This window comes from Nesoenas mayeri (genome assembly GCF_963082525.1).
Source record: "Nesoenas mayeri genome assembly, chromosome: 2".
Taxonomy (NCBI): Eukaryota; Metazoa; Chordata; class Aves; order Columbiformes; family Columbidae; genus Nesoenas; species Nesoenas mayeri.
This window is the reverse complement of record NC_137543.1, coordinates 72,846,096-72,918,184: the sequence shown is the minus strand read 5'-3', so window position 1 is coordinate 72,918,184 and position 72,089 is coordinate 72,846,096.

Below are 72,089 nucleotides of genomic sequence, written 5' to 3'. Positions count from 1 at the left end.
GCCTATCTGATTGTGCAGCTGAGTGCTGGTTTTGGCTGCGGCAGAGTTAATTTTCTTGATAGTAGTTAGTATGGGACTATGTTTTGGACTTGTGCTGGAAACAGTGTTGATAATTCAGGGATGTGCTGGTCATGTGCTGGGGGTGCACAAAAAGAGGGAGGAGACACAGCACAGACAGTTGATCCCATCTGTCCAAAGGGATATTTCATACCATATGAAATCATGCTCAGTATATAAATTAAGGCAAAAGTTAGCTGAGGGGTTGCTGCTTAGGGATTGGCTGGGCATTGGTCAGTAGGTGGTGAGCAATTGTCTTTCGTTTGCATCACTGTCCTTTCTTGGGTTTTATTTCTCTGTTTTTAAAAAATATTTTATTTTTCATTAAATAATAATAATAGCAACTATTATTATTATTATTATTATTATTATTATTATTATGTCACTAATGTGGCCATAGACTGCTAATAATCCACAGTTATCTCCATAGCAGCTTTCCTTCAGAATTTTTAATATATCTTGTAACTTACTCCTCATGTTTTCTAAAAGCTCTTCAGATACGATATGGAGTTCAGTCTTTTGGGTTGAATTTTCTCAAAAGTATCCAGTCCTGAGCAGCAGGTTTGAAGACATGGGAAAAAAACCACTGTTCAATGCATTTCCATGTCTTATTAATGTCCTTATTGGAAACAGGTGTCTCATTTCTTGTTTAACTTGTCTGGACTTAATTTTCAGTCTCAGAAACTGTAGGAGAGGACAGTATGAGAAACTCTGAGTACTTTTATGTCTGCTGTGGAAATCAAAATGTGCTTTGTTCTTGTTTTGCTTTTTTTTTTTTTTCTCAAAAAGAAAGAAAACATTCTACATCAAAGTAGTAGTATGAGTCATCTGAAACAAAGAAAAACAGTGCTATGTCTATTGTTTAGACTTGTTCAGGATTATTCTTCAGCCACTGTCTTCCACCTACTATTTTTTTCTCCTTTCAGGCATGCATACATTCTTCCCACCTCATCAGTAGCAATCATTTTAGTGTAGGCAGAGAGCTTTACTAGTTATGTCTAATAATTGGGCACATACTGCAATTCCACACAGAAATCAGTTGTTGTAAGTCTTAGAACCATAGAATCATTCAGGTTGGAAAAGACCTTTGAAATCATCAGCTCCAACCACTAACCTAGCACTGCCAAGTCCACCATTAAACCATGTCCCTAAATGTCATATCTGCACATCTTTTAAATACTTCCAGGGATGGTGACTCGACCACTTCCCTGGGCAGCCTGTTCCAATACTTGACCATCCTTTCAGTGAATAATTTTTTCCTAATATCCAATCTAAATATCCCCTGGCCCAACTTGAGGCCATTTCCTCTGTTCTGTCACTTAATACTTAGGAGAACAGACTGACACGCACCTCACTACAACCTCCTGTCTGGTAGTTGTAGAGAGTGATAAGATCTTCCCCCAGCCTCCTTTTCTCCAGGATAAACAACCTCAGTTCCCTCAGCCACTTTCCATAAAACTTGGGCTCCAGACCTTTCACCAGTTTTGTTGCTCTTCTTTGGATGTGCTTCAGCACCTCAATGTCTTTCCTGTAGTGAGAAGCCCAAAACTGAACACAGTATTCAAGATACAGACACACCAGTGCCAGGTACAGGGGGGCGATCACCAACACGTCCAAGTCCTTTTCCACGGGGCAGCTTTTCAACCACTCCTCCCCGAGCCTGTAGCACTGCCTGGGGTTGTTCTGACCCAAGTGCAGGATTGAGCACTTGGCCTTGTTGAATCTCATACAATTGGCCTCAGCCCATTTATCCAGCTGGTCCAGATCCCTCTGTAGAGCCTTCCTACCCTCAAGCAGATCAACATTCACACCCAACTTTATGTAATCAGCAAAATTACTGAAAGTATACTTGATCCCTTCATCCAGATCATTGATAAAGATATTAAACAGAGCTGGCCCCTGGGGAACACAACTCGTGACCAACTGCCAACTGGATTTTACTCCATTTACCACAACTCTCTGAGTCTGGCCATTCAGACAGTTTTTTACTCAGTGAAGAGTCCACCCTTCCAAGCCATGAGCGGACAGCTTCTCCAGGAGGATGCTATGGGAAACAGTGTCAAAAGCTTTAATAAAGGTTAGGTAAAAAACATCCACAGCATTTCCCTCATCCACCAAGTGGATCACCTTGTCACAGGAAGATATCAGCAGGTCAAGCAGGACCTGCCTTTCATAAAGCCATGCTGACTGGGCCTCATCACTAAGTTGTCCCATATGTGCCAAGTGATGGCACTCAAGATGATCTGCTACATAATCTTCCGTGGCACCAAGGTCAGACTGACAGGCCTTTCATTCTACAGATACTCCTTCGGGCACTTCCTATAGATAGGCATCACATTTACAAACCTCCAGTCAACTCGGACCTCCCTAGTTAGCTAGGACTGCTGGTGAATGATTGAAAATGGCTCGATGAACACCTGCACCAACTTTCTCAGAACACTTGTGTGGATCCTATCTGGCGGCATACACTTGTGTGTATCTAAGCAGTGTAGCAGGTTGCCAATCATTTCCCCTTGGATTATTGGGGCTTCATTCTGCTCCCTGTCCCTCTCTTCCAGCTCAGGGGGGGCTGGGTACCTGGAGAATAACTGTTCTTACTATTGAAGACTGATGCAAAGAAGACACTAAGTACCTCAGTCTTTTTCTCATCCTCAGTCACTGTTTCCCGCATATCCAATAAAGGATGGAGATTCTCCTTAGCCCTCCTTTTGGTGCTAATATATTTCTAGAAATATTTTAAAGTGTATTTGATGGAAGTGGCCAGATTAAGTTTAAGGTCATCTTTGGCCCTTCTAATTTTCTCCCTGCATAAACTCATAACCAGTTGAGGTTCAGCAGTTCATTAACCTGCTTGTCATGTCTCAAGGTTCAGAAGTCAGCAAAACTGAACATCGGATTTGACCAGTGTACACAGATCTGCAGATCTGTGAGCATCCCAGATTGGAGTGTTTGGCTATATGCTACATTTCCAGATGTGGTCCCATAGTGGTAGGTAAGGCAGAAGAAGTGAAGTCCTCCTCCCCTAAAGCCAAGACAAAACTCCCATTGACTTCACAGAACATGATCTTTCCCTTTGAGAGTGATGGATTATCCTTCAGCAAAATATCCTTCTTTGTCAGATAATAAAAACTTTGGAAGTTTGAGATCAAATGAAAGAACATCACAAAAATATTTCCAAGTCATAAGGGTCAGAGAATCTATATTCCACAGCTTTTTTTTCTTCCATACTTTGAAAACATGGACAGGTCATGCAAAACTGATCACACATATCTCCATGATATACACAGAATGGAGAAAGAAGTATTTTCAGATGGCTGCAAACTTCACTCTCATCTTCAGTAAATGTACTTTCTTAACTGAAAAATGAAGTCTGCACAACTGGATAAGTCAATGTTTAGAAGTTTTTCAGACTATTGTTGTAAGCCATTGAAGCCCAACTTTCTTCTTATAGGGAAGCATGCTCCATGAACGATTTGTAATTCAGCACTGAAGAGGCTCAAATGCACAACTGCCTCACCTCATTCACTAACACATGGTAGAAAAGGGGAAAAGATAACAGAAAAATATGTTTAAATCAGTGACAGTGGAAAAAAAGTCTTTATTAGGAGGAAAAATAACACTGTGGTTGAAATATTTATTGAATTTGTTGTTTATCCTTGGAGCAGTGCTGACAGTTAAAATCAATGTATGATGAAGATCAAAGAAAATGAGGGCCTAAATTGGGGTAGTTCTAATGAAGTTAACAGTTCTGGGCCAGTTACAATTATCACATGTTTATTTTCCAATTTTAAAATGATTTCACCATATTTTACTATTTTAATTATACATGATAAGCTTTGTCTGCCCAGTCTAACTACATAACGTTTTACATCCAAAGTATTGGATTTTTTTCCGTATGCTCTAATACATTTTACTGATTAGTTGCATATCATCCTCCTGAAGTAAAATATTTATCACCAAATACTGTTTTAAAATTTCAAAAGTTTCATTTTGGGAGACATTTCATTTCTATGATTCAGTTTTGCAAGACTGTGTGACTGTATAGTCAGGAACTCACAAACATTTATAAGATTATCTGATCTGTTATCACTTGTATCATCAAGCTAAACAAACTATTTGATTGAAGAGTACTTTTCAGAAACTCATCTAGCCTTGTACTATTGATGATGTATAAACAATATAGTCAATGTACCTCTTTATCTCCATTTCGGATAGATTGAATATCTTTAGCTTTAAACATTTTTCTTTGTACTCTGTCCAACCTTCAGTTCATGTCTGTGCCTTTTCTCTGTAGTGACTCCAAATATTCAATTTTTTGTTCAAAATGAAGAAACTTTTGTACATTTTGTATACATTTTGACCTAGAAGACATGAATATTCATAAAACCAGTATCATTTCCTGGTGAGAGTTTTCTGTTCCAGCCCCCAGAGTTTGGGAAGAGGGCCTGAAAACTTTAAGAAAGCAAGAGAGGCTGATATCAAATATTAAGTGCAAATACTGACTGGAAAGTATTTGTAGTTATGGACTTGAAACCTTACTAGTCCCAAGTTTTCACATTTAGGCTGTAGGCATGCAGACATAGATCTGAGACCCTTCACACCGTATAATCTACCTGTAGAGAAAGGTTATTAAACTTTAATCCTTTTCAGAATATTCCCTGCTGTAGCTTGCTATTCTATCAGAATGACCTGCTCTCTTTGTTTTTACATTTATTTTATAACTGTCTTTACAATGCATTTTTGTATCAACTGAATATGCTTAAAACATAGTTCAAATTATATTCTTTTTCTGCTTTTTCTTCATTATTATTAACCTTCTTCTAAGCCTTACATAATCCATTAATTTCATCAGGAGATAGATATTTAAGAAACAGTTGCCTAAATGTAATTTCCCAAATATTCATCATGATTCCAATAAATTTTATAGATTTTAAAATGTTCTAGGCACAGAGAAATGTCTCCTGAACACAAATAGACACACATATACATACATGCAGACATGCATATTTCAGTTTATATATGCATATATTTGTATTATTTAAGTTGATGAGTCAAAGAGTAAAATATTATATTTAGAGATACTATATTTAATATTTCATGAGAAGGAAAATCATTAACAATAGCAACATTGTACGTGATTCTGCCCATATACAATGTAGTGAGAAAAAAGATTCATAGCAGCTTTGAAGTTCATTCTGTGCAAGAATTAATTTTTCAGAATAGTTTTTGCATTCTGACAAGCAGTAAGCAATTTCACACCAGAACTCCAAATTATAGTAGAATCAAAAACATTGTCATTTTTTTGCAGTCCTCTTAAAGATATGTCACTGAAGACAGGCGGGGGGATGTCTATACCGTATCAACTACGTAGCAAAATGAAAAGCAGGTCAACTAAAGGAACAGTTAATTAATTTTTTCTCTTTATTCCTAGAAAACATATTGTGATGTTGTCAACAATATCAGCAGGGTTCAGCAGGGTTTGACTTCCAAAGATGAGACACATCACACCAGTGCCATAGGGATTGCTGAGTTCAATTAGCAACTGGATATTATTTTTCAGGTTACCCCAGAGGCAATAGCCCCTGCACATAAGAGGAAAAAGCCTTTTATAAACTCAATTAATAAAATCCATTATGGAAATACAATAGTCAGAGCGGAAACAATGCTATGTCTAAGATACAATTAAAAGTTCCAAAAAAGAGTATAGATGCCTTATCAGAATAACAGCAGAAAGATTATTAACTCCCCTAGCTATACAAGGCAAAGTAATGAGGCAGGGCTAGGGCATCAATAAAAAGCATTAAGAAAAAGGCTAGGAGTCTCCATGAAGCACACGTGCAGTGGTTAGAAGAATACACAAATTCAGAGGTAACATGTCAGGAACTATAACATGTACATTAACACTACTCACAGCGATACACATGAACACCATTGATTATTTTCTGTGGTAGTAACTGTGTGACTGCCTTGCATTCTCTTTCACAGTCTGCCTGGACCTGACCTAGGTTCTAAGGCAGAAAAAAAACAAAACACACCAAAACAAAACAAAACAAAAGAAACCAGAAAAAAACCCCAACTAAACAACTTCTGCTGTCTTTAGCTGAGGAAGCAGACAGAACCCTGTTTGAGTTAAACTCAAGAACAGCAGCAGTTTTCCAATGTTTTCTAGCTTGTCCTGAAGCCAAACCTAGTGTAATGGCTGCTATGAAGCTCTGCATGCGTATGCTATGAGGCAGAGTTCAGACTCAAGTTCTATTCTATGAATCACATTGGGCAATTGTCAGCCTATATCCCAATTTATGTTTCAAATATTTAAAAGTGTGTGCAATCTCTCTTCCTTATTTCTTTTCTTTCCTGTAGGAAAGAGAGTTAAATTCATAGGATTATTGTTTCTATAATGGTTCTACCCCTCTATTTCACAAAACTTTACTCAAGTAAATCTAAAGTGAAAGATAAATTATTGTTCTACAGTAATGGAGGTTGTGTTCACTCTTACTGAAGGAAATAATATTACAAAATTCAGTGAGATGCAAGATGAATGGAAAGTGATAATTATTTTAAGTCAAACTGTTCTCAGCCACTCATACATACTCTATTCTAGATTTTACTTGCTCATTCTCCCATACTCACAAGTAGCAATATATGTACGTGTAAGTGATCAGGCCGCAATTATTGCACCTTATGTGGAGGATTAAGAATGCCAGTTACAGATGCTACCTCTTTAGCCTGTATATTGAATATGACCTGTAATGATATGTGTCTTCACTACGCACAACTGGGCTCTTCATGATTGGTAAAGGTGAACTGTAATTTGTATAGGTCATTCCTGCCCCTTAGGAGTCAACAGATAATATTCTTTGGCCTCTTGCCTCAGAATCCTGACTACTTTACCTTTCATAAACACCTATTGTGATGATAGGAAGAGAAGCAGCACATACAATGCACGTATTCATTATCACAGCCTGGATTTTCTGCTGAAGAGTTGTCTATACTGTAGCTTCATTGTTGCTCAGCCATTTTGAGCTTGATATGAGCAACATATTTGCAATGTTTACCAGTTTTATTGTTGTCAGTTTCATCCTTCGTAGTTAATTTTAGTAATTCTTTAAACCCTTCCCCTGGTGTTTTCTGTGGTGCTTTCACATATGCTTATTTCCATTTATATTGTCTATCAACCTTGATATTTACATTATAGATCTCTAAATTGTTTCTTGTGGGAGAAAATTCATAACCTATGTTTGGACAAAATTGCTATGCTGTAATATCCTAATGCTAAGCTTAAAAAGCCAGAAAATAGGATAATTATACTGCCAAGGTAAAGATGTATTTTGTAGTTTCAATTCACATTGTTGGTCAAGATTCACTGCAATAATAATTTGAAGGAAACATGATTCTATGGGTCACTGTGATCCATACAAGTCTGCCTATAAAAGTCAATAATTTTTGTCCTATGTGAAAGGAAATTGAGTTAAAATTAAGGACTCAAGCATCCAACAGCAAGCAGAAGTTTATGTATTGATTCATTTGCTTGAGGAAAGGCAACTTCTGGTGAACATGATATTGAGGATGCAGGTTGTATGAATAGTTTCAATTTTATTAGCTTTAATTTCTTTAAGTTTAGTTGTACCCAACAGCTCTTGATCTATCTCTGACTGCAGCTGATAAGAATTTGAGATGTCCACATGTAGGTTTAATATGAAAGAGAAGTTCATTCCTGATATGTCCTGCAACTTGTAAGGGCCACATGTTCTTTCTGTACTTTACCAGAATGAACACAGTTGAGTTCTCCTTCCACTATTTGTCACTTTGCTTATGACACCATTTATGAAGTTACACTATGACATTGAAGGAAGATTCTGAGAGAAGAAGTATTGGGTTTTTTTATTTGAATCCAAAGATGTACATAACCAATGCAAGGTAATCACAATGTTATTTCAAATACAATATTGGAAATGAGTTGTACTCTGACCTCTTCTAAATCTGGTGCAAAATAAAAGATATCTTGAAAAAAGTGCTAATATGTTCCAGGTAAAAACACTACTTATTTTTAAAAATATGAGTTAAAAATATTATTATGAGAACTGGCACTTTTAAACACAAATAAAGGAAAGTATTAATAGAACAGTGCTGTTTGTTAAACAAAATGATCAGTTTTATGTTCTTGTTTTTCCAGTGCTTTTTGAATAAAGCACAGGTATGATATGTGTGACTTTTAACCAAAAATTTTGTATCACTATCTAAAAAGGTATGTAAATAAACTGAAATTTGGAAAAGTTTCTTGCAGCTTCATGTAAACAAGATTAGCTAGGGTACAGTAAATTATATCTTAATGAAGGAGTTTCTGAATTAATCTTCTCACCATGCTGGTACTTTCAGATCAATACCTTTTTCCTGTTTCTGTTCTAATGGATGTGTCTGTGTTCCTCCCTTGCATGTGTATATGTTTGTGCATGTATGTACAACCATGGCATTTTGTTATACTGGAAAAGGAAAGATAGGGCTTTGTAGATTCAGGAGCGGTTGCATCAATATTGCTTTTTTTCTGAATACAACATCTGAATGCATTCTTCAACAACCTCTTCAAAAACTGGCCACATGTTGACTTAACTGAGCAGCAATATTTGTACTACATGCTTCATGCTGTGCCAAGTAAGTCACCAAGGCACTCAGTACAAGTTTTGCTGTCCACACATCTGTTGTTTGCCATAGCAAGTTTGACATTAACACATACAGGAGTCCTCAATGGAGCCATGTAGCAAATTGCTCCATACTGAGAGCACAAAGGAATGCCAGGTGATTGGTGAGTCTGTAACACCTTTTAAAAGCCAGACTGCATTGGATATGGGTAAAAGTTCCCTGTGGGTTTCCAGTTTAAAAGCTGATTCTAATCATAATTACAGGAATTTTGCACAGATCTAGCTCCATTTGGTTTGAAGGAATGACTCATCACTGTACATGCTGAAACAGAGCTCAAAGAAGAGAGTCGTCTGATTCTGGTGGCACGGTTACAAATGAACGAGTGTGAAGGAAATTTTACTTACTAAGCCAGACCAGAAATAAACGTTGTCAAAGAAAAATCAGGGAAAGCTGGAACAAGCTTCTGTCATTTTGGACTGTTTGAATTCTATTTAGACTCAGCACCTGCTGAGACCACAGCAGATGTATCTGTATCCAGATTCTGTTTTAAATTCAGCAGGTGACACTGAGAACATTGTAGAAATATCTATCAAAGAAACAGAGGTTAATTCCTCTTATAAATATAAACCACCTTTATCCATAATAATGCCACTTGGTAAAGTTCACATAAGTGTGCCCTGTCAATAGATGAATATTGTAATAATTCTGATTCAATCTCTGTTCAAAAGGAAATAAAATTTCATTTTTTATCAATTACTTTTTAAAAATTATTTTCTAAAACTTTCTCAGAAACTGGACAAGAAAAACTTATATTAAACCTCTCTGTTGGTTTTCATCTAGCTAAACTGCTATGACCTTTACTCAAGTTTTCTCCTACCTCACCACCATCTGCAGCCATGTGTACATTAAATTTGACAAAATAAAATACTACTGTAAAAATGGGAGAACTAATCATTTAGGCATTATTTCAGGTTTCACTAACCTAACTTTCTACTTGGGAACCATTTCCTTTTACAACCTCGAATTACTTTAAATAACATGCAGTTACAGGGGGAAACAATAAATGTACCTCAGTTCCTAGATCTCGGATCATAGCTTGGCTACATCATGACTCCATGTCAGGATGAGACCCAGGTAGTTACCCTGTCCTATTGCATAAAAAGAAAGGGGTTTTGCATCTTCTGAATTCTTATGCCCTGTCAAGGGAGGCAGACCTTCAGAAATTTCTGTAACGGTTGCACAGCCTGGAGGAATTTTTTAGGGAAATTATATAGTCTCAGGATGGCATTAATTTTCTAACTGATGAGTAGTTGTGATGAAACAATACATGAGGCCATTAGAGCCCAACACTCATTTCCAAGTCCGCTCAAGGCTCACAAAAGGGCCTGCGAGTCTGGGTATCCTGTGGAAATATGAGAAGCCTCCTTGGTGTCTTGAGGTTGTTTCCTTTTTTTGATTTTTAATCTGGAAAATACCTTGATACCTTAAAGCAGCATGACCACATCGAGCTGCTAAAAAAGAGGATTTAAAAATTATTAAAGCACAAAAACTACACATCTGCTGGAATGTGAGCCAATTCACATATTTCTTGGAATTGATGACATGCTATAAGTAGAGTTTTAGAAACCATTTGCAGAACAGTAAAAAGAAAATGGGGTAATTTATATTAGCATTCCAGATATGGTATGCTACAATGTGATATATAGGATTCATATGTAAGACTACGAAATAGTGCTAAAGTGCTAAAATAATGACTCTGTCAGACTCATAGCCATCTTTGAATGTTCAGAAAGTTACCTTTACTTTTATTATTGATTTATAAATTTCCCATCATTCTTTGTATATAAAGCTAGTTACACATCCCAGAAAAAGTATCAAAAATACTCTACCTGCACCAAGCATGGCCGAGGTATGGGGCAGGTTTCTGGGGTGCCTATATGCCTCTATTCTTTAATACAAACAAAATTTCCTCCACTGCTAGAAAATGGAAGCATAGCTTGCAAGAATGTTATGAGATCAGTTTGAAAATAGGTCCAAGAAGAGTGCTGTTGAAGTGGATCAAGTGTTTACATGTGCTGTTCACAGATATATTTTGGTGCCTATGCTGGTCAAATGGGGCCAGATGGAGGTACTTGATTTTTGAGGTTACAGGATCTACCACAGCGCCTGCATGTGAGGATTTACTCAAGTCCCATCACCTCCAGATAGCTTTATTTTGCCAAAATTATAGCTAAGGTGCCACAGTTTGATCTCAAGTGCCATATAACATTGCAGTGATAGGAGGGCATTATGGAGGGTTCAAATTGGGGCTGCGTAAGATGTTAAAGTGATAACTTTTTTTCCTTCCTTTCTTCCCACTGCAGAAACTTGTTTTCTTCTAAAACTACTTTCTGAGGTCTGGATTTTGTTTGCCTTGGACCCTATGAATAGTTTTCTGTGTTTCATTCCTTCCATTTTGGATTATTGGTCAAATGTCTGATATTGAGATTTGAGGCTTATTCTTTCCTCAGAAAATCTTTGCACATTGTGTCTTAGGCTCAAAATGCTAATAAGAACTATCATAAAACATGAGGGGAAAATCCCTCATGAATCACTTCAATTATTATGTTAAATGAGTGCTTTAAGCACTCCAGAATAGACAGTAGCATAGGTAGCCCTCAGATTAACTTTCTGGCCTATAGCTCAAGTATTCCATAAATTAAAAACACTGCTGCAGAAATGCAGCGAAGGAATGTTTTGAAAGTATGTAGGTAACACCTCTGGTAAACTGCAGTTCCTAGTCTTAAAAGTAATGAATTCTTCTTAACAGAGACAATAAACATATCATGACATTGACAGATTGTCAGAAAAAAGTTAAAAGTGACACCTAAGAGTGATATTCTGAGATGTCTTTTAATCTGTATCTCTTTATCAAGAATGGTAGACAAGGAAAATAAGGTTATCAGTTTCAGCATAAAAGTTAACCATTATCTTTAATTGCGATAATGTATCATGGCTGAGTTTACACATGTATCCCTATACATGTATATATGTTGGAATGTGCAATAGCGTCCTGTGTGTGGGCATGTGTTTATATGAAAAGATCACACATTGTACAGCGGGAACATTAGTCACACTGACTTAGAAAATAGTGGTTTATAGCTGACTCATTTCATTTACTCAGACTTTAAACCATGTTTTAAATAAGCCATCAGAATAGTTTGTCACAATGAGATGTTAGACTGAGGAGTGATTGTAAGGATTGTCACACCCTGTTTCCCTGAGAATAAAATAGGGTCTTATATTAATTTTTGCTCCAAAATGTATTACTTTTTTACATGTACAGCTGCCTAGACACTATTTAAATTGACATTTTTAATGAATTGTAACTAGGGCTCAAATATCCTGAAAAATCCTGAAAAATCCTGCTAGGGCTTATTTTCAGGGTGGGTCTTATTTTCAGGAAAACAGGCTATAACAGAATCTTCCCACTCTGATGAGGATTACTAACCAAGCCATAACCGAGAACTGATTGTCTTCAATGTGGAGATGCAAACACAATAGGTGACAGACAAAATTAGAATTTTAAGGTATCCAGTAAAGTTCTGTTACATTATTTCTCAGTCACTGAGACCCCAATTGAGAAAGGTTCTGAAGACAAGAATTTTAAAAGTTTTTAGATACTTTGAAACAATGACCTATAAAAAAAACCTTATCAATCTAAAGTACCTGTGTTCTCAGTGACCTAAGTAAAAGGTAGAACTAGCCAGCATCAGATGTACATATGACTTAGTAGGTGTGCAGGCATGATAAAAAAATAATTTCTTTATCACACCAAAGCAAAAATAAGAAAGATAATGTAGTAGGTTATAGCATTAACTTGCAATCTCTCTTCAGTGATACATTTCCCTAAGGACTAGAGTCACACCACCGATTAAATCAAAGTTCTTAACCTTTAGATGCCTGGTCCTCAGACTAGAAAACACTGTAATATCTTGAGATTCCTTTATAGTACTTTAAATGTTTCAGGAACAGTCCTGTGACAGTTCTTCCATGTAATCATGAAATTAAAAGATTCTTGTTCATTCTCTTCTATATCAGGCATTAGTGCTGTTTCAAGATAGGTAAAAAATAACCCTTCCCTACATAATTTATAAGCCACTAGGGAGAAATATCTCACATGAAAAGCTAATAGAGCTATACCATTTTTTTTTTACTCGAATCACAAGACATCCAATCAAAGATTAACCTTCCTCTTCTATGTAGTCACATTTCACTCTCCTTTATATTGAATTTAATATTGGCTGTGAGAAGAGGATATACATATGGCTTGGGAAGGTTGTTTTGTTTTGTTTTGTTTTGTTTTGTTTTTGTTGAAGAAGCATATTAACTCCAGCTTATATGAAGCAAAGACAAGAGAAGAATGCAGAGCTTCCTGGGTGAGATTGCTTTTAATTGTGCAATAGTGTCCAGGTAATTTAGGACAGACCAAGCCATGTCTGGGAGACTTAGACATTTATAAAGCAGCTAGATGAAGCTGCGTAGTAAAGCAGATCTCCTGAAAACTATGTCATTAATTGTGGACTTCTCTTTAAAGTGCTGGTTGCTTTCTAGCTTAATATGAAAGAAGGCACAACTAAGAAAGAATGATCATTTAATAAATTTAAATATAAGAGGTTTTTTTCTCTTACTGTTCTTTATGCTTTGCTTTTGGCAGGTGTACTAATGGAATTTTAAAAATATGCTAAATTCAGATTTCCATTTAAATGGAAAAGACACACTTCCTGACATGAGCTTTGCACTTGCATTTTCTTTCCAACAAGTGAGCCTCTCTAAACTGGGGTGACATTTATATAAAAATCCATACAGCAGGAAAGAGAATTCTTAAAGTTTCCCAACCCAGAATTCTCTTAACAACACAGCTGGGTTTCTTTCTCAGCCAGGCCACTGGGTTTTTGTTCCATAAGAACACTGAAATCATTACTAATTTTCTTCCTTATGTCTCCTTTATAAGTTAGAAAGTATTTCTAATTATCATAGTCAATAAGTACAAACATTTATTGTAAAACATATCTTTTAAAAAACATCTTGAAAAACATTTCTTGTAGAGTGATTACCTCTGAAATCTTGGGAGGTTTTTTGTTTAAGATAATTAAAATTAAGTTGCTAGAACATTGCTCAGAATTCTGGGTACTTTCAATATTCAGTCCCACATACTCAGGGGAAATCTGAGCGATAGTTTCATCTGATCTAGATTTGCCTTAGAATGCTCCGAAGACTTACCATTTCTTTCAACTTTCTAGCAAATAAAGACGAAACTCCAAATTTCAGGATAGTCCAAATACAGGACAGATAATACTAATTGTTTATTTCTGTTTCTTCAGGCAGGTACAAACAAGAACTGAGTGTTTATTGCTTCTTATCTCTTTATACCCTTTGAATGTTTGTGGAACAGTTAAAGTCAGTGTGGAAAGGGGAATAACAAGTTTTTGAGAGTGTTGCTGTGCTCTAATCATTGTTACTTTAGTGCAGTTGGGTATCATGTTTATTAGCAATCCTTTACCTCTGACTGCTGTCTTCTACTACTTCTGCAGTGACAAATAGTTTATTCATTGTTTCCAAAAGCCTTATTCTTCCAGTTTATTTGCATGTCTTCAGTGAATAAAGGTGGTAGAATAAAATCCTTGGAAACTATAGAATTTTGCTACAAGTATCTTTGTGAAGATGAAATACCTACTAAATACATTTAATTTATCCCAAATATATATATATATATATATATATATATTTTTTTTATGCTGTTCCTAATGAAGAGAAGATTGAGGGAGTTTTACTTAGAAGGAACAGAGGTTCTGTGAAAATGAAAAGCGATGGTAAAACTAAGTTTCATCAGAAACCAGCTAACAGATAAAGACATAACGGAGGGCCATACACTGTCACTGTCTCCATATGAACTGTTTTTCCATAGTGGAATACATCACTTCCACGTGGAAGACTTATTTCTTTACACACACAGTACCAGTTCTGTTTTAATTACTTAATTTGGGAAGTAACATAACTTGCCTCTGCAATAGATCATCCTGCTATGAGCTTCAGGCTGATTGTGCCATTGCAGTCAGTCCCTAACTGTCTGTCCTGCATTGTGCTGCTTTGCATTTTGTTCAGCCTGCCCAGGTACCTGTCTCTGCAGCTTCACAGTCTTCTTGATTACATGACACTTTAAATGCTGTAACAGATAGGATCCCTTCATGACTCCAGTTTTGGCAAATCACATACCAGTGACAAAATAGCTATATTTAGTCCTGTTTGTAGGATATAATCTTCCATCTCATCTCAGAATGTTTAGCTCAGCTGTTCTAATTGTGACAGTTTCTTGCTTTCCTTATTCCCTCTTACTTTTTTTTTTTTTTTTTTTTTTTTTAAAAAAAAAAAAAAAAAAAAAACTCTTGTGAAAGCTGAGATCCATTCTTACATCCCCAGGAGCCGAACACTTAAATTAAAGATGAAGTATCACAACACTCATGGTTAATCACAAAGGGTGAGAAACATCAGAAAATCCAGGAGTATATATATAGTTCAGTCACCACAGTAAAGAACCTGTCCACCTCACGGTATAGAAGTGGATCCACAAAATGATGCATTCTCTAAAGAATCTCTAACATAAGAATTAATCAAGCATTTGCATGAAGGTGCTGAATTTTACTGAACTTTCATCTTTATGTTTTTACATTTTTATGTCTTTAGTATGGATGACTGTTTTTTCTGCTACTAATGAAACTAGTGCTTGATAATTCTTGGTGATATATATTTATTTAAGCACAGTCACAGTGCTTTGTCTTGACTTCCTCTCTTTTGCTTTTTCATTTTCTGGTTAGAGGTACAAAGATTTATTTTTTCCATGGCATATTTACTTTCATATTCTGAAGGTATCAATGAGAAGAACAGAGATTTTCTAAAAACTCAAGATGAATTTTAATGGAGAAAACTATCTACTTGGGTGTCAAAAAATACATTTTTGTTTCAATTGTCCTAATTAAAAAAAGAATATTTGATCTTATTTTTCTTCATTTTTAACTTGTTTCTAACACCATTTTTGGCCCCATAGACCTACAAAGAGGCTGAGAAGATTTCTTTTTCTTCTTAAGTATGTATAGAAGACAAAGCATAAACATGCCAGAGCATTCAGACTATTAAAAAGATAATATTTTTTTAATGCTGTTTCAACTTGTCAACAATGGCATGAAGATTCTTTGGCAGTCATCATTCTGAAGAATGATTTACCAAACTATAGTCTTTAATTGAAAGACACAGAGACACAGCTAAAATTAAAACCACAGAATGTCAAAATTCTAGAACTTTTTGTGATTGGGTCTGATATAAGTTTCTTAGTGTTGTTAAGTATAATTACAAGTGTGATAACACAAATTTCTGTAGTATGAGTGGTTACTATCCCTTGCCACCTAATTTTACTCACCCATAAAATGTTAATAATTGTGAAAGAATAAAAACTTAATATCAGTTTTCTGGTAAGAATATTCAGATGCTCTAATGGCAGTTAAATGTCCAACATACTTTGAAAGTCAAAAGAAATAAGTTACTCAGCTATGTTTTCTCTTAGAAAAAAAAATTCCGCTTCTCTTTTCACACAAGTAAACAAACTAAAAATATCAAGAGAAAAGGAAACTAAATAGTACTTTAACGCTATAACTTGCAGTTATACATGCTTTGTATTTTACTATGTCTGTTGAGATTATTATTGCAACTAACCTGAAGGCTCAAAAATCATGAACTGCCCAAAATAACCATATTTTAATTATTCATGTTTTCAGTTTTACACATTGGGTTATTTTTATTTGGTTGCTTCCTTCTAGAAATGTCAAAGTTCTTTTAATGATTTTCTTTACACACAGGAGGTCCACAATGGCATGATAAAATAGAAAAAAAATATTTTTGTTTTGTCATCTCAAATGTCCAGAAATTAGTGTATTAAGAAGATACAAAGAAGAGAATGAGGACTGAAGTAAATATTACTTAGGGTGTTTTAGGTACCTTATAACTGCAAATAAAATTGTACAAAATATCACACTTAACTCTTCAGTGATAACGTTACATGTATTTTGCAAATCTTCATCTCCAGAAAGGATACTGTATATTGAAACTTTTTTTAAAGCCACATGTATTTTTTTAAAACATTCTTCATCCTCCAGCAAAAATGTAACCAATTAATGATTGTTTGTTCTAGTGTTTTTAAAGTAATTTATACTAAATGATTAAAGCATTACTTTTTATTTCGCACATTTGGGATATTTGAGTTCTTTTCTTGATGTCTTTTTCTTTTACGTATTTTTTTCCTTTTGCCTGTTTTTCAGTGTTCTTTTTCCCCACACATTTTTCCTCTGCACTTTATTATTTTCCCTTGTGCTGGCCCTTGTGCCTTTATTTCCCTCCAGATTCTCAGCCTTAAGTACTTACTTCTCAAGGGAATATTATTTGGTAATTTTCTGGTTACCCTCCAGTCTAATGGTCTCAGGGTGGCTGGTTTTTTTTCTGCTGTATGTAGGTTTGTGTGTGTGTGTGTTTGTTTGTTTTACAGGAGACCACCTTTTCTTTTTCCTTGGATCTTTCCATAGTTTTCCAGCACACGGGTGCTCTGAGCTCTCTTCTATTTCTCTGATGGCTTACTATAGATCACCTATATTGTAGTACTATTGCTCTCCACAGATGTTTCTCCCTGTGCTTTTTGTTTCCTCCAAACACACATTCTGCTTGCAGTCACTATATTTTATGTTTGTTGTCAAATAACTATGTGTTATTATAATTACCAGAACTTTTCTTTTTGTTTCTGTATAAAGAAACAGAAGCCCACTCAACTACATATATATATATATATATATATATTTTTTTTTTTTTGGTGGTCATTTTTTTTGTTCCTAAAGAAAAGAAATTACATCCTAACACAATAGCTATGCTGAAGATTTAAGACTTGCTGCCTGCAGGTCTAGATCCCTGTTGTGCTGAGTAGTGAACCATCTGACTCTAGACAAGCTTATCACTTAAGATTCATCAGTTTTGAACTACAGCCATCCAAGCTCTGCCTCTCCCATCCAAATTGTCATTCAATGGTATTTATCATTAGTGAGTTTAGCTCTTCAGAGAGAGCTGACCTCTAGTTTTTATGTGTTTCATTTTTCCGTTTCACGTTTTGCGATTTTGGGAAACTCAATATATTCTTTTTAGAGAGAAGGAAATGGACGATGAAATAAAATGAGAGACATCTGCCTATTCACTCTTTCATTCTACCTTTTTATGCAAGAGTTACACGTAAAATACAAGAATCTAATTAGACTGCAGCAGTTTCATTAAGAAGAGGATAGGAATGGAAGACTAAGCTGGCAAAGGTCATTTAAAATAGGAAAATCAAATCCGACCCTTGGAAATTTGAGCCTTGGAACTTAGAGCCTTTTATTTTGTTGATCTATGTTCTGCTTATAAATCGCATCCTTGAGTTTTTCTGGTGGAAAAAAGAAAAAAACCCAAAACAGTCACTTAAAATTCTGGACAGATATATCTGTGGAATGTAAAACAAAACCAAAACAAACCCAGCAGTAAATAAAGAAAATGCAACTGAAAATACCTTTATGATGCTATCATCCAAGAGACAACAATTGAAAAATGTGTTTACTAAAACCCGGACTGTGAAAAGATCACTTTTTATGTATATCTTTTGGGCTGTAGTAATTAAAAATCATGTTATTTTACCGCCAGTGAAAGGATAGTGGAAATAGTGACTGCTGTTAATGCTTCTTTGTATAGCTCTGCACATTCTGTAATATTCTGACAGCTCTCATACTACATTTTTGTTTATAACAAAAATCAAGTCATGTACCTTAGTTGATACTAATCTCCTGTGATCATACAAATCAGTGAGGCACATAGGTGTCTGAAGTACAGTATAAAATGAAAACACTGTGTGTTATAGGATGCTAAAAAAGCTGATTTCATCCATTTTTTTTCCTTCTGCCTTTTAGAAGCATATGTTATTCTCAAATCTATGTACACCCAGAAGCATGACCTCAATAACAATAATCTTTTGTCTGTCTACTTTGTGTTATTTGAATTATTTTACTGTAGTGAGTGTTGCCTTTTAAATATAGAAACCATGGAATAATAAATCATTCATGTTTCCTTTGTTTTCCATGTGTAATTCTTAAGCAGATCTCAGCATGCTAGGGCTTTTTCAGCACTGACTGGAAGTTATCATATAGATACCTTCATACAGATAATAAATGTCTAATTTTAAAAATGTAAATATTTAATATTTAGGAGAACATACATATTTTCTCAGCTGTTTAGTCCACAAATATTAGAAACAACAATAAGTTTGTGGTGATTTATGCCTTCATGGACCTGTTACTGGACATATAAATGCAAACTTCGACCTCAGTTATGTTCAAGTTGAAAATGCGTAAACAACTTCAGGTGTCACTGACACTTCTCCAGGTTTAAAGCAATGCTGTTGAAAAATTAATTTAGTCTGCAGTTGCTTTCTACCTTGAATTAAGAATATTTAACCACTAATGATATTTCTGTATGAGTTATTGTTTTCTTTTAACCACATAATTTTATTATATAGAACCATTATCAATGTCACACATTGTTTACTCTTGTGAAAGGCATATCTTTCCAGCAAGATGGTATTTTATTATGTTTTTCATCACCTTCCAGTCTCTAAATGATGTTAACTCTCTTGCGTTTAGCAAAAGAGAAGGTGGATTTTTCCCTGGTCCTCAAACATTTATTACTGTGTACTAGCATCTTCCAAATGATACTCTTGAAAATAAGAACAAGGATAGAAGAAGAATTAACCTGTAATGAGGAGTTTAACTAGTGAAGCCTCTAGAAGTTTGATCTTTGTCTTAGATAGAGTATAAAGGTTTCATGAACCTTCTCGTTCTTGCCAGACTTTTCCCCAGAATTACGCAGAACTATAGTTGAAGTATAAAAGTTCCTAGAATATACCAATTTAGATTGATATTAGAAGAAACATTTTAAAGAAGCTAATTCATATACCTGCACTGTTATGTGATAACATGTGCATCACTGACATTGCTTACAATCAGAACTTTGAGAAAGGATTTAAATACATGAATCCTTATGATCAATTGTTATAATGACAGGGGTGGAATATCAAAACTTATGTATAGACTTCTATATGAAGTATTTTGGCATAGATATTCCAGCTCTTACATACTTGAATTCTTACAGATTCCTTACAGAAGCCCTTTTGATTATTTTTAGTGAAATGGGATTCTTCAGAATCAAATGCACACAAAGACAAGTGGAGCACTGGAACAGGCTCCCCAGGGAGCCACAGCCCCAAGCCTGACAGTGTTCAAGAAGAGACTGGACAACACCCTGAGACACATGGTGTAAACTGTGGGGCTGTCCTGTGCAGGGATAGGAGTTGGACTCCATGATCCTTGTGGGTCCCTTCCAACTCAGGATATTCTATGGTTCTATGACAAGATATGAGGGTCTCAACGTCTGTTTTCTACCCTAAGTAAAAAATTAACTTAAAGTGATGGAGAGCTGCAGCATCCAGCTGATCCTTCTCTGTTGCATGGAAGACCAACAGGAGTTTAGACCTGTCAATGCTGGCAGATTTGAAAAAAAATCAAGCTTTAGGTGTTAAAGTGTGGTAACATTGGAGGTTGCACAATTCACATCTTCATCTGTAATGAGACACACTATTTTTATCCCTTGAGAAATGCTCCGCATGGTTGCTGACACCTTGACTCCGACAGACATCAGCAGAGTAGGTGGACATTGTCGATGTAAGGTGAGATTCTCTCACATCGCATTACCATCGGTGCAGCCCAGGGGCAACACGACTCTTACCCATATTCAAAAGGCATTTACATGATTGGCTGTTGCTGCCAGATGACTGAGACACCAAGTGTCCCTGGCAGCCCACCAGAGCCATGGCATCACTTATGGTCCTCTGTTTGCTGTAGGTGAGTCGGTGATCCACTGTATGGGCACATTGTTGCTCATCTTTCTTGCTGCATCAGTAAAGCTTTGTTTTACAATGTGTGGTCAGGCTCCATTACTGTTCAGACCACAGTTGCTCAAGCAATCTGTTAAAAACACTCTGGCACACACCACGGGGACTCCTAGTATCTGCATCCTTCTGTACCATTGCTGCTACAGTCACAAAGGTGTTTAACGAACAATGTGTACAAGTCAAAAATAAATGAAAATCAAAATCAAATAAAGAAAGAAGTTGTTAGTGAGCTAAGAGGAAAGTTGCTGCAACAGTTGTGTTGAATGTCAAAACTGTTTTGTGGAATTTGTTCTGTAGTGGATTCTGCCAGGAGTTAAGGCATCAAGAGCACAAGAGTTTTATGGGTCAAAGGAAAATCATTCTTGTAGAGTAAAAACTCACAGTAAGAAAGCTGAGAAAAATGGTTTGTTTCTTTAATTTAACACAGAATTTCTTGTTTCTTGTCAGATGAAATCTCTTGCTGTCCAATTACTGCCTTATCTACTTACAGACACATACTGAGAAAACAGTGTTTGTTTTCTTTTGTTAATCATATATCATATATTTGAAAGAGTTAGTGTTTGAAAACTACTTAGTGAAGACAAGGAAATTTGCCACTGTATTGTCATGGCACAAAACCCAGCAACAGTAATTTTTTAACTCGCTTTTGTAGTTCAGGAATATCTACAGTAGATTATCACACAGAAATTCAGCTTTAAGGGATGGTAGGTTCTTCAGGACATTTTTCTGGCTGGATGTAATTACATTTTTATGAGTTCATCTTTCCTTGACAGGAAGATTTAGATGTACTTGATTTGTGACTGGGATATAGGCTTTAGTATAAATTCATGGGATATTAGGAAACAGCTTGAGAGACAAACCTCAGAAAAAAGATCAGTCAAAGCAAACCAAGATGAAAAAAGGGGAAGGGCAAGAAAAGATCATGCAAGAAACTTGATAACTTGGAGAGAGGACTCGTTCTAACTCTGAATGATCTTATACAACAGTACTTTTGGAAAGTAAGGAATTAATTCCATTCAATTTTGAATTTTGTCCTCTCTTTTCTCTGAAACATGTTCAGAGTTACACTATTTGTTCATGCATCTGAGTTTTTGAGCTTTGGACTAGCTGGACAAACCACAAGAGACTGCAAAGAAATCACTTTTACTTAATGATACAGAATGTCTGGCAATAGCTAGCAGACTGCATTCATAGAGCAAGTGGTGCAAAAAAAAATTTGAAACAAAGTATTGGTTTTGGTTCACTGGTGAAGATATACACTAAAATTACCTTGGACCTAATTCTATTGGGGTCATACTGAAACAACATTTCAGCTTTCCCACCAAACCAAAAAAAAAATAGAAGAAATCAACTCTTGATTATATAAAATTTGAGTAAACCAAAAGATTTTGATTAATTTTCAAGAAGCTTATTATTTTCAGATAAACAAAAGTAAAATTAGTTCTCTTTCAATCTAAATTTAATTAACTACATAATAATAAACAATAATTAAACATAATCAAATGCAGATAATAAGGCTAAATAATAACAAAATTATTTTTGTTGTGCTAATGCTATTTAACTTGCTTCAATTTTTTTCCCAGGGTTGTCTTGGTTGAAATAATCTTACTAGTGAAACACAAATTCATAAACAATTTTTGTTGCCCAAAAATAATAATAATAATAATAAAAAAAGAGTACCCATCCTGTAATTAATGACACTAACTGCAAGTTCAAGTAGGTGGCAACTTGCAATTACTACTCCCGATACTCTGAATTTTGCATGTATCTGAATCTCTTGAGCAACTGGTTTGTTATTCTTTGCAGACCATGTTTGTCTCCTCCATTTCTTTTGCTGTTTGGATGATAGCCTTCCTGAGATATGCCTTTTCATTGCTTAAAACAACCTGGCTTTTTCTGGCAGAAAAGTCTATTTACAAATTCTGCTCAGGACTATTTAGAAGAGAAATAATGGCAAGAATAACTGTGACAATGTACTGTGCAGCAAAGGATTCTTCATGTTTAAAATCCTTTCTTTTCACTAACAGAAAAGAGAAACTTGCTGCAGTCATATGACAGCTTTATGTAAAAAGAGCTTTTGGAACTTTGTTTTCTTTCATGAATGATGCTTTTTTTGGGCAGATTTGAAACTATTGCCTTATGCCTGTCTATCCATCTTCAATTACTTTACTGTCAATTATGGGCACAGTAGAAGTAAACACCAGCAGCAAGAAGTTGCTGCAGACAGACAGCATCTTAAATGTCCTGTTTCAAGGACAGAAACATAATAACACCATGAATGCTGACTGAAAATCTCAACAGAGAAGAGGAAAGCCCAGAAAATCAAAAGTAGTTTTGATTTATACTTCTTACAGGAGTGTGAGTTTACAGACAAAATGCTAACTGTTGAAACAACTCCATGAGAAAACAAACATTAAATTGGAGATCCTAAATGTTATTCAAAATGCTTGCTTTTATTAATAGGACGAATGTTGATTTGGACATAGGTGTTAAAAATCCCTAATTCTGAAAAAGATCTTATACTTCGCACAACTGTGGAAGAGAGAGAAAAAGACCTTGACTTGACACCATATAATTTTTGAATATTAATAGTTTTGGTGATGATTACCACGTTTGGTTTCACTTGAAACTCATCAGCATTTTTATAATGTCTTATTAACCTTGTTTGTTGCAATTTCATGTTTGGCCAAATTAGATTTGATGGTAGAAATTTCTTTGGGCACTGTAGATGTGCTGGGATATGTACATTTACTGGAGTTTAATGGAAATAATGAATATTCTCTTCTTATGAACAACATCTTCAGACGATGAATGCTGAAAATGAATTACTTTTAGCATGATGGATCTCCTAGAGAATGTCAGGCAAATGTGTCCTTTCCAATAATTTCCATGTCTTATGTCTCCCAGTACAAATATAAATCTCCTTGAGAAATAGATACAATGACATTCCTGGTACTACCAAGTTTCTGACTCTTGAAGACTCTGAGGGTTTTTAGTTTTGTTGTTAATGATCAGTTCAGTTTTGGCTTTCATTACAGATACAGTTTAATGGTTAAGCAATGTAGTTTTTTATTAAGTCTGTGTGTCATTGTATAGCATTACAATTTTATCACATATAAATTGTATAACTCAGTATGTATCTTCAGATTTCACAGCAATAAACCAACAAAAGATTAAACTATCAGAATTTACAACTGAAGAGCAGCGTCTCAATGAGCATGAGTTTCTGCAGGAAAATTACATGCTAGAATGAAGGTACAGACCTCATCTTAGATGGGTGTATCTTGTGACAATACTTAAAGGGAATGCTGGACTCAACGTTCCTTGTGGGTCCTTTCTAACTCAGGACATTCTATGATTCACTACAGTGTAATCACAGTAGATTCTTCTATGTTTTTTCCAGATAATTAAAAATACCTCCCGTATTTTTTTTTTTTTCCAGAAAAGGACTTCAGTCCTTCTGTCACCAATTCATCTTACAATTACTTCATTTTAATACCATAATATATTTTTAAATGGGGAGGGGGGGAAGGAGTGTTTTGAAAAAAAATCACCTTATTCACATAATGCATTTCTGAAAAAAATAAAAAAACAAAACTTGAAAAGTATAGACACATTTTTATTCTAACTAAAATACTATATTTTTTCATTTCTAATACATTGGATGGCTTATCACTGTCTGTAGTTGGTGCTAAAAATTTAACAGACATTCATCACTGGAATTTGGAGAAGATACTCAGGGACACTCCCTGTGAGGAATATTATTGATAAAAGAACATAATTACAGTAACTAATAGAGATATAGAATTCTGACACAGTATGCCTAGACAAGATTTTTCCAGCAAGACTGACTTAGCAGACTTTTCCACCTCTTCACATTTTCTGTGCAAAATTGCATTGGCACTGACTCAGCCACAACCAGCAAGTATTGGCCAGAGTTGATTTAAGAGAATTATAAAGGTGGCATTTAGACTCTGCTGCATCTCTTCTGCAATCCTGGGCCATCTGGCAGCATGGGTATGCACATTGCCGGTGACACAGATATGCCTTTAAAATCCATGGATCACAGGGTCTTAAGTGAGCATGTCCTCCCCTGTTCTGGGGACCTGGACAATGCAGAAACAAGTATTTCTAATAATATATACTTATGTCACAGAAAGTTTTCTCAGACAGTCACTGAAGAACTTTGGTTTTTGACTTTTCTATCACACCTACACATGCAAAAAGTATTTGCTTGCAAAGGAGAAGTTAAGCTATTTATCTATATTAGCTAATACTATTTATCAGTTAATATTTTATTTTTATGCATTTCTATAAATGCACAAAACCTGCAGCTTAGACTACCCTTATTCTGTACTGAAAGTTGCATTTCGATTTGAGAGCCAGTCCTCAAAAGCAGGTAACTACACCAGTCCAGTAAAACATCACCACTAAAAATGCAGCTCCCTATTAATGCTTACCGAAGTGTTGGTGAAGCATAGAATAACAATGATCAATTCTGCATACTTGCTTATGAAGAAAAGGGACATTTGTGCTGTTCAGTGGGGCTTGTAGTAGTCTTAGATACTCAATATAGAGAGAACTACACCTGTGCTCTCAGATATTGTCAACACGATTCTGTATAGTTAAATATAGTGGTCCCTGAATTAGGTTAACTAGTTTTCCCACGGGTTTCTTTATTATTTTTTAATTTCAATTTGAAAATACAAACATTCAGTGGACTATATAAAAAACATATCTTTACTAGCATGCTCATTTCATGGACCACATATTCCCAGATCTTGACAAAATATGTTTAAGTATCTCCTGTGGCTGCATGTCTTTTCATATCGGTGTGAGTCCTCAGTATACACAAACATTTGTGCTAACCCAGAAGGAAGTGTAAGTGTAAGGAAGGCAGGGCAGTGTCTATCTGTTACCATCGCTTCTACAGGATCCTATTATTCTACCTACTATACAAACATACACTATGAAAACCGTTCTTGTCTCAAAGAGAGGGCAATTGGATGCATCCCTGTTATGCAAGTAAAGAATAACAGCTCATGTTAAAGAAATAACATATGCTCTACATGTATGAAGCAAAATATAAAAAAATTGCTCAAGGAAAGCAAATAGCAGTCCAGTCCACCCACTCCACTCATTACATTATATGGTGTTAAAAAAAAAAAAAAAAAAGTTATTTTGCAGTTAAGAATAGGAGATTTTAAACACCATCTTCTGTGATGCCACCTGGTAGTACTGTACTCTGTTATCTTAGAAATGAAGTATCAAGTCACTTCAGAGAGGGAAGCTATGCAATTAAATTAGTTCAGTTCCTGTTACTGATATCAATGAGCATTTTGCCATAGAAAATACAGAGATCAGTTTGAAGTCCTTTTTTGTTTCAGAATTAGAGGCATGGACTCTACTTCTCATTAATAATCCTTATTTGTGTATTTTCCTTTTATTTCTTTCATCCTATTATTTTGCCTATTACTCTCAATAAAGCTAAAAATAAACTCTCACAAACTTACTTTTCAGATTCATGTGCATTTTAAAAAGCAATACTTCAGTCACAAGAACACCTTTGAAAATCAATTCAAGAAGATCACAGTATTCTCCTTCAGTTGAGAACTGTACAGTACAATAATATTTACTTCTAAGATGTTACAGTGCTACAAATTTTGTTAATGGAGACAGCTTTGGCATGTTTGAAAAACAAGATGGAATAAACCACACACATATGTTAGTTTGTGTACATATGCAGTGTAAATCTAAATGTTCATTACAATGTTATACTGAGGAGCTTATTTTCTCCCTTATGAAAGTTTTTTTAAACTTCCTGTATCTTTTTTTTTTTTTTTTTAAATTAAATCTATCTCTGATGACAGTATGTTCATTATAGACTAGGCTTTTGTAGTCCTATTATTACAAAACACCCAGGAATAACAAGTGGTCAATTATCTCTTACCTAGCACCATCAAAAAGGAAATTCAATTTACCTGCATCTTCTCCCATCTCAGTACAAAGGATATTTCCTAACCTCAGTGAACCTTTAATTAGCACTATGGTGAAAAGCAGTATTTTCCATCATTAGGTAGTTTAAGGGCTTTAGTGTGAAAATTATGATTTTCTATTTTACTTTCAATGGGTTAGATAATATTCTTCTCGTGAATCAATGAATCAGACAATACCTTTCACAAGCTTGAAACCTATAGCTGAAATGTGCATTAGAGCAGACACATTTGCCTATAAAATTTCAAGGTAATTTTATGTAAATCAGTTTAATTTAGAGTATAAGAATGTAGCTATTCAATATGGTATGTCTCGGTTTCAAATCTGGAGCAAATAATGACGTGAAGAGTCCATTCGCAAAACAGACTGTTCTTGGATTTATTTTTTTGTATCCTACTTACATTTATTTTTAATTGTCAAAAGCATTTACATTCTGTGATCAGTTCTTTGTGACATACATTCAATCTCATTCAAAATATATAAAAGAGAAACTGCATTTTGACTTGTTGAACTTTAGACAAATCTTTCTCTCTTCAGTGGAGGATAAGTTGACACTTTGAGCTACTTTGCAGACAAGACACAATGGAGTCCAAGACAGAGAATGAGAGATCGGAAAACCAGCTCAAAATGTGAATCAGTACATAGCCAGTGCTGGTGGACTCAATAGCTGTTATTTCTTATGTAGCTTCATTTCTCTCACCTGCTTTAAAAGCCAATACTTTGTTACAACAGAATACGTAGAGCCATATATTGTTAGGAAATTAGAGATGGTTCTGGTAGGCCTGCTTAAAAGACTGACAGATCATGCCAGTTTCAAATTGCAAAACCTCTTTACTATGTCAATATTCAGTAAGAATACACATTAACAGTCATTATCACTATATATCTAAAGCAATTAATCCTTAACAAATCTAAAATAGCAGTGAGTATACAATGCCACAAAACTCATATCTTTCTAGTTAGCACTGAAGTGTATGATCTGGGATGGTCCTTAGTCAGTAAGATCAAGGTTATCAGTCTTGAGAGCTCATGAAACATGGAAGCCAAGACCTAAGTGGACTGTAACCTTTCTTCTCTACCTGTGCCCACTGATTGCTAATATTTTATGCTGCTCTGAACCTTTCCCAAAATAAAAGGGTGTGGTCTCATCTGCTCTTGAATAATATGTTTGGTATTGGGATTTCTGGCTTCTCTTATATTACATTATTATTATGGACATTTTTCCCATTTGTTTTGCAGAATACTTTTGATTTTACCAGATTTTTTTTTTGTCTATTTCATATACTTCATACTTATCTTGCAGATTTTACTACTTCCATAAGTCTTTCTGCACCTGTGTTTTGCAACTATGCCACAAGCCTCCATCTGCCCATTTGTGGCTAGGGCACTTAATTGTACAATTAAATTGTCCATGTTACGAAGTGCTAATAGTGATATTTCAATGTTATAAATTGCTGATACAGTTTTGCTGGTTTTACTGGTCTAATATGTTCATTATACCTTTCTTCAAGGCAAACAGTATGCTAAGCTTGCTTCTACTTTTTGGGTGCAACAGGCCTCTGTTGACAGTTCTAGCTTCCTTCAACAGAGAAGGAGTGCTTGTCTATTCAGTACAGACAAATTTTCATTCCTAATTGGAATCATGGAAAAATAAGTTAGAAAAAAACCCAGCTACACAGTTACAAGCAAACAGCATTCTATAGAATTTCATGCAAGGTTTGTATGGCTGGTGCTGTCATTTGGGGAATGAGTAGGTTAGATGATATGTAATAACTACATTAGGCTCAGATAAACATCTGACTATATTTGGGTTTTTTAGAAAAATCACATAAAAATCAATGATTAATGGAAGGATAGGTATTCTGACAAGAAGTCATGTTAAAGTTTTCATGAAGGACACAAATGGTTAAATATTGCTGTTCCAAAAGGTTTCAGTCTGCCAGTCTTTGCATCTTTTTCATGTCAGGTAATGATTAACAGTGGCTGAGACAACATGGAAGCTTTTTTCCCCTGACTGCCAAAAATACGTATATGAAATATGCATTCTGTGAAACAATTGCTGCTCTGAATTAGTTGTTAACTTGACTAATTCATGAATGTCCCCCCTCCTTTCTGTCATAGATATTTTTGTCCAAGATTCAGAGTTTTGCATATAAATTCACCAATCATACCAATAGAGACAAGAGGTGATAGCTATAAAACTTCATGTCCACCCCATGATGTCAGCACCAAGATAAGAGATATTGTATTGGCATTATGTGTCTTTGATGACACTGAAAAATCAATGTTGAAGTCAATTGAAATATGATTTTGTTAATAAAGAGACGGTTTCCAAAAGTGTTTCCCCTCTGAGAGTTTTTCTAAGCCATCTTAGCAAAAACACTAATGAAATAATGCACTGCTGTGCTCTCTTATAAGGATGGAGTACAGAAAGGGAAGACAGGAGAAAAGTAAAACCTGGAAAATCTCAGGTCCCTGTACAGTCCTGGTCCACCAACATGGAAATGTGTGCAGCCCCTCCAAAGCCAGGCTGTGAAAGCTAACCAGAAACATAATCAGTCTGCATCATACCATTATAAATAAATGAGCAGCAGTAGCAGTACTCTAATTTTGCTCTTATGTCTTTTCTCAATAACATGTAGAAGCATTAATTTTATTTAAAAAATGAGAAACTGGGGCATGAGATCAGTTCAGTGATTCGCACATGAACACAGTTAAAGCTTAAAATCAAACAGTGGACTGAGTCCAGAGCTCTAACGCTCCAGCCTAGAGGTCTTAAGAATTCATGGTGAAGAATTCATTTACTCTTTTGGCCATTACTTCTAACATAATTACACATTTTAGTAGCACTAAAACAAAAACAAAAACAAAAACAAAAACAAAAACAAAAAAAACCCAAACCCAAATAAACAAACCACCACAAACCAAACATACACAAACCAAAAAAACCCCAAACCAAATAAAAAACCAAATCAAAACAAAACAAAACCATGAAAAAAAACAAAAACCTCAAGAACGGTCACACTGCTCAGAACAAGATGACTGTATTGGACACACAGAGAATAATAAGAACAGTACAAATATATTTCCTCCCTAGTAGCTGCTCAGCTGCAAACTATTTTCTGCTCAGTTTCTGCTCAAGATTTCTTAATCCAGTTGTGGCCTATCTGCTTAGTAATCTACATTAGGTGTGTCTCCCATTCACTTGCTCAGCCTTCCCTTGAAAGAGATTAATTTTTTGGCATTAATAATTTGGCAGCTATTTTTCATTATCTATTTTCTCAAGCTCCAAGGTACCTGAAACTCTGAGTTGGTCTACCATCTAACTTCTAATGGTCTTTAATTTCTCATCTCTTGAGCATCAACAGATAGAAAAGTATCAGCTATGGATGACAATAAAACCCCTAAATACATAATGGCCTTCAAAACTACTCTGAAACTTCTAGGGTGGAGGTTAATCTGCATCTGTTATTTGCTGATGAAATAGTAGCTGAGATGTTTACTCTAAGCCTATTGATAGTTGAGAAATTCTTTTGTTCCGTATTGTATTTTTCAGCATCATCCCAGCTGCCAGATGAAAGGGCAGTAGTTTGGTTGAACAAGAAATTAAGCTCCATTAAGAGGAATGTATATATTTTTCCTCTGTGTGTGAAAACTAATTCATAACAACAATGGGAGCTCTGAGCAGTTCTTAGAGCTCTTTAATGTTCTCATTTTGCTAGTTGCTGAATATAAATCATGCCTTTTTAAATAATTGTATGACTCATGTTTAGTAAGAACTCTAAGGATAGATCACCTGATGATTTTTATCTTTGAACTGGCAATTTTTATTTATCTTGTTTTTAAAAATGAATTGGTTTATATTTCACTTCAGTTCTCCTGTGAATTGTGATTTAGCCTTCACTTAACACTTTAGATGAGAGGTAGCTACCTATAATGAAAAATTGTTTTTCATTTCATCAGGCAGTTTATCACTAAAAATCGAACTGCAGCCTAATAAATAAATTGTGAGGTCTGCAGAAAGCAGTATATTTTATACACTCAGAACACCACAGAAAGATCTGTAAACCAAGTGTTGTCAATGGAAATTCTTGTGACAGAATCCAAAGCTGACATCTCACCATCCTGCAGACAAACAAATGACAAAACAGGAGGAACCCAGATGAAACAGGATTCTCTCACCTGGTAACCCTCTAACAGCTAGGCATCCGCTGTTCTCTTTTCTCAGTGGATATTGCAAATGTTTCCAGAAAACATGTCAGAAAATTTTAGCCTTCAGACAGATATCTAAAATTTAAGAGATGTGTTGATTTCCAGAGTTTTTAGCTATCTCTGGCTAGAGAGGAGTCTTCATGACTACAGTAGTTTAATGTCTTTATTTTTACATTGCTCGAGTGGGATAGGATGTGTTACACAGTTTTGTTCAGTTGTTGAGGACTAACATGGGAAAAGTGACAGTGCTGACATGCTACAGAAAGACTTCCATTTCCACAGATTGGTGAAAATGCAACTAAATTCCTGGAGAACAGAAAATGGAATGAGGTGACTGTACAAGGTTACGTTTTAAGTAGCAGAGATGAAGATAATGATGTCTGAAGAATTGCCAAAGGACCTTACAAGACTATCATTTTGCCAGGAAAATGGTAGATAAAAGTCACAATAGATGAATGTCAAGATGAATGACTATCCAACAAACCTACTGTTTGGCACTCTGTGTCTGTAGTCCCCTGATCTAAAAGAAAGGATATACCAGGGATGGGAAAGATTCAGAGGAGAAGAAGGATGATGAAAGTCTTAGAATTGCTTCCATGTGAGGAAAAATTGAATAGGAAAAGACTGTTTAACGTGGAAAAAAGTAAAAAAAAATCACACTGGTGTCCTGTTCTGTATACATGAGAATTATGAGGCCTTAATGAACCTTAGTCAGCTGTTAAAACCTAACATTGAAGCTGAGGATTAGCCCAAGACTGCCACTACCAGTTTATAACATCAGACTATCTTTTTTTCAAGCAAAATCCAAATAAAAAATTTCTTTCTAAATAAGAAATAACTATTCGTAGTCATATTTAATTGAGTGAAGTACTGATAGGAAAGCTGAGAACATATGAGAAACAGTACAATTTCTTCTTCTGTTTCCTTTCTGTAGAGTGGAAATGAACTTATCAACCATACAGGAAGTCAGGCAGGCACCAGGTGAGCTTATGTAAGTGTCCATAATATTAGATATTTATTAGATTGTGTTAACATTGTGTTGAAATAACTTGAGTTTGAAGAACTTAGCAAATTCCTCAATAGTACCCTGAAGAGATCAGCTCTTTTACAAACCTTTTATCTTGTGCAGAATCATCAAAACAGAACTTACTGGTACGAAACTGAAACTAACAGCAAAATTAGGACAGGTATAAAATGGTGCCAAAGTTGAGAGTAACAGGGTTGTTCAAATAACATTTTATTAGGAAATAAATAAATAAATGGCACATTTGCTGTTTTCCTTAGTGCAGTAGTAACCATAGAAACCAAACCCAGGGGTTATTTTCATCAACAAACCATTTTTTTTTGTGGCAAAGTAAGGAGTCCTCTGTACAAATTGATGGGTTTGATCCTGCAAAGTGCAGCTGCAGATCAGTTTGTGCTTGTTCCAAATACAATGAGCAGGATACCTGCCAGTGCTGCATAGCTATCTAACAGTCGTTGGGGAAAAAAGGGAAAGAGGTTTCCATGTTACCAGCATAGGAGCAAGGCTCTAAGAGGGTCCAGGAAGCATGGAGAGCTTGAGTAAAGAGAACCCCGGGCATGGTGGAACTGACCAGCTCCAAGCTGAGTGCCAGGCAAGATCCTGCCCCTGCTGAGGACAGCCCCAGCTTGCAGCTCACCCTGGTCTTAATGGGAGCTGGTGACTGCCACACATCAGAAACACTCACTGCCTTCAGGGACAGTGGAGGTGGGTGGTCACAGTCACCACTGTCAAAGGCAGAGCTCACGTAGGGATGTCACTTGGAGTAATGAGGTCATGTCTTCCTAAATCAAAGAGACTTCTAGACCACAATTGCTCATGAAGCTGGAAGCGAATGACCGTATTGCTCCCTAGGGAAAAGCTTTTTACCCCAAGAAGGAAGGCTTCCTAGATCTTCAGCTTGTCAGGGAAGTGAGAGTGGAGTAAGCTGCGCAGTTGTGAGACACACTGAATGTCAGCTGTCGAGGTTTAACCTCAGCTATCAAATAACCACGATAGCCGCTCACTCACTTGCCCCCCTCCCAAGCCAAACAGGGGAGAGAATCAATAGAGAAGGGAGAAAATTGTGGATTGAGATAAACACGATTTAATAAAACAACAAAATAACAGTAATATGCTACTACTACTACTACATATATATAAAGGAAATGGGTTATAAAATAAAAGATACGCAAGGCAATTCCTCACGAAATCCATACATACTGAGCAGCCAGTCCCAGGCAGCAGCACCCTGGTCCTCAACAGCTGATCGTGGAGAGAGAAGAAAGAAAAAAGCAGAAAGGCCCAGAGACCTCTGCAAAACAGCAGGATGGCAAAAAGTTGAACTAAAAAAACCTCCCGAGCAGAACTCCCCCAATCCCTAACATTCTGTGATTCTGTGAAACAGGTCTCTGTCCTGACTCTGTCCCAATTGCGTTGCTAGCCAGAAAATCCCAACACACCTTAAATATAAAGCATGATGCTAGTGGCATGGAATATTCTTATTGATCAGTCTGGATGTCAGTCAAGCTCTGCCCCACCTATGCCCCCCTTCCCAGATGTCTCACACCTGTGGGAAGAACTCAGAGACCTTGGCTGTCATATAACAACAATTAAAAACTTTGTCCTGGGGTGTTATCTTCTTGTTCTCAAACTAATTCCAAACAATGACTGTGTTAGCTACAAAAAAGAAAGGTTTCTAACTGCATGAATGAAATGAATTCTCTTTCAGTTAAAATAGCACAACCTTCCCCACCAGAAGCAGCACTTACATCTTAAAATAAAAGAAAAATTAAGTAAAGAGAAGAGAAACAGAGTTGCAATGTATTTTTGTACTTTGAACTCTTGTTATTGAAGTGGCATTATGGAGCCAAGGAATGAAAGGCAGCAGAAAATCGTATAGTCTGACATTTAGAAGCTGAAGATCACAGTGAGGTAAATGGTCCAAAATTCCTTATCATGATCTATGCCATCTTCCTTTGTTGATGCACTCTTTGTGACTAAAAAAGAAGGAATATGTTAGGGGTATACAATGTGAGTGGCTGGAAACCATCACTCATTTACCATTATCAAAATAGAAAGCATTTTCCTTCATAATTTGAAAAGCAGTTTTCTTTCTTCTTATTGAAAAAGATGAATGAGTAAATGCAAAGAAACTATTATCACTCATTTACATTTCATCTTCCTCTTGGCCAACTTGGCAGAACACGAAAAACTAAGAATAAGGTTGGACTGGTTACAAAGAAAGAAGTAATTTCACCCTAACTTTCAATAAAAAAGCCCCAGAACTTTGTATAGAAAATGCTGATCTGTTCTTATCTAGAGATTGCTCAGCACACTAGAAGACCTGATGTGCTCTGAAGTTCTGAAATACAGAGCTGATTTATAATAATTAATTCACAGTGTAGCAAAAATATTATTGCAACTAAACACTGGATTAGAATTGAAGAAATCTGAGTAAATCTGTGTTTGGTATTTTATTTTTTTTTCAGTTTCCTTGGGAAAAAAAAACAGGTCAAAGTCTATGATCTTGAGTTTGATATTTATAAAGGGAGGACAATATTTCTTCTTAATATGCTTTTAAACAAAATAAGTGTTATGGTTTATTATGACCATAGATAGGCTGTGTACACTAATGAAGTTTTAGGTTCTTCTGTAGTGCATGTACTAAACAATATGTTTTAAAACAGCATGTTGAATAATAACCTTTTTTTACTGTGCTAGTTGAAATTAAATGTTCATATGTTTCCATACATAGTCATGCAGTGTAAAAATAAATTTCAGGAGAATAAAGCCAGCGTAAAACATAGCCCAGTGTACTAAAATTGCTGTAATTCTTACCACTTTCTTGTTCACTTGCCAATTCCAAGAACTAGGATTGTCTGGGACATCAATAGGATAATGAGCTATTGCACACTTATTCAATCATATATTGGCAATGCTGATTATCAGAAAGGCGAGAATTCCCAGGAGATCTAAAAGCCATTAAAATATGAGCTATTTAAAGTGGTCCTCCGTGCCACATAAACATGCAATTTAATCCCTATTGCATATTGAGATGCCTTTTTTTGTTTTTTTAAATAAAGTTCTGCATGTCTCAAAATACATCTCATATATGGAAAGTAAATTCTCATCACAGATTTATAAGCCTACCATCACATTTTTTCCTATGACAAAAGTTGAAACTTATACAGAAAATATATGGAAAACTGTGGGCTTGGCTGTGAACTCTGATGATACCATTCTTTAGTTAGAATTACTTGAGCTAGCAATGAATTTAATTAGAATTATGCAGTGCCAACCAATTTTAGCATTGTAGAAATCCACAATTAATTAGCTGAAAATCTGCTCTTATGAAACATAAATCCTCTTCCTATTCTGTTTTATATTATGGATAAAACATTGTTCCATCCATTTCTTTTTGATCTCTTGAAAGATGCAAAGCTGTACATAAGATCATAAAATATATTGATGAGTTTTCTCTTAATATCTACAATCTACATCATCACTGATTGAAGCATTAACTGATACTTCCATTACATTCTGGTAAGATTATATTCAGAACTACAGTCCTGTATCCAACAAATTATTCCATCCTCTATGGTTATTTGAAAAATATTACTTTCAATAAGCCACTGACTGTCACTTATTAATTACTGGTTTCAATGACTAAATATATTCTAACATCATAGAATTATATGCATGTAATATTAGTGTTTTTTAAAATAAGCATAGAGTTTTTATATAATTTTGTAAATAATTTCACAGACATTTAGGCAACTTAACATAATAAAAAATGTAACAAGTTATAATATAACATGCTTTGAAACCCTGCAAAGTTATACTTTACTCTCAGGAATAAAGAAGACAATTTTTGTCCTGTATCTATTTATGAACTGATCATTCTTTGCAATTTTTTTAGTTACATTTTACTGACAGTTGTGCACACACAGCAATGATTGGCATTCAATCTATTTTTTATTTGAAAACTGTGGTTCAATTGCACAAAATTGACTTATTTAAACTGAAAATTTAACAAACCCACACATCAAATACTTGCAATCAAATATTTAGAGGAAGTGTTTAGTTGAAAGGAATAATGTGGCAGTCACAACAGTCTGTAGTATTAATGGATGGAAAATGGAAACAAATATATTGTAATCCCAAGGGCATCTAGAAAAATGAGATCCAACATTTAAGGCAGTAAAAACTCAAGCACACAGCAGTCCTTGCCTATCCAGATTTGATGGAAAACATTGCTACCTATCCAAGACAGTCTGTGACTACAGCTTGACAAGGTGATAAATCTGTATTTAGGATACTTGGTAGCATGTAAAAAAAAGTTCAACGGTCACATGACATAGAAGACAGAGTCCAGCCAATCTGTTTTTACAGCTTCAGATTCAGTCAAAATTTTTTGAGAGGGTAACTTTGTCACTTATCATCTCTACGTGTCTGACTTGACAAATGTTCACATAATTTTTCCGAACCTGTCAGCATATAAACACATTGAATTGTATCTGTTCTGTCTAACCTAGCAGATAGGTAATGCTGATTCATATTGGATCCAGGTTCAGTGTATGTTTCAGTGACATCTTGTACCCCACAGGTCTGATAACAACTGTAGAATCAGAGAGAAATAGATAATATGGGAGAGACATATGATGACATGCCAGCAGAGTAAATGAGCTAAAACATAAAGGCTATTATAATTCAAGTGGCTTATGTCTAGCTTGGTCTTAGAATATAGCCCTTATTGTAGATCCTGATGGAACAGCTCAAGACTAAAATGCCACTTAAGCCATGAAAGGAATTTTTTTGGTGGATGCAGCTGAGTTTGAGACAAAATTCAGATAAATTCTGAATGAAATAAAAGTTTTTATTTAAATATGTTTAAATCCTATGCCTTTGTCTTCCCAAACTGAAATGCAGAACAGTAGTACTCTCTCTTGAGCTCATAGGCAAAATGCCAACAGACTTCAGCAGAACCAAGATTTCATCCATACTGTCTCATAATTTACCCCTTATCTTTGGGCACAGGTGAAAACTTTACAGGTAAGTTCTTGACTTAAGAAATTTAATAGTGAAACTCCCATAAACATAAATATGCCTAAGATTTAATCCTAAAAATCCAAGTAGAAAATGCTGGGTAACACATCAGTAAATGTCAGATAAAATTCAAAGTTGTGCAGATGTGTTATTATTGGAGAATATAAGCCATTAGAAAAAAAAAAAATAATCACTACCAAAGTTTTTAATTAACTCAAATAAACATGCACTTATATAACAGATTAGTGGTAGAGGTATTCGAATGTTCTTTTTTCCCTAGAATAGCTCTCTGTTTTCATAATAGTATACTTTTAAGTCTCCTATAACCCGTAGTTCTCTAGCCAACTGTGGGAGGAAAGTTTTACTTAGAACAGTCTAGGCAGTACACTTTTATTTGATAAGAGTGTAACATTGCAAATTAATTTCTGTCTGCCTCTCATATGACTGTTCTATTTGGAAGAGAGCTGCTGAACAGGCCTCTCGACATCAGATAGCTATAGCAGCCAATGGTTTCTCCTGCAAGGAGTGGCTGATGTGTTTCCCATTTAACATGTAAAAAAACTAGCTGAGAAACAGGTGGAAAAAAATGTGCATACTGAAAAGGTAAATAGCTACATTAAACATCAAACAAGGCTTTTGATATGGGAAAAGTAACTCCAATCAGATCAGTGTAAGCACAGGTCCTGAAGAAATCATCACAAAAAAACCTCATTTTTTAAAAAAAAGGTGAAGATTTCACATCAATCTCTATCAATAAAGCAGGGCTAGAATATAGTTCTCTCTTTAAAAATAACCCAAGGGAATGAGACACAAATAGATCCTGAACCTTGCACCTGATCTGCTGAATTCACATGGACTGCGAAGAAAGGGCCAGTGCTCTGGTCATGAACATATATTTGCTGTTAGGAAAATGGAATACTTTTGGCTTTGAACAACCTTGTAAAGGAGTTAAGCAAATACATATACTTTCGGAAGCTTCTTGTTTACTTGGCTTTTCATTGCATCTGCAGTTAACTAGGGTTATCTCGCACTCAGTCCAGGACATATTTCACTGTGTAACGTCTTCAGTGTTACCTTTGACCTGAAGTCAGTTTTTGTATTATAGTATATGGTAGGTGCTAAGCTAATAGACGATTTTTACAGGTGCTACACACTTAAATTTGTAGTTGGCATTATTTAAGATTATTAGTTGTGGTTAACGCTGTGTATTCAAGCAGATTTTAATAGGATTCTTTTGGTTGCTCCCTTTGTCCTTTCTCCAATTATTTTTGATGATTTGCACTACTGACACAGGAATAACTGACACAAATCTTGATCCCTACATTTGTAATATTTAAATCCTTAATTTTCTCTTGCAATTTGCTTCCTTGTTTTCCACTTTACTAGGAAACTATAGCTTGCTTTAGTTTCCAAAGTTTCCAAGCAGACCTTTAAGTAAATCCTGTTATTTATAATGCTTAAACTGCAGTCAAATGAGTAAAACCCCATATTATTTAAGCCAACTGTTTAATTAGCACATAACACACTGGAAGGAAAAAAAAAAAAAAAAAAAAAAAGAAGAACTAAATATTTTAGGCTGGTTCTGAAAAAAATATAACTGAATGTATCACTTTTTGTCTAATATGATAAGATATTCCCTAGTGGTATTACACTTTGTAATCTTACAACTCGCATTACTCATAAAACAGATGTTTAAACTTCTTGATGCACACAAGTGTATGTAGAGTCACACCGTTTTAAATCTAATTAGTGTTTAATAAGCCATTGGAAATGTTGTCACTCAGCTCTTACAAATTAATCCTGATCTCTTAACACATGCTGATATTTTGAAATAGTAATTATTCTGAAACAAAAAGAGGTCTGAGTTAGTCTGAATTAACATAAACAGCTCCCATGATTATTTTATGTGCTTCCAGCAGAGAGGTGTTAATAGTCTACTCATGGCTTGACAGAAAAAACTCTGTAACAGAAGGACTGAAAATTATTCTCCATGATGGTCAGCATTTTTCAGAAAAACACAATTAATACAGATCAGAAGAGAAGAAAGAAACTATAGAGCTTTCAGGATGACAGTCTGGGCTAGGCTGATGTACCTTCTATGTTAGCAAATTACATGCAAACTGAACCTGGAATCTGCTAATAAATTTGTGTTCTTTCCAGATCACACACTGGCAATTAAGACTGTGCTGGAAATAATTGACAATTCTATCAGTGTTGCATGTATCAGAATGAAAACCAGTCAGTTTCCCAGAGCTGGACTGTCTATACGTTACTAGAAAGAATAGTAAATACATATATTCACACAGAGTGACACATGCACATGGACACATGCACAATTACAAACATTTATATGTATACCCTGTTTCCTTGAAAATAAGACAGGGTCTTGTATTAATTCTTGCTCCAAAATGTATTATTTTTTACATGTATAGGTGCCTGGACACTCTTTAAATTGACTTTTTTTAATGAATTGTAACTAGGGCTTATATTTTGAGCATTCTTAAAAATCCTGAAAATCATACTAGGGCTTATTTTTGGGTGTAGCTCTTATTTTCAGGAAAACATGGTATGTATATTTACATAAACACATACTTGTACTACCACACTAAAAAAAAATGGGCTATGGACCTGTGAGTCCAGGTTTTGGAATGATTAGCTGCAAGCCGAACACAAAACTTTTGTACAACAGCCCTTCTCTCACCACAGACTTGAAAGTGCAAGGACTTCACAGTCCTGTTTTCCCAATCTTGGTATCAAATTTTCAATAATGAAATTCCTAATTCACAGAGCTGATTGAGAGATTTAGATGAGAAAGACATTTCAAATTTAAAATATAAAACCCAGGAAATTAACTTACAAAAATTTGTGGGTTTGTTTTTTGGTGTTTGTTTATTTGTTTCAATTGAGTCTTTCTTGCAACGCCATAATTCTGAAAAAAAAGGAAAGAATCAACAATACTGTGATTTGATGCCTAATTTTTAAAAACAAATAAAAGCTTCTCCAAAATCATTGGCAAACAGCAGAAGAAGCAAAATTCATCTACCTATGGCAAATTACTTCAGCAGCTCACAGGAGCAGCAAAGAATTGTGACATGAGAAAAAATCTATGACCAACAAACTACCTGTATCTATTTCAATATATATTTTTTAATCAAAATGTGATTACTATCTAAATAACTGTGCAGTAATTCATGCTTTTGCATTGCCTTCCAATAAGGTGGAATGCAGGATAAAAAGAGTAAGAGCAACAAAACCATACCCCCATGTCAGAAGATCACAAACAGATGGAGGGAGACTCTAGATGTGCAGACTCAAAGGAAGTCTAGATATAAAGAACATACAAACACTAGTAAACAAGCAGTTCATCCAAACTTCATTGAATAGTGAGAAATGAGTGACAGACAAATTCAACCAGGGCATGACTACAGCTGCCAGTACTGCTTGATTTTCTCATCACTCTTGAATGATCTCATATCCAATCTAGCTGATAATAAGATTTTGGAAGGTAAGTAGTGCCAGAATATACAGCTGCTGTAGTCTGTGAACTAGTGGAGATTCTAGAAAATGTGTCAGACCCTGTATTTAAATTTTCCAGTGTAGTGTCAATCAATATAATCTGAATGGAATTGTATCTGCTGAGTAACTCACTTTTCAGCCAAGGATATTGACCAGAAAAAGTTAATTCCTTCAGATTTCTAAGTGCTAATACAAAACATGTTTATAGCAGAAATAGGATTGAGACAATACTGAAACAAGAATTTTTGAATCTTTAGGTTAACACACACCAGAACTGCACAACAAAAACTATGAGCAGATTCAGCCACACTTATTTTGAATCAGAGCATTTCCATGGAAACCCTGACCAGTTATGGCTTCACCCCAGCCAACTACTAAGCATCATGCAGCCGCTCTCTCACTCTTTCCCAGTGGGATGGGGAAGAGACTCAGAAGAGTCAAAGTGAGAAAACTCATGGTTTGTGATAAAAACAGTGTAAGAAGTAAAGCAAAAGCCCCCTTCCTCCCCCCCCCCCACCCCGACACACACACAAGCAAAGCAAACCAAGGAACCACCAAGTTGAGGGACGTTATCCTTCCCCTCTACTTTGCCCTTGTGAGGCTGCATCTGGAGTATTGTGTTCAGTTCTGGGCTCACTAGTTTAAGAAGGACAAGGAATTACTGGAGAAAGTCCAGCAGAGAGCTACAAAGATGTTTAGGGGCCTGGAGCACCTTTCTTATGAGGAGAGACTGGGAGAGTTGAATCTGTTCAGCCCGGAGAAGGCTGAGAGGGGATCTTATCTATGTTTATTAATATCTCAAGGGTGAGTGTCAAGAGGATGAGACCAGACTCCTTTCAGTGGCGCTAAACAATAGAAGGACAGGCAACAGGCACAGACTGAAGCATAGGAGGTTCCATCTGAATATGAGGAGAAACTTCTTTACTTTGAGGGTGCCAGAGCACTGGAACAGGCTGCCCAGAGAGGTGTGGAGTCACCCAGTTATTCATTGTGGAGTCATTCATCAGTCTCTAGAGACATTCAAAACCTGCCGGGACACATCCCTGTGCAATCTACTCTAGGTGTACCTCTTTAGTAGGCGGGCTGGACTAGATGATCTCCAGAGATCCCTTCCAATCCTAACCATTCTGTGATTCTGTGAATTCATTCACTGCTTCCCATCAGCAAGCAGGTGTTCAGTCATCTCCAGGACAGCATGGCTTCATCATGTGTAAACATTACTTGAAAGACAGACACCATCGCTTTGAATGCTCCCCCTTTCTTCTTCTTCCCTCAAGTTTATATTGCTGAGCATAACATTATATTGTACGAAATATTCTTTTGGTCAGTTGGGGTCAGCTGTCTCAGCTGTGCCTCCTCCCAACTCCTTGTAGACTCCCAGCCTTCTTGTTGATGGGATGGTTAGAGGAGCAGAAAAAGCCTTGACTCTGTGTAAGCACTGCTCACTAATAAGTAAAACATCCCTGTATTATCAACACTGTTTCCAGCACCAATCCAAAACATAGCCCCATACTAGCTACTGTGAAGAAAATTAACTCTATCTGAGCCAAAAACAGTACACAAGTTGAGGCCAAGAGATCTGTTTTTGAACTACAGATGCATTTGCTTAGCTTCGTATGCACACCAGACCTTGCATGTGAGTAATAAGAAAGGAACTCAAATCTGATTCTGTGGTTGACACAGAAGCCCTTTTCTATGCTGGTTTTTGCACTTTTACTGAATAAATAATTACAGATTTCACCATTTCATTGGACTAAAATCTCATGTTGCTGACCACTGTGTAAGCTCAAGTGGTCACAGAAACACTAAATGCATTTCATGAATAAAAGGCACATTTGGCAAAGTACCTATCCCTATTTCTCAGTTAAAGGTCTTTAGTGGCCCCTTCTGAAAAGCTAAGTTACTAAAATATGCAGCCTCTCTCATTCTCTCATTTCTTGAGATAAAATGTTGTTATATTAGGAAACAGATGTGAAGTGTTAAAAAAGATAAACATTATCTAAAATATTTGGCAGTAGACAAAGAATCTTATAGTTTTTACTTCTGCTTAGAGGCACACTTAAATAGGAACTCTAACATCTAGAAATATATAGAGAATCAAAGTGAGAATTGAGTAAACTGAGCAGCTGAGAAGATAAAGAGAATGGAGAACTTCTCACTTTGAGGTGAATAATTCAAATCCACTTGTATCAGTCCTGAGCAGGAGTTAATCAAGCTCGTTGACACCTATGAAAAGAGCAATGGTTTCATTTCGTTTTGAAGCAGACCAGAATAATGATTTTCAGCCAAAAAAATTTAAAAAATACAATCAGCTAACAGAAACATCTTAAACCCTACAGCAGGTTTTTGTACAGTGTTGGCATCTTGTGCAACACTAAGTTTATGCCACCCCTGGACTGAGCCAAAATGAAGGCAAAGATGATCACTTAATCTGTGTTAGGGCTACTGACAAGATTAGTTGGTGAAGGTCATGTGGCTGTTATCTGGGATCACACTATCCTGTAATTGTCTCTAAATTAAGATTAAAGCCTACAATAGATCATCTTTCATGATCAATGAAATTTACTTCAAATACATGTAAAGATCAGCATCTGTTTTCATTACAGCTGTCATTACATTCACTCATTCATATCAGCACTGCTCATAAACATAGTTATTTGATAATGCTCCATTTTGTTTCATGTGAATACTCAGAGTAGCCCTGTACATGCAGTGCTGTAAGGATATTGGTTTTCTGGTTGCATCTGTTGCTGATCCAAACAAGCTTCTGAACTTTTCCTTCAGTAGATACTAGTCACTGGGAACTCCAGGTGAAAAAAGATTATTTCTCACTATAGACTGTGAACAGGAAGTGTAACAATAAGACTGCTTCATTGATGTAGAATAGAAATCTTGCTGTAGCATTTGGAGTTACTTTAGCCCTGCATTGACATTCAGAATTGGTATAGAGGAGAGCACCTTAGTAAGAAGTGTATCAACTCCTCTGAATTAACCATTTGCAGAGAAACAGCATGAGATTACTCAGAAAAATATGCTTTTCCATGTCTTTGCATTGAAGTATGACATCAAAGGACAGTTTAGTCATGGCATTCCTGAAGGTTTAGTCCTGAAAATAATCTAATTTCACATTTTCTTCAAAGAGAGATGTACAAAAAGATAAAAGCATCGATGACATTTTTTATATTAAAAGATTTGAGATATACCATCCATAGAGTGAAAAATCAGGGTATTTATAAAAATTAAATAGATGACTGTGATGGTTGCAATAGCAGAAACAGGACAAACTTTCTCAGGTCAAAGTTCAATATCATAAGGTTGAAGGCTAATAAAAATAATTTCTAGTGCAACTGGGTGACTTGCAGATAGGAGTAGCATGAAAGAAAATTTTGTATGTACTAGCTGATCAGCAGATGACCCTGATTCCCACTGTAATACACCAACAGAAAGATATAATCCTATAATACACCAACACAGACTTCCTAATAAGAAAACAAATTAAGGAAACTATTGTGCCATTGTATGAATTACTGGCATTTTTCTATCTTAAAATTTCCATGTAATTCTCATAATTCTTATAGAAAGAGTTCAAAATTAAACAAATTCTTGATAGCTTACAGAAAAGACTGAAGAACCTGTCAGTGGTTTATGCCTATACTCCACTTATCGGACTTAGCCAGCCTAGTAAAACAATACTTTTCCTATTTAACACTATATCAGGGTTAAAGAGTCAAAACAGGAAAATGTGTTTTGTATGTAAAAAAGATAATAGAAAGAATTCTGCTCAACATCAGTGATTCTACATGTACGTACGTAAGCCAAAATAATGAAGGTGAAAAATGCTACAGCTGTCCTAAATGTTCAGCAGAATATAACTACTGTCAGAAGAATGATATCTGGTATACCTGTACAACAGAAGAAATAGCAGTTAAAACTCTTTAATGACTGGCAAGATTTATAGAAAGGAGGATCAAATGACAGAGCTTCATGTGAAAGCAAGGACTTGGATTCAGTGACCCTAGAGGTCTCCTGCAGTCCCACATTCCTATAAATCATAAGTCCTCCAATCCTATAAAACTTGTGCACACAGTGGGTGTTGTCTGTGGATGAATACAAAGCTGCTTATGTGATGGAGGAGGCCACAGTCAGAAAACAAAGCCCTAAGATAGGATTTTGTTGAAAAACTTTGTTAACAATATCAAGCATTAACCTTTTAGCAATCTTCTTTTACGAGGTACATCCACTATCCGAAAGATATATATACCTACCTTCATCCATTGCATTCACCCGCTCACTTTTCTTGTTGCAGATAAGCAGAATTGTAAGTGAGGTTGTAGAACATTTTAAGCTCCTTGAACTGGTAATTGTCTGCATTCCTTTAGGGATCTTGTCTAAAGCTCTGGCCTTGACAGTTTGAAAGGTGCACAGTGTACTGAGATTTGACAAGCATTTTAAAAGTGAACATTGATCCAGTATTTTAAGCAGTTGTGCCATTTATCTAGAATGCCCTACATGTACCTCTGGATGGATGGATGGCATGTCATGGCTGTTAACTGATTTAGGGAAAAAAAATACTCCTTAAAAGAAATTAAAGGTAATTAATAAAAAATATTGTTATGTATTGCATGGACTCCCAGTCTATTGTTAATTGAAAAATAAATTAATCTTATGGAAGAAACTTTTCCTCAGCCTTTTACTGGTTTTGAACTCTTAAACTGCACAACACTGAATGATTAACAGCATGCCTCAGTCAGCAGGAGAAAGAGAAGACACGTCTTCAGTTCAGTCTCAGGATGCTTAATTCAGGAATGGGATTCTCTAGCTCTTTGCTCACACACAATTCTATTCTGTAATTAACCTACTGCTTAATTTACAAAGCTTATCAAAGAGTTCTCAATGAATGACTTACCTGATGAATTTTGCTTTTTATTCTATTTCACAAATGGTATCAGAAGAGACTGAGATTTTTCAAGATGTATTTTTTTAGTTAAAATTTACAGATATCTTTAGTAAATAATTCTTGGGTTTTGGTTGATATTATTTAAGTTCATACTATTAGTTCTTGTAACTTAGGTATCTGTTTTAATCAGGTTATTCATTAGTAGTACATAAGTCACCATGTTGTACATGGCTAAAACGAACAGACTAGTGATGTTGGGGTTTTTTTATACCTATCTGTAATAATCATAGTTCATAATACAAACTGTCATGACTAGATACACTAGTTAAATGAGAAGAAGCAAAATATTCAATAACAATCACAGTCTCTACACCGAATTTCTGAGTAATTAACAGCCAACTAATCTGAAATTTAAGCTGAAAAATAGTTTGTGACTCACTAGAATAGTATTACATAAACTAACTATAACATAACATGCACTAGTCATAGATGCACTTGATTATTCTTGGAAAGCAGGTGTGGTATTATCAACAATGAAACTTGTTTTTATCTTTTAATTTATCACTAATCTGAGGATCTTTTTTACCCTTGAGCTCAATAATGCATAGTATTTCTGCACACTGAAGTATTTCTTCAGTGAAGTATTTCACTGAAATATTGCTTCAGTGTTTTCATCACACTATTAAATATCAGAAAGTTACATCTTCCTGATTTAGAGGCAGCACCTCATTACCCGCAAGAAGCATGTCTATTTCTGCAGTGACTACCTACCTAATCATGGAGTTACACTGACAAAACCATTCCTTCTTTTCTTTTGAGACTCAGCTACTATGAAGAGTGGAAGAACCCTGGAACTAGAAAGAGAAGGGAAAGATGAGTCTGATCCAAGCCTGGCAGGGAAGACATTCAAGTAGATGGGAGTAATGAAGCCTTAGGTTTCTGGCTTTTTTTCTGGAAGTTTTGAGGTTTTTTTCTCAATGATTTTCCTGTATACCTACACACCCAAAGGAGATGGCTGGAAACTCTGTGCCACTTGATTCCCAAATAAGTGCAGGTAGTCCAAAGTTGCATCACATTGTTCAGCAGTAGAGGTGAAGATTATCAGGCCTCTCAACTATTTTGAAATAAACCATGAATTTGTCCTACAGTGAGGTGAGGAAGAAATCAAGAAGTAGAGATGCCTGACATTTCTCATTTGCTCACAGTATACTTAGGGAAAGAGGCTGGGAATACATTGCCCTCTGAAGTCATCCAGGTCATACAGCTAATGAAAAAAAGGGAACGTGGTCTGGACATCCCTGTGTGAGGATGTTTAGGGCTTTTCCTTGATTGTGAGGGGAACTTTTGGTCCATATTTAATAGTTTTCTTTCATAATATATAGGACAATTGTTTTAGAAACCACATTGGGTATAATACACTCAGGTTAAGAAGTAGAAGAGCTGCTAATAGTGAAATATCTTTCATTAATATTTTGTTCATGAAGGCAAGACAAACCGTCCTGTCTTAGTTGTCTTTCATTCTCATTCCTAGCAAGAATGAGAAAAATATGCAATCTTTGAGGCAGTCTAAAAGTCATCAGATAGGTATTTCAGTAGGCATAGAAAATAGATATGCTAAGTTAGAAATATGTGTGTGTCTGATTTTTTTAAGAAACAAACATGCTGTAATGTGAGTTTTCTGAATCATAATTATTTTTCACTTTTAGTCATTTTATGACTCACCCTTTTTGATTGGAGATGGAAATTATATGAAGTATGAGTCACATAGTTTTCTGTTCTATACTATTTATCAGATCTTTTGACTGCAGTGGGCCTGCCCTGGAAATGTTTCAGTCTTTTAAATACATAACTGTTGTGATTGCTAATTACACAGTGCCTGTGATAGTACTACATATGTTTGGGTTTGCCTGTCAAAAGTTTTTTCCTTGCACAAGGAGAGATACTTGGTAATTTATCTGCTATGGATAGCTATCAAATGTCCCGTGTTCTGGGAGAAGGACCAAGCATGTACACGTAGAACAAATTAAAAGCCTGAGTTGCAGGAGCCTGATTTTTCCATATACTTTACTCACCACATTGCACTGTAAGTCAGGCATATCAAAATGCATGATCAACCACACAGTATCCATTTCCTCATGTCTACAGCTCCAGCTCCAGCTCCAGCAATGTTGTATGTACAAGTTCCCCAGGTCTATTTTTCAATTATTTATCCATTGACATGTCTGAAATCTAGAGGTACCAAGGCTTTTGCTGATAGATTTTTCCTGTGCATTCTGTCATGCACAGGTCATGCACTTATAGAATTCCTTTTTCTTTGGGAAGAGAGTTTTTTTCCACTGGTATCTGTTCTAGGTGCTTCAAGTCAAGCCCGAGTTTACAATCCAGATAGCAGATAGCTTCTAGCAAAGGGAACATAGCTGCATCCCCTTCATTTCCCTGCTAGTCTCTGAGGCAGCTGATTATTGTGAGATCTGATGAATGCATTTATTCCCTATTCCTCTATGCAGATAAACATCCTGCTGCTTCAAGTGAAAGACAGTGAATCTTTTTCACTTGCCTAGAGGAATGTTCCTCCTCATGCCTAGAAGCAGTGTTGTTAGCAACTAAATGATTAATTCTCCCTCAAGCATAACTGAGATTCACACAGTAAGGTTACTCGCAGGTGCCAAACCAGAGTGTTTTCTTCCAGCTTGGACCTTCTTGAGCTTGGCCTCCCTGTGGTAAATGATAGTGCTGCTTTATCCAACAACTCTGCGGTTTGATAACTTGCTAACAGGAGGGGATCCAATTTACTTCTTTCTACTTTAGCTATCTTTCCATCTTCCTGATGAATATGCTCCTTGTCAGTCTATAAGGAATCCTAGGGATTTCCCTTAGCCTTGTCCCATGTTCATGGACTAGAATGTTACCATTAAAATAATATAAAATGATTGTTAAAATGTAATAGGGTCAAATTTCCCTATAAAGTGGAAGGTTTGACCTCAGGTCTGTTACTGCCAAGTAAATATGTGAACTACGAAACTACTTAGGAAATAATGTAACTCCCCTACTGTATCTAGAGAGGATGGAGCAAGGCAGCCAATGAAATCTAAGAGTATAGAATCATGAAACCTCCTCTCAGGTAAGCAGTTTTTGCAATCTAAAGTAGTGGTGTTATACTCTTGAACATGTTTTGCATATACCTCAAACCAGCTTTTCCTCTAGGCATTTAACTGGTCCTTTGTTCAGTTCCTTGATCTCATTTTTCACCTGCAAATCTTCCCCTCTGTTATGCAGAGAACCACAATGCAGACCCAAAGACTGGGCTTGCAGCTTGATGTTTTAAAGATGCAATGTTCTGTATTGAACTCCTCAGCTTTCGGAAGAGCTAGCCCAGTGGCTTTGTTTTGTGTCTGTATAATTAGTCCACATCAGTTGCTTAGCACACTATTTTCCCAGTACCGGGATTTCATTTTGCATTAGAAATGCACTTTGTGGTATGGGGCAAGTAGTCAGGAGCCCTAAATGTGTATCTTCAGTCCAAGCTCACCTCCTAGATCACCCAAAGGCTCTCCCAGGACATTGAGATGTCACCACAGGAGTATTGCCCTCCTTTATTCATCTCAGAACACTAATGTGTGACAATCTGCATATTGCCATGCACGGTGTCTTAAAAAGCTTGCAGTCATTTCCTGCGTTTGACATGTAGCCACAAACCACAGGAGTGACTAGAAAAAGAAACAGACTGAGAATGAAGAAAGGGGACAGAAAGAGAATTTAAAATCTACATTAAAGAAAACAGATACATTTAAGCATTTTTGTCAAGAACGAGTTCTATGAATTTAATAACAAAATCTTGCTAAAACTCTTTCATGTGAAATCATCTGGACCATAGGTCATGTCTTATTGATGGTAATGTTATTTTTTTCTTTAGTATTTTTTTTTATGAGATATTTTCTTGTAGCTGTGATAAGGTGTCTAAATCTAAACAATGGCTCAACAAAAAATTGGTGATGCACTTTTATACCCACATATTGACATTAGAATCACCTGCATCTCAGTGTACATTACTCAGGAAAACTCACTAAAATATATGAGGCATTGGAATGCATTGACTATCTCTCTATTAATAGCAGAAATGGCAATAGGCAATTTTATGACTACATTCAACTACCATATCTGATAGAATCAAAATAAGTTTGAAAATCTAGACTTTATAACTCTCTTATAGCAGACTCCAACTTGGAAAGTGTAGTAGCTACTGTCGGGAGGATTTGTTGCCTTTTGATTTAAAGCCATAAGTTCTTAGAGATGTATTGACAGCTTGTGATAGTGTTGAAAATTCAGCTTGGAGAGCTACACCGGGATCATGCATGTAGTAGTTTATGACTTTTTCCTTCAGCAAGTTCATCCACAAACTTCACCTGTTGTTCAGTTATGTGAGGACTGGGGCTCTTCAAAGGTTATATGTAACATAGCAGTCTTGGTGGGAGAATTAGCCAGATGTCTTAAATGTAAGTACTTGTTTTGAAAGTTCAAACTAAGTATTAGAAACATGGAAAGGGTTACATGCAATCCAGTGAGAAAAAAAAAAAAAAAGAGTTCTTTTAAAATAAAATAGATAGTCCTTAGAAATATCATGGAATGGACTTAAACTGGAAAAGACTTTGTAGACACCTTCTATTCATGAGGAAGGGTATCTCATACAGTATTAGCTGGATTATGTCCATTTTGAGAGACAGAAGCTGTGTTGAAAAGGTCCCAAAATACGGAAAAAACTTTTCATTCTGGTGTGATTTCATGTTGAAAGTCTGATCAGCTTTCTTAGCCGTTTATGCAACACAAAAATGTATAAATGCCTCCTGTTCTACTTGCCAAATTTCTCAAAATTTATTACATTTTAAACCATATATTTAAGTTTTGGCATATAGGTTTTATTTATCTTGCAGAATGAGGTTTTCAGCTGACAAAAGCCATAATGGTGATAAGTAATGAAGATGGGGAAAGGGGTAGGTAGAGGGTTTCACTGTGGCTGTTGCTGGCAACAGTAAATTTTCTTAGTTCAAGGTAGGCTGCCAAACCTCATTTATTGAGGTTCAGTATAACTAATTAAACAGCCACATTAAAAGGAAATAAAAGCCTTACAAGGTCCTGGCTCTGAAGAGAGTACTCTGGATATGATGACTAGAACTGACTTTGTTTGCTTACAGAATTGATTTTAAGATACTGCCCCCAAGACTCTTGTGAGCTGCGTATTTTGATTGTGTGCCATACGAATCACAGTGAACTATAGTTTACATTTACTGGATCCAAGTCCACACTGACCCTATAGAGGCACACTGCCTGCATTTCACTCCTCTGGGATCAGTTCATTCTCTAAGCTGAGAAAGCCAGTATAAAACTCTGTGAATTTCATCTTCAGTGCTCTGCACTGTATCTCCTCTAAAGGCTGCCTCCAGGACTGGATGGCCTGGGAGACTGATGGTGCTGAGCCTCCCAAGATGCAGATCTAAGGCAATTGAAAGAGACCAAAGCTGTGCCTATGGCCTGTTTTTTGGCCATTTCTGGTCTTCAAGATGTGTCTTTTAAAAGTGTAGAGAGGTAAATAAGAGTAAGGGCCAATCTGTAGCTGTGTATAATTGCTAGGAGAGTGATGAAAGCACAACCACATGTTTCCTGCTCATAGAGAGCAGCGAGATTTTCATCTTTTCATGAAAGTAACTGGGAAAGGCTTCTTTCAGATACTCATTTCACTCTAAAGAATTCCTGCCACATAAATAAATCAAGAATGATTCTACTCACATTCTGTCCAAACGCTGCCCTCAGTTTGCCGTGATGTAGTGCTGCTGCTTCTCTCAATGTAACCTGAAAGTGGGCAGAATACAATACTCCTTTTTCTGCTCATGTTCCAAACAGGACCACTTTCTAGGCTGATATGCTAGCCATCCAATTTACAATTTATTTCTCAGCATGTTCATAGCAGCTATTTGGTGGATCTCAAAAAGAGTGCATGCTTCTCCAAGAAACTACAATCAGAGCCGCAGTGTGAATGTCAAACAGACATAATAGATCTTTGTTTAAAACTCCCACCAGAAATCTTAGGAATCTTAAATTATTTGGGTTATTCATTTGCTGAATGGGTTTGCTGTTCTAACCTTGAGTCAACAAATATTCCTGTCTTGCAGGAAATACAGCAAGATTATTTTAATTAATCAACTAGTATGCAAAATATATCACCATTTTATTACATAAGAACACATATTTTGAAAGTATTGTTGCTCCAGTTGAAGCTATTGATGAGTGAAAGGGTTTTCAAAGGACCTGTTCACTGTTGGTGCATTTAGAGTATTATTTTTCTCTTTCACAGATACACCAACAATGATTTATGTACTGTGTTTTAGAACATTTACAAATAATGATATGAGAAGGGAATGACTTAAAAGGAGCAGATGTTCAAACTCTTAAAGCTGTTAGAATGGATATGCACACAGATCTCACTTGTAAAAAGGGATTCTGGGAGTTACAAAACCAGAGCTGTATAAGCTTGGGACTATCTGCTCTTGCATCTGGATCAGCAAACTGACAAGGAACTTGCCCAACTTGTCAAGTGCACTGTGCCTCAAAGGCAGTTAGAAAGCATTTTTTAATTGCCTGCAAGATTATGTAGGGGTTTGAATACATTAGGAAAGCAAGTATCCTTACTATACCATAAAATTACACAAGAAAAAGCATGCTGTCTCTCCTTATCCCACTCTTTCTTGTTTGTTCACTGTTTTGCTCTCTCTCACACACACAAACATAAATTTTGTGTTCAAACCATAGGAACAGATGCCGTAGAAAGGAACATACCTTAACATGAGAAAAGCACATTGGAGATATCTTAGAAAATTGCCTTTTTTTTTCTTTTTTTGTACATATTATTGTGTGCTGGAAATCCACATTCATTTAAATATTTGAGACAAATATTCAAAAATTTGCCATTCCTTATAGAATCATAGAATCATTCCAGTTTGAAGAAGCCCTCAAGATCATCGAGTACAACCATAACCTAACTCTAACACTAAACCATGTCCTTGGCTTACATCGTAAGAGGTGGGACTGCCAGCTCTGCTCTAGAACCCACCACCCTGGTGAAGGGCCTCAGAACATCACCTACACAATTGAAACTATGGTCACAAACCCTTATATTCTTGTAGAAGGAGATAAATAAATGGCTGACACTGAGTGATACAGCCACCCAGTGCTTCAAATCAGTAAATGTCCACTATTGGGAGACTGAATATTCTCTTTATTCCCAAACATTATGAAACCAGTGGTAAGTGGATTCAAATATTTAAAATAGCTAGGAGTGAATGCATATACCTGTTGCTGTATGTACTTTTCGTACGGTGATAAGGAAGATTAACTTCATCATTTACAGGAGTAAGTGAACTTGTTTGAACATAAAACTGGCACAGACAATTTTTTTTTCTAAAAATTCTCATATTTAACAGTCATATACAAAAGTCAGCTACATTGGATGTACCACTTTAGTAATAACACATAAAGTAAGGTGAAGGAGCATGACCATTTCTAGATAGACTACCAAAAATGCTAAAATAGTAACTGAATCTACTCTGGAAGAGTCCTTCTAGAGTTTGAAAAAGGTTATTTAGAATTGCTTCTGAAAATAAAAAAAGCTATGTGAAATCATAAGTCATTTATGATTTAAGTCTGTTGGGACCTGAAGTGGACAATTAATGTACCTTTCAGGAAGTGGAGCACCAAGAGGAAGTGAATTAGACAGAAACAAAGACCCTGGGGACTCTGAAGGGCGATTGTTGTTTGTGTCTGGATTCATTGTGTTGATAAAACTAATTCACTTGGTGTTTAGTATATCTTTACTCTGCTTTGAGCCTGGAAAAAGTTCCTTATCTTGGCCAAAATATGAAAATTCCATACTGGAAAAAAAGCCAGAGTACTCCATGAAAATCAGTGACAGTTTTGCCCCTAGCTTAATTTGTAACATCTTTCACCACTATCATGGTTTAACCTGAGGTAGCACTACAACCACAATAACCACTCACTCACTCCCTGCCCCACACTCCCAACAGGGGAAAGAATCAAAAAGGAAGGAAGAAACTTGGATTGAGATAAACACAGTTTAATAAAATAACAAAATGCTAATACACTACTAGTAAGTATATATATACATATATAAGATAGAAATAAAAGATACTAAAGGCAATTCCTCACAAACTCTGTCCACACTGAGCAGCCAGTCCCAGGAAAGCAGCACCTGGTCCCCAGCAGCAAAAAAAAAAAAAAAAAGAGGAAAAAGGCAGAAAGGCTCAGAGGCCTCTGCAAAATGGCAAAAGCCAAACTAAATGTCCTTCACCAAAAACTCCCCTAGCTCCAAGAAAAAGAGTGAAGAGAAGAACAGAGGAGCAAACTGAAAGGTCTCCTTAAATATGAAGCATGATGTTAATGGGATGGAATACTCACATTGATCAGTCTGGATGTCAGTCAAGCTCTGCCCCATCTATGACCCCCTTCCTTGATGCTTCACACCTGTGGGCAGAGCTCTCAAAATGTTCTTGCTTCTCAGATCAGTGCAATTAAAAACATTAGCTTTGTGTTATCTCTTGTTCTCAAACTAGGTGCAAATAATAAGAGTCCTAGCTATGGAAAAGAAAGGTTTCTAACTGCATGAGAAAAATTAACCCCTTTTCAGCAAAACCAGCAGAATCACAGATAATTTAATCAGGTATAGGAAAAAAATCAGCAGGTGTTACAAATTTTTGTTGTGCAGCTATAGGCAATATAAAGAAACACAGAAGTTTCCTGCTACAGGTGCATATTGTTGGTGTAATAAAGCACCTGAAAAGCCAGCTCTTGACAGATGCACCTTGAATAACAGTTTTCCCAGGTGACATGCCAGTGATTTCGCTGGTAATAATTCACTGTATAATATAAATAGAAATATTGATTAGAATAATGGCATGCAGAAATAACATATAAATAACTGTAAACTTGCCCTTTCCCTAATTTCCCTTCCTCATTAGTGCAGAAATATTTTTCATGTTGCTGTCATTGCTAGAAGCTATTTCTTATAATACACCAGCACTCACCAAAACTCAGAGCTGCAGAAACTTTGCACATTGTTCAGTTGCTCAGAAATTTGTATTTTTTTCTCTACAGAAAATGATTTTGTAAGGCAATTAGAAAACAACCAATTATTAGAGAATGTAATTAGAGTATCATATGAATATTCCATGAAAATAAAAATCTCTACTTTTATTGGATATGATTAGAGAAAGATCAAAACCTGAGTTTTATGTAGCAAAATTCTGTGATAAAGCTAGAAAATGTGATTGGAAATATGACAGTAGAAATTATGTACCTATTAAAGATATTACACATGAAGAGCATGTCTGTTTCTATCTGTCTGTAAAAAATATGCATTTGTAGGTGCAGTTGTAGGAAATTTCAGGGAAACTTTTCCTAAAACAGCTTCATCTGTTTGCCTGTATGCTATATGTTATACTTTCACAAGCTTTTAGAATAGTGTGCCTTATGGATGATTTTGTAATACATTATTCTGTAATACATGGAAGTGGAAGATCAACTTTATAAGACTAGAACTTACAGCAAATGTCAAACTATTGCTTTCATTCAGTATAAAAAATTTTAATAAGTCACTGAAAAGCCAAAACTAGAGAATAGCTTGAGCTGCAAGATAATGGTATGATCAAATTTACTTCAGAAAATTGACTGGTTTATTCCTTAATATACTTTACAAAAAAATGTTTTAAAAGTAAGCAGAACAACATCCTTTCTGGTTAAAACAAGTTATGGAAAGCCCTCTTTCCCCACCAAAGCAAATTATCCTTGAGGCATCTATGATTTTGAATTCCTTACACATCTGCAAAATCAGTAACCTAGAACTCATTCTTGACCTCAGTGAAAGTAATGAGAGTTTGTTATCTTGGCTTGTGTGATCCCGAAAGTAAAGGCAAAGGTTTTTTGTCTTCTTCACATGCACTATTCTTTGAAGCAGCTGAATATATATCTTTTAAGTATTTGCTCTTATGCAAAAAGAGAATGTCCAAGTGACACTGAAAGCAAAATAGCAATGAAGTAGATTAAAAAGCTATCAAGCAAGTCTTTTAACTGGCATACATTTTGTAAAAATTAACAGTAAAATCTATCAGTGTTACTATCTGTAAACTCCTTTAGTTATAGTTTCACTATTCTGATTTTCATTATACAACCCCTTAGACTGTTTAAACAAATATCGTATGTGTTCTTTTCTTAACACAGAAGTACATAAAAACACAAGTTGTATTTTCAATTACTGTTCTGAAATAGATGCACTGGCAATAATTTTGTAATTCAGTAGCTCACAAGGACCTTTCTTAAGGATTTTTTCCTTCTTTGAACAAACCAAAGCTTTGATTCAGTAAGGGTTTGCACCTTATGGGTAGGTGATTTTCTAGTAATTGAAGTACAAAATGTCTGAGACATCCATGCTCCATACCTTAAGCAAAAGCCTGTTCTTCCTGCATCATTTTTCCTAAGTAATTTTTTTGCTTGTCAAATCGTAGGCCAGAGGAGGCAAAAAGTAAGGCCACAAAAGCAGCAGAAAGCAGGAGAAACTAAACTTAAAATGCTAAGAAGGTACTGGGGAGAAGTGTGTTCTTCTAGAAAATGTTTCTTTTACACTGTGGCTATTCTACCTTCCTTGATCCTAACCAAAGTATAGTTAATATTTGTTTAACTACTTCCATATAACCTGTTGACACTTTCTGTGTATTGTCATAGAACAAGTGCTGCATGTATATCAGTTTGTCTGCATGTTCAGATGTACAGGTTTCTTTTGCAGGCAATAATTTTCATCTCCAAAAATCATGCGTCTTTTGCATCTTTAATTAAATAGTGTGAAGTCACATTTCAATTACCTTATGGATAGTATGAACAATCAGTACCTGGGCCTTAGGCATTTTGAAAATATGCTCCCTGATACCTAAAATTTGGATTTCAAGGAAAAAGAAATGTCTTAAGAGCACAAGCTTCACTTACATTCTGTAGGCCTAGGTTCTCAGTTGCCTATGTGTTTTCAAAAATCTGCACATCAAATTTTCAGCATTAGGCACCACAGTTATCTGACAGGTTAAAGAGTAAATATAATAAAAATAACTACAAAACTTGGGAAAAAAATGTGAATAAGTAATTTATTTTCTTGAACTTATTTGTTTATATTTTATCATGTTTGAAACACACCCATTTATCTCTGTTTCTAAGACATCTTATCATAACACTGAATAAAATGTCATTAAAAATAACAGACTAATCAGAATAAAGTGTATTATTTGAGGTCACATTTCAGATATTTTTGCCACAAATGAAGTCCCAAACTTATATCAAGTACTTTTTATCATCATTTGATTTTTCTATAAAGTCTATTCTTTTCATATTTTCACTTGAGGGACATATGACACTGTTTTATATATCTGAGAAGGAAGATAATGTTCTTGCCTCAAGTTTACTATAGATCCCATTACAACAAAATTTTCTAGGCATTTTTTTCTGACAATTGTAGATGCAGTTTACATGAACGGTGTGCTTAGAAAAGTCTTCTGGAATGAGTAAACCTTGTGTGAATTTATCCTCAGCTAATGTACTGTCTCTAAATAAATTGCCTCTGAAATACAATTATATATTAAAATTTGAATATTATAAATAACTTCATTTGACCAGTAAGAATAATGCAAAAAGGGAAGTGTCAAAACCTAATAGATTAAAAGGAAATTAACTGCGTCATCGTCTGAAGAAGAGTTTCTTGTTCCCTGTTGTGATGACAGGTTTAAGTAATAATTATTGTACAGGTGGAAGCTAGCTTTTTAACATCAGAAGAAATGGACTATTTTAATGAAGTTTTGTTAATAGTAATATGATTTTTTCCACTTTTTTTTTTTCTTCTTTCAACCATAAAACCTTCTTATCTTGTGTGTTGGATGTTGCCTCAACTCCAAAAAGCTTTTCTTTTTGTCACTATAAACATCTTGTAGATTTTCAAAGAAAAAAGCAGGTGTTTGCTTTGAGAAAATAATGACTTACAAGAGAGAGAGTAAATATTGATAAGAGTAAGCCTGCTGCACAGGGAAAAGTCAAGACCTCACATGTCATTGAGAGAGATGAATGAAAACCTGTGTTTGGTAAAAGTCTGAAGTTCATTGATTAAGGGTGAGGAAATGTTAGCCATGCAAATTCCAAACCTGCCATGGGATCAGGATGTTGACAAAGTGTTGAAGGGACTGAGAGTAAAACTGACACTATAAACAGTTTCTTCAGAGGATGAAAGTGGAAAAATATTTTTTCTAAAGTTTCAGAGTAGTTATGTAGGGATTATAGAATTATTCCACGATTCAGCACAACTCTTTGGAAATGAGGAAAAAAAGAACATAAATTGCTAACTCTTAGAGAGGTGATAACCTACAGTGAACATTTAATAGACTGTTGTATGAAAAATTTCACCCTTTTATTAAATGGCATTAAATAAGCAGAAGTAACCTTTTGCATAAAATGTCCATTCTGTGCTTCAGAATGTTAAAATTTCTAATAATTTTCCTTATTTTGAGTGATACAATAAATTAAATTAACAAGTTCCCTAAGAAAATAATAATTTTTATAAGCACACAACTTTAACATGATTACTTTGACATAATAATATGCCAAAGGTTCTTTTTTGTATCAGTTACAAACCAAACAAAAGGCACCTCTGTTGTGGGTCAGTTTTATTCCTAAAAGTCCATTAGGATTAACATAAGAGCCCATTCAAACAAAAAACCCCCACATTCTCACGTTTGTGATGCTGAAATGGAGCCCCTTCTTTCATCCTAGAAACCTTTTATCTGTTTTTATATTCTACAAGAGTATTTAATCTGCTTCATGTGTCCTGCTTAGCTTATAACAAGGTTGGCAAGCTTGCATGGAACAAAACCTACTTCACATTGTTGTTGTCCATTATATACTATTGTGACTAGAACCATTAGCTCAAACTATTAGTTGAGAGTTTGCCTTTCATATTACATGTGCATGATTTAGTGCATGACAAAGTACTTCTTGGGAAACTGACTGCTTCTGAAGCTTGTTCAATTTCTGTAAACTAGCACAGGTTTAAAATGGTTTAGATGTATTTGCCTAAGTGTAGGTGTGTAAAGTGTCTTACTGAAGGTCTCATATATTATTTGAGAAGTATTTGAGCTTTGCCTTCAGAAGCAAGTAACATGGTTCTCAGCTCTGTCTTAATTATAAAAGCTTCTCAAGTTCTGGCAAACTTCTGAACCTGCAAGTTCTTGTATAAGAGTAAGATTCAACCACTCAACTCTTTTGACAGAGCTCAGATACATTTATCTTCTTTTTATATTAAATCAACACTGAAGAATTAAATCTGATCTCTTCTATTACCTTGCATGTCATTTGACACAATCCGACAAGTTTTAAACATCCCAGGTGATATATATTTCACATTTCTGGATATCCACTTCCTTCTCCCAGTGAATATCATAACGTGCAATGTATGGGTGCATAATTTCATAGGGCGTCCTTTCTGGGTTTCTATTTCAGCCCTGACAACTCTCTATTTTGCCTCAATTTCTGAAGTAGGAGCAGCTTTCCACGGGAAAGCTGTCTTTGGCTGAAGTCTCTTTCATCTCATCCCATTGTTTCTGTATGTCAGCAATTAGAACCTCTTGACAAAATGTACTCTTAAATCTTGGGGCTTATCCATAGCAGTAAATACTTTTTTGTAGTAAAGAGATTCTTCATACTTGTAAAGATGGTGCCAACAGCCCATTAGCCAAGAACATTTCTTTCAGACTTTTCTGGGATGACAAGAGGGTATTTTTAAATATCAATGTCTGTTTTTTCAGTTTCCAGAACAGCTGGAGTGCTCCAGGTTTTGTTTTGTTTTTTTTTTTTTCCCCGTGAAATCTCAGTAGGGATGCAATAAATTGTAAAATATGTGCCTGTAGACTTTTTCTATCAGGTACCAGATTTTCCATACTGTGATAATGCACAAAGCTGATTTTGCAGATTCCCTGATCTTTCACTGCATATCACATGGTTTTGCCAGCCTCTTTAGTTTTAAATATTCTTCACCTATAACGCCATTAACCCTCAAGAACCTTCGGACATTAAATTCTGAAAGATATATAATAAAGGGTAGAGGGCAAAAGCGGAGTTAAGTATTTCAGGGTTTTATCCAAATACATTAAAAGCATCTTTCTTCGTACTGTTGGAAAGGTCTGATTGAGTTTTATACGTAGTATGAACTTAACTTTTTTAATATGTCATTGATTTTAGTGAAGAATCCTGCTATTTATTATCTTAAATTTCAAAGTTAAGAGGCACTGATCTTAAAAGAAATTGTATAAATATCATTAAACTGGAACAAAAGGATTCAAGTATTATTAAGTGAGATCACTAATTCAACATGATTTTCTTTCATGGCTTGCACATAATATGTATTTAAATGCGATTTGTCTACCTCCTCATTACCTTTAAAATGGCTCCTTCACTATGGGTGCTAAGATTTTGGAGGAAATATTGTGTCTTAACATTTAATAATTAATTTAAAAATGTGAGTTCAAAAACATCATGGAATAATATCAGATGCGTATTAAGCATCCAACCAAGAAGAAAATTTTTTAATCACCAGAAATAATGGACCAAGAGAATCTTGAAGTTCTGAATCTGGATTTGAACAAGTTGCCAAAAACTGATGAGCTTCATGGTAATTTCCTTGAACAATACTCCTTTCATATCTTCCATGGACTTTGCAATGGCTCCCTTGGAATATTCTCTGACAGATCATCCTGTCTTGGAGACTAGAATTGGTTTGGGACCTTCTCCTAAGAATAGATTTTAAGCTAATACCTGGGGGGCTTTGAAGATAAGCAGAATATGTGTTTTAAAATCCTTCAGACAGTGGAAGGAATTAGAGCCCGAACTGTCCATCTATTACACAAACACCTTGTTGTTAGTGTGTTGGATAAAAAGTTGCAGTGACAACAATCTCTGAAAGAAAAGCCCCCTCTGTTTTCCAAGATTCAGTAACTAACTTCGCAAGTTTGTGAAGGACTCAGGACTCAATCCTTAAAAGGAGGAAGAGATGCCACCACACCCTAGAGTAAGATATTACCCTGCAATAAATTGCTTACTCCCTGAAATGTAATTGGCCAGGATTTCTGGCCTCCACATACAACTTAAAATCTTTTGCCTTCAGTTCTGTTCTCTTTCCTCCAGTTGTACAGGCAATATAAATATTTTTTTTAATTTTATTTCTTTTTTTTTTTTTTGGGTGGGAGGATTGACTTATCTACGAGGGCTCAAGAGCCTAGAATTACTTATCTCAACACTTAAATCTTTCCATGAATTTCAAGATGAGTGCTTTCACCTAACAGAAACTTGGGATGGAGATAGAACCAGGAACACAGAACATCCCAATCAGTCTCCACTGTACAATGTGCAAACAAACAAACAAACAAACAAAACATTAGCAAAAGTTAGTATAACATTTACAACTTGTTTTATCTAAAGGCAACATAGCTTCTCATTAGTAAGCAAAAATAATCCTTTATATGTATATAACATATCTACTCCTCTGAAAGATACCACAAGTGGCACCTCAGAGCAGAAAAATTCTCTTTATCTTAAACAAGACTCCTAAACACATCCTATTTCACCCCATTCAAAATTGCCATATGTTGAATTCAATCTTCAGTGTTCTTACATGCCATACAACCTTCAGGAGACTCAGGGGTTACCAAAGAAAATACTTTGAGAGTTACAAAAAAGAGGTGAAAAAGGCAATGACTTTTGATATCCACGCATATGACTCTTCAAGTTCTGCAGGCTCTGTGCCTAAAAATGTGCAAACCCAGTTATATGGAATACCGTATTTTTTGTTAAAAAAGTGTGGGGTTTTTTGTTGACTGTGTTTTTTCCATGTACACATGAAATGTGGACTGCAGTGAAGCATTTTCTACACAATTAATTATGTGTGGAAGGACATGCAGTTAGCAACTTATAAGAGTATTATTTTTATATAAATTCTAAGGTCAGAAGTTAGAAATAATAGAAGAAAGAGATCTGTGTATAACAGTTGATCTTAGTTTGAGAGAGAGCGGGGCCTGCATTCCAAAATGGAAAGGAAGAAAAACAAAAGGTTAATTTTACACAGGAAAACACATAACAAAAAACTTGAACAACACCACCACAAAAACAAACAAAAAAAAATCCACAAAACACGACACTGAAACTCATCACACAAAACCAACAACAACAACAGAAAAGAAGAATATAGTAGCTATAAAAAAGTAAATTTTCTAATCACTGCAACAGTGAGAGTTTAGAACAGCTCTCCAGTAGTTTTTGTGCAAGCAAGACTTTATTAAAATGAAGATGGTCATGAGGCTGTTTATGAGAAGAATTTTATGACTGGGTTACTATGATTAAAATCTTTCTAGCTTATAATTTTTGCTGGCAAAGATAACATTGTTAAAGAGGTAAATATTATGCTGGCAAATGTCACCTTCTCAAAAATGGTTTTATTTCCACAGGCAAGATAAAATATAAAATACTTGTTTAGTGGGAAAGATCAAGGTAAGTAGGAAGTGCTTTGCCAAATACTAGTATTAAATGCATTGTCTTCCAAAGGGTATGGCCTATGTATCCTTGCTGGGTTGCAGTTTCTATATAGGTGGAAAGAATGCTGGTATCAAGTTAGATGAGAAGAAGACAGTTTTTCAGTGATGCGTTCAGAAATCCTAAATGGACTTAATTTGGATTATATTTTAGTGCTATGGTTTTCCAAGGTTCCATTATCACAACCATTCAGTGTAAAGTTCTGAGGGTATTAAACATTATATGGAAAAATCTCATTATGTGCCTTTGTAATCCTTTACAGAGGTCAAGTTTCAAAGGAGTACCATTAAATAGATCAGATAATTTTGAGCCAATTTTCAGGGTATTTATTTTCCATTGGAAATGAATTTTCCTGAACTGTTCTGATGTCACAAGAATTCACATTCAAGTTACTTTTCTAGCTTTTTTATCTTTCCTGATGCCAATTACATGTTTGAAAGAGCCCACTCCATTTTAGTTTATATGATTTTCTGCATGTGAGTAACAACTTTCGTTTAACTTGAGTTGTTACAAATTTATTTTGGAGAAGAAAAATGTTGCATCCAATATACTAGTTTGCTTTCTGTGCTTAGAGTTGGAGTGCTATTTTAAGCAGACAATAAATAGAGTTTATGCATATTTTTTCACACACAGGTATAAAAAGAGTTGAATTCCACTTAAGCAAATGTAGTTCTGTGGTACCTCACCCATAGCAACAAAAGGTGAATATGTTTTAGCTGGAGGTCAGACTAGTGACTGTTAGTTGCAGCTGCTCTTTTGTTCAGACAAAAACAATTAGTTGGAATCAGAAATTGGTACTGAGAGGCGCTTACATCCATAAAAGTTTTGGTAAGAATCTTATTCACATTGGGTTTTCAGTAACCCACTTGTAAATATCTAGTGCTGTTTCTCATACCTGGGAGTATTTCACCTGGAATCTAACCAGTCGTTAAGACTACAGAAGTTGTGATGTCATATCTACAGCTCCTCACGGATGTCTCAGATCTCCTTATTTTCTTAAAAAAAAAGTAAGTATCAATGTGTGGGAAATGGCATCAGGCCACATATTTGTATCTGGTGATGTTCTACATTAGGAAAGAAAAAATACAAAGGAAAATCTGCCCTGGACTGAACACAATAGCACAGCAAAAATAACCTGCAGCTTAGAAAGCATTTAATATTTTTATTAAAACTGTGTGGGGTGGAAAATAGCTAAATTTAGACTTGAGAGAGATTTAAAATGGCCATTTAAGATACATAGATGGAAATGGACTGCAGATAGTATGGGTAATAGCACTGTGCAGAAATTCTTTTTAATCCTTTTCATAGCTAATATATTCTCTATTCAAGTAATAGACTATATATTGGACCTGAATCTTCTTTCCACTGTGATGGCATGCAGTAACTAACTCTGTTTAAGTAATTTTGGGTTTCACCAGCATGAAACTGATGTAAAAATACAATCAGGACCATTTAATTCTCTGGCCGCAAACCAACTACGTGTATGGATTTTCTTGTGAGAACCGCAGTAAGACTATTATTAAATAAAAAAAGGAAAAAACCCACCCCCTCTCATCCATGTAATTAGCTACAAAGATTAATCAAAACCCCTCAGCACCTTTTCATTCTCCTTCTACTCAGTCTGTTTTCAGCCATAAAACCTGAACAGTAAATTTGTTGCTTCTTCCAATCAATTGACTGTGTTCTTACGTCTCTGAGTTAATGCTCCAGTAGTCAAGCTGCTTAAAGACTTTTGAGATGTTAGATTGTTTACACCAAAAAGGGAACATACACAACAACTAACGAACAAAGACAAAGGAAGAAATAAATAATCAGATTTGATTTTAAATGTATCTTATAAGGAAAAGTCTGAGTAGATCACTGTCATATGGCTAAAATCGAGGATAGCTATTCTATGTCTCTTAAGGAAACTGTTAGGAAACCTTTTCAATTTCTGTTGATATCAGAACCTTACAGAGCTAACTAGAACTATACATGGATATAGGAATAGGTCTATATGCTTGAAAAAAGAAAATATCACTCAGTTATTGTATTGCAACAGCACTGTATTTTGCACTGCCAAAACACAGTGGGATACAAACCTTACCTCTATGTATCTCTTGAGATAAGCAGATAGAAAAAGGCAAAGCCTAAGAAGAGAAAGAGCTCAGAAAAGGTAAATGATTTGCCCAGATGTCAGGTCTGTGGCAGAGGCTTTAGACAAAATCCCCAGTGTCTTTGAGAATCCCTGAGACTGTAGGACCTGTGCTGGCTCCCTCCTCTGCTCATGTCTTTCAGCAGATCAGCTGGGCAACATCCAGCAGTTCTGTGCGTGACTTCCAACTGCACGTGCTGGCAGTTCTATGTTTCTTCATATTTTTTTCCCCTGAATGAGAAGTTCTTTCTCCTAACGTTTCTGTTTTGCTTGGCCATTTCCATGCTAGGAGAAACTTTATGATTCTGTTTGGAACAATGAGAAATGCAAAACATCCCAGTTCTCCTGACTGTCTCTACAGTGTCCTACTCAGTAGGACAATATTTTCATTTGACCTACACACTTCCAGTATCTTATAGGAAACAGCCGCTTGCAAATCCATACTCATACAGGAAGCCAGTCCCACTCATCCAATGTTTGCTGGCTCAAGCCAATTGAAACATATTTGAGCTCATATGACTACATGGCTTGGTTTTCTAGCAGTATGCAGTTGTCTTTGTGCTTGAAAATCTCAGGAAGATGGTGCCATCTGAATCTCTTATTTATTTTTGTAGGTTACCTGTAGTCTCAGTAGAAAGTGACATCACTTTTATTAGTGTTTCTTCACTAGGATTAGGAACTCTGTAAGAAGGACAAAATGTGCTTTACAAATTCACAGCATTTTCCAGCTAATACACTAATGCATGCAATAGATGCTTGTCACTAAAGTGCACAGGCAAAACATTAGCATACTCATCACTCCTGATGCAGATACCTAATGAGACTGTTAGGCAGGCAGTCACAGTCAGGCAATGAAGTACCAGTCACATTGAGCTTTCTCATGAGCTGAACCTGATCTCCCCTAGCTGAGCCTTTCAATTCCATTTGTTTTTTTTCTATTTTTTTAATGAAATTTCATGTCATAGTTTTTATCTCCAGATCCCAAGTTACTAACTATTAACATCTCAAATACTTCATTTCAGTCTTTGCTTTTACATTTCTCATATTGTATGGCTTTCATTGCAGGTCAACACTACTCTTCAGAGTATCAGGCAAAACCGGGCTGTGTGTCACACCCAGGGGTTATACATCAAATTGTCAGCATCCTTACTTATAGTGATTGTAGGCAAGATTCACCCCATCTACCTTTAGCCAGATGAAATCAAAGGTCAATTAGATGAAAGGAGAAGGGCACCCTCCTGAAATGAATTCATCCTGATGTGAGGAAATGGCCTCAGGTTGTGCCAGGGAAGATTTAGATTGGATATTAGGAAAAATTTCTTCAGTGAAAGGGTTGTCAGGCTTTAGAACAGGCTGCCCAGGGAAGTGGTTGGGTCACGATCTCTGAAGGTATTTAAAAAGACATAGAGATGAGGTTCTTAGGGACAGGTTTGGTGACAGTGTTAGGTTAATGATTGGACTTGGTGATCTTGAGGGTCTCTTCCAACCAAAATGATTCCATAGTTTTATGATTGTGTTCTATGATTCTATGCCTTAATACAGTTTTCCAAGCAAGGTGGGATGAATCACATCCAGAGGTTCCTTTATCACTCCACTGTTTGCAAAAAGAGTCTAAGTAAATAGTTTTGGCCAAAAATCTATGTGCTTTGTGGTTGGGGAGAAGGGTGTCAGAGATTATTATCACTCTAAGTGATCAAAAAGATTTTGTTGTCATGATAAAGACATGGAATTCCAGGAAACTGCGAACAGCTGCATTACTACCTGTGATAAATTGAAAGGGAGAACTTATAAAAGCTTGCATGTGAAATTACCAAGAAGCTAGCTTTCAATTTGTTCTGAAGACTTTTTTTTTCCCTTTCTCTCATGCCTACAGATCTGCCTTTTTAAAAACATTTTCCATAAAAATGCGATCAAATATCCTGCTTATCTATACTCACTCATAAAAGCTTTAGGAAAGCGCAGGCTGATAATTTCTCTGAATATAAAAGTGGATTAAAAAAAAAGAGAATGACACATGAAGAATTAAATCAACAGACTGAAAAGTGTATGGATGCCACCTCGTTTACTCCAAAATGCTAATTGATTTAAAAGAACCTCTACAACTGAACATTTATAAAGTTGTTAAATAGATTTTATTTCAAATCAGGAATTAATTTTGTGAACTGGATTAGAAAGTCTCCTTTGCAAATAGATGTCATTCACTTCTTAAAACTGTATCTATTTGCAGGTGATGGCTAATTAAAAGTAAAGAAAAGCTCTTTGCTATAGGCAAAAAAAAAAAAAAATCATCTAATCCATATTGAAAATCAAATTATTAATGACAACACTGCACAGAGTTAAATCACCATGTGATAGTACTGCAATATGCCCTGTCCTGTAGAGAGCTGAGTTCAAGATCAAACAGGGATTTTGCTTTGTAGACTGATGGAGGCTGGGAGACTGTTGAGATCTAATGAAAACATCTTCCTCTGGGAGGTTTCTATTCATGTGCAGATGTCTAACACCCACTGTGAGTTAATTCAGAGTGGCATGAAGCAGTAACTGCACATACATAGAGACTTCGTGTTGCTTGGTGAGCACTCATGGGGGAGCATTGTGAAGGAGGTATCACCTCACTACATTATGGGATGTAACAAAGGCTTATCTTAAGAAGAAGAGTAATTGCATATAACTGTGATCTAAAGAAAAAAAAAGAAAATAAGAAATTCATTGAAAACATTTACACAGGGAAAAATAATGCCCATTTAGTACTATAGTATAGATTCCTTGTGCTTCTAAGATGTGGAAAAGACCTATAATGTTGAGACATAGCAACCTGTAAATAAGGTTTCCATAGAAAGAATACTGAGAGTTTACTCAAAGGAAACAAAGTCTTACCAAAGCTGCATGTCTTGTAATGTGGTATAGCAATTTATTCTTAGCAACTATTCAATAAGTCTCCTCAAAGAAGATAACTATTTTTATAAAGTTAAACTTTGATCTAATAGAATTGCCTAACTCTGCATCACATTCTTAAAATATCAGTAGTCTAAGCTCCATCTATGTTGTGAGGATTTGTACGACTAGTGAAATTAATAGAGCACTAATAGAGTATCAAAGGGCTAGTCTAGCAGACTTTTCAATGCCTTTGAGTCTTTTTGCCACTGTAAAATCCTATTGACGCTATTTGGTTAAAAAGAAGATTAAAACCTGTTAATTAACTTACATTACTGAAGTAAAAACAAACAAACAAACAAACAAACAAAAACAAAAAAAAACCCAAACCAAACCAAAAAAACAACCAAAAAACAGCACACTTCTAGCATACTAGTAGCATTTGTGAAGGTTTTATGAGAGTTATAAATTATGCAGGTCTTGTAACAGAAGACAGCTGTATAGGTATGTACTTCCCATTTTCCTATTCAGCCATTTTCTTGTCCTCAAACGTGGAACTGCACCCCCTGCTCCTGAACGGGCAATGACAAAGTGTAGGCTAGGGCACGGATAAATGTCAGTGTTCCAGTACCTGGTTAATGTACACTCACAAGTGGCAGCTACACACAGCAGTAGCAAACAGATATACTGCCTGGTTTGTTTCCCTATTTTAGGCTGCTTAGGGTCTCTTAGCTCCCTTTTTTCCCTGTTCCCTCCCCTTCTCCCTTATTCCCCATTCTCTTCCCAACTCTTCACTACCTGTACAGTGACTCTGTGTAAGCACTGCTCAGAAGTAACCAAAACATCCCTGTATTATCAGCACTATTTCCAGCACAAATCTAAAACACAGACCCATACTTCCTGCTATGAAGAAAATTAACTCAGTCCCAGCCAAAACCAGCACATCTTGACAGCCTGTTTCCTGCATTTAAAATGCAAATAGAACCCTGAAAATAAGAACCAAACTTCAACTGCAAACCACAAAAAAGCAATAGCTTAGAGATATCTAAGCTTCCTTACTCTTCTCAGCAGAGGGCTGATCTGGGTAAATATATATGTTGATTCAAGTTTGTCACTGGTCTCCACAGCACTGGTCCTCATCATCAGAGAGTGCATCTATCCTTAGCTATTTACCATTCCCCTCTAAGCACCCAAAGGAGTGAAAATGGTCTTCACCTAAAATAAATAAATAAGGTTTTCATCTTTGCCCTGGCATATTCAGCAATGAAATCATATAGCACTTCAACCAAATATAGGAAATGAGAGCAGCCTGTGTCCCTGTCACTTTGTAGGTCAGAAGAAAAACAGTATTAATAATAGTAAGCTTCCTCCTTTTGGATAGAAAAAGCAAAAGGGAGATAATAAGCAGTCTAAGGGACACAACTGGATTGCTTTTTGTCTTGAAGTAATGATTGCCCTGCAATCTCATGTGTAGCCTGGAACAAAACATTTGAGTGTCTATGATCTGGGTTTTTTTGAATTTTTTATCTATTTCAGGTAAGCAAACTTTTACTCAAGATCCAAAATTCTACTGTTGACAAGATCTTAAAAATGCCTTTACTTTTGGGGGGTATCTCTCACCAGCTTTGTATGTGTTCCCTGGCAACATTATGTAAGAGAATTCAGGACCTGGATAAGATACATCAGCAGTATTTGGTACAGTGTTAGTTCCCCATCCTTAACATGAATAGGACGTTATGACCAGTTATGCGGAGGCAGTCATCTGGTCTTCTGGTATGAACTCTGTTAATGGATGTCCAAGTGAGAATCTGCTAGATCCAATGTCCCTGTACATACTCAGTGTATTTTACTTGAAGATTTCAGACTCAAGTTTTCAGCCTTATTAGGTCCTACATTAAATGAGTATTGCTACAGAAATTGATCAGACTAGGAAAAAGCATGAAGCAAACCACGGGTTTCAATATCATACTGTACTGGGGAAAAAGTGGCTTATTGGAATACACCATCATTTTTTTTTCTATGTATTCTATATAATAATTATGGATTTTTGTTAATATACTGTTACATGAGTTTTAAGGAAGGACAGTTAACATACCAAGTAACAATCACTTCATTCTCTTGATGAGCATCTGCTTGCCTTGATGTAACTTGGTGCTTTCAATTTACAACTACGTTTTCACTAGGCCAAGGAGTTTCTTTGGAAAACCAATGTCCTTATAGCTGTGCTTTTCAATATCTGGATGGTGTTTTATCATAACCAGTTTTGTAGTGCAAATGCATATAGGACACTCATGATAAAAGAAATGGAATTAAAAGAGAGAAAGAATGATTGCTTACAACTACAATTTCTGCATGACCTTGAAAATGGAAGATCACAGAGGATCCAAATATATGGTGCAACATAGAAATGATTTAAAATACTCTTAAAGGAAACAGCTGTAGCAAGATGAGAAGAAAACAGATAATTGACACCAGATGTCCCTCTCAGACAGTGATGAAAGAGTAATTACAGAGGGAGAGATAGCATCCTGCAGAGAGCAGATGAGCTTTACCAGCAGCTCTACAAGAATGCATAGAGACAAATATGACAAGTTTCACCACCTCCTATGATATAAAAAGAGACGTGCAGAAAAATTCTTACCTTATGCACTGAAAAAGAAGATAAAGTCATGAAGCCTTTAAGAGGAAAAATACCTGGGACAGATGGCATCACTAGTGATATCATAAAAGTTGGAGAGAACCCAGTAACCCAGCCAGAAAAGCTAATCAACTTGAACTACAGTGAACGAAGCATCAAAAGACTGGCATCATGCTATAATCACTCTTCTGCATTATAAAAATGCTAAAGATGCTACAAGACATACAGCCTTCTTACAGGCTCCCAGCCATTTCTTATGTCACTGAGCATATTAGCTGAGCAATTGACTTTTGTGACAGCTACGGTTCAACTACCCCAAAATAGAGAATAATACTTTATAAAGTATATTTCATGTTGGTGTAGTAAACTATGAAATGCATGTCATTTCATGAGATAGATAATGACTCTCTGACAGACTATCTACATGCCTAAGTAATGATACAGCAATACATGAAAAATAAATTCCCCCAAATCAAACCCTAACAAAATGACATTCTGCTCTACATACACTCCTTAGGAAGAGGATGAGAGGGATCATGAACTGTATGTTATAGATGCTAGTCAGAGTGCTTAAAGCTCTACTGGGAAGCTATTACATTGCAGTGATAATGCTGGCTTGAGAAGCTACACAGAGGAGAAAATCATGAGCAAATAGTGACCTCTGAATATACATGGACATCATTTCCAAATAAATGTTAATATAGATACGAATGTTTTCAATCTGTGATTAACACTTTCTCAAATTTACATCTAATATATTTTTTAGAATTTTTAAAGTGACTTTAGGCAAAGTCTTCAAAACCTGTCTGATTAGATTTTTTTCAGTACCTGAACTTAAATTACTGTCCTTAATTGCTCATTACTTAATAACATTAATCTTTGATAAACTGATCTGTATTTCAGAGCTACTGAACAATACTGCTCCCTCAATTATATATCTATATCTTGTATTACTTTTTGGATACTGAAGACACCATCTTTTAAATGACCTTTTAAATGACTTTTAAATGGTTTAGGATTTTTTTTTCTTGATCTGATTCTAGTTTGGTGATGTTCTATTAATCCAACAAACCAACCAGCAGAATTAGTTTTTTTAATGACAAAGGTGCTCTTCTGTTTCCTGGGAAATGTTTTAACTAATTGTTTCTAATCAGCTGATGGTTGGAACACAGAAAGGTGAAAGCATGCTAGGGTTTTTTATTACACTATCAAAATACTTCCTGAGGAATTCTAATTAGATAGCTCTTTGGTAATACTATATTTCTAAGGTAGTCTAATTATTTGGTAAGAATATTCATTGATGGGACAGTGAGTGAAGAATTTAAAAGAAACTTCTGGTTAACTTTCTCACAGGTTAGGAATATGGGAACTTTCCCCTCATGGAACAGTGGAAACATTATCAAATGACTTGAAGGAATGATTCAGTCATTAATAAGACTGCATTGGTGATTAATATAGAAATGTTGGATTCAGAAACAAATCTTCATTGACTGAAGAGAGCCTTATCAGTACAGATCTTTGCTGATCAAGATATAATTTTATCTATTCAACAAGCTTTGGATCAGAGCCACGGTGAAGCACACTGGTTCTTATTATCTCACCTTTTAAAAAGCACTGGTAAAATAATTTGGATGTCAGTCTAATGATTATGCTTTCTTGAACACTTGTTCTGGTATGTGCTAAAAGGAATTTGTGCAATCAAAAAAAGCTCTATAGTATTGGTGTATTTATGGTTTCCAGCAGTGGAATTATAAGAGGGAAGATGAAAAACCTACAAAAATGTTTGCAATGAAAGCATGAATGTTTCACATAGGGAGCTCATGCTCTTCGAATTGCTCTAGGCTTGGATTTTAAATAAGCAGGTTTCCACTCTTGAATAGCACCATTGAGTGTACTCCATCAAGACAACTGGCAGTCCAAACAAAGAACATTATCAAACACATGTGAAATGGTAATTATGCAACTGTCATTAGTCAAATCAGCAGCTGTTAGAAGAAAACTCTAAGTGACAGATGGAAATATTATTTTTCTTTTCCTTCCTCCATTTCCATTTCCCTCCCTCTCTCTGCCTAGATGAGACCTTTTTTAAACTGGAACTGCCTGGGAAAGTGGGGCATTAAAAATAAAGATGAATAATTTTCTCTTAACTTGTGTTCATCAATGCTTTTAGAATTTGTCCAAAATACGTAAATAATGAACAACATTGCCCTCTGATGGACTCTGATTTGCTCTGTTAAGAGTAAATATGCAGATTTTGTGGGGAGAAAGAAAAAATTGTAGTAGAGCCAAGCTGCATTGTTTTGAACAGCTTTTATGCGATTTTACGAAAGGGACTGAAGTCTTCTTGAAGTAAAAACATCTTATATGACT